The sequence below is a fragment of the Akebia trifoliata genome, chromosome 3 (assembly GCF_017979445.1).
Source record: "Akebia trifoliata isolate Shusen 1 chromosome 3, ASM1797944v1, whole genome shotgun sequence".
NCBI lineage: Eukaryota > Viridiplantae > Streptophyta > Magnoliopsida > Ranunculales > Lardizabalaceae > Akebia > Akebia trifoliata.
This window is the reverse complement of record NC_141377.1, coordinates 16,499,465-16,571,553: the sequence shown is the minus strand read 5'-3', so window position 1 is coordinate 16,571,553 and position 72,089 is coordinate 16,499,465. Positions and strand designations below refer to the sequence as shown.

The following is a 72,089-nucleotide window of genomic DNA, read 5'->3' as shown; positions in this document are numbered from 1 at the left end:
TAAAATTTTTTTGGTTTTTGAGTTTGAAAAAAGTTATCCCAGAATATATGAATAAGATAACTGATGTGTTAGCAGGTCAAGGTAGAATACCGCAACCCCGCAAGCTTACTCCAACCATTACCTATAGCGGAATGAAAGTGGGAGCAGGTGACCATGGACATTGTAGTTGAATAATTGAGAGCCAGTGACGGATCAGACGCCATATGGGTGATTGTGGATCGACTGACAAAGTAGACACATTTCATTCCGATTTGAGTTTTAATTATATATTCTCGTTGTGAGAATTGAATATGAGACATCGACATTGGATGGAATATATAAAGGATTACAACTTTACCCTTGAGTATCACTAAGGAAAGACGAATGTAGTTCCCGACATGCTGAGTAGGAGCATTTTATCATATATGATAATAAAAGAATAGTAGTCTTGAGCAAGCCTTAAATATAGTATTTGAGACTCCTACGAAAAGGTACAGACCATGCATTTATTTGGATACACTAAGGATAGAAAATGAACTGATAGCACGAATTACAGAGTCTTAGAAAATAGATGAGGATGTGCATGAATACGAGTCGAGAGCTAAGGGCGTCAACAAACTGAGCCAGATATATATAACTGAGATAGTTCAACTACAAAGCCATGGGTACTCAGTTGAACTTTAGTTTGGCTTTTTATCCACAATCAGATGAACAGTCTAAGCGGGTGATACAGATTTTAGAGGATATGCTATGAGCATGTGTTGTGGATTTTAGAGGAGGTTGAAAATGTTACTTACCGCTGGTAGAGTTTTCCTACAACAACGGTTTTCAAACTAGTATTGGCATAGCACCATTCGAAGCTTTATATTGTAGTAGTGTTGATCACCACTATGTTAGTTAAAGATAAGAAATACCATGGTATTGGGACTTAAGATTGTTGAGGAAACTATTGAGATAGTATGCATTATACGGGATAAATTAAAAATTGGTTAGAGTAGACAAATGACCTATACAAGCAAGCGGCGCAGACCTTTAGAGTTCCAGGTTGGGGATAGAGTGTTCCTGAAAATATCATCTTGAAAAGGAATCTCTAGGTTTGGAATGAAAGGTAAATAGAAGTTGAGATTTGTGGGACCATTTAAGGTAATTGAACGGATAGGGCCAATATCTTATAGATTAATTCTAACACCACAACTTGAATAGATTCACGATGTGTTCCACATGTTCATGCTGAATAAGTACTTTTGTGGCGCCCCGCCAAACACTAACACAAATCCCAAGGCCGCCTCGAGGTACTAGGTGGTGCCTCGAAACTTCGGCATGGTCTCCTCTGTTTATATTAGCCTTTAACGGAACTCAAACCTGATAAACAAAATCCAAATAATCCTATATAAAGCAACATATCCACAATGAATGAGAAACGGAAGACGATAGATTTTATAAACAACAAAAAGCAAGGTCAGAGTTGCGCGAAAGGGATAAAGTTATACAGGATTACAAAGTTTTCCTCACTCTAACATAGCCCTAGCACTCGGTCCCAAAAATATACACTTCTCCTAGGACTAACAGACTCCTAGTAGAAGTAGTCATGATGCTTACCGGGTAACGAGCTCTGGTCATCGATCTGACCGACCAGATGTTCCTCAACGGATGGCCTAACACTCGCTTCCCCAAGCATAGGCTCTGCAACTAAAAAAATGGAAGGAAAGGATGAGTAATAATGGTTACCCAGTAGGTCCACAAACAATTACCACTAATAACCTAACCTAACGTGATCGAATAATCATACTGTATCATTCCAAAGCATGCAAGTTTTACAATTGAAACTACGATTAACTGGTACATATAGCCAGGGATGAGCAACTAAACAGTTTAAAAAGTACACATAGCATCAATCATCCATACTCATTATACATTTTCCATTTTTGCAAATATAGTTGACAACACTAAAATAGTAGACATGTTTTTCAATTTATAATCCGAAATATAACACAGACACATAATACAAGTGGTGGAGTAATGGAATTTGAGCGTTGGGATTCACGACTGGATCGCTCCCAGTCGGGACATGATGTTACAACATAAATATGGTTTTTAGTTCCTGATTTTGTGGCCGATCGCTGCGCTTACCACACTAGTGACCATTTATCCAGCTCAGGCGGGCCGTTTGACGTGACCGTAAGCAATGGGTCTCTTTTCGATGTGTCAAAACGTTCGACTACTACTAGATTGTTAGTGATCACTGACCAATCATCTTCGTCTATGCCTATCAGGCGTGTATGTGATTCCCAAATGACACTCCACTCGTATACGACCACCTTTACAATACAAGTTCACTGGTAAAGATAAGAAAGGAATGGACCCGGATTTCAGTTGTGACTCCACTCTCATACACGTCCCATACCACGTATGAGCTTGGTGGTCCCTACCGTACATCCCAGGATAGTGCACCCCTCCAGATGATGTGACGTACTATCCCTTCAGGCATTCACAAACCCTTTAATAGCTCATAAAATAGCTACGTATATATATGATTTTTCATTTAAAACAAAAGAGAAATTAACAGAACAGGGTTGAGAATGGATATCCAGTTCCTACCATGCAACTGTAGCCATCCGGCCTAAAAATAAATAACAGTACTCAGCGCACGCGCTAACATAATCGTAAATAAACATGCAGCCCTTTCATTAATAACCTGGATATCCTTTCACCAACCTACATAGAACATACAATGTAAAATGCAGCCATCACTCCTCGGGTGTGATTCTAACACTTTACCATTCATCCCCTCTTTCATTCTCTCGACATTCTCACTTTTTGTCTTTTCAAATCAAACCATTCATTTTCAATCTTTCAAAGTCATTTTTCGTCTTTCCATCGAAACCATCAAAGTTTATTCAAAACAAGGTCCCGACGATGCACGGGACCAAAGCTGTTAAAAATAGGGAAAGCTGATGAAAATTTGGCTAAGTGTCGGAAACTCAATTTTTCAAAGTTCTCGAAATAGAAAATTGATTTTTCGAAATGAAAGTATCGATCATGAGATTCGACACCATATAGTTTTTGAAATCTAATTCAAAGTAATGCGAAAGTTATTACATTTTGCAAATTTGCCGAAAACGTCGAAATCTACGTTTTGTTCTTGAAACCAAAATTTGGATTTTGATCCTTTGAGATTCGGATCTCGAAACCATTTTCATTGTTCTGAAATGGGGGGTAAAACCTTAAATTTATTAAAGAACTTAAAGTAAATGGAAAGTAAAAATTAAAGAGATGAAGGGTAAAGACAGAAGTCAGTTTTGAAGAACTGTTTCTGTCGACAGATGGTCGGTGGCATAACCGAGATTCTGTCGGTGGTATCGACAGTATAGCCTTCGGCAGATGTCGGTGGGACCGACGCCTCCTGCCCACAGCATAAAAAAATTTCTCACGATTCTTGGGTTCGTTGGTGGCAGAAACCTCATTCTGTCGGTGGCACCGACCCTTCCCGCCTACAGCCTAAACTTCACTCGAACCTTCGAGTTTTTGATCCCCTTTTCGATTTCTTCTTCTATTCTTCAAACCATTCGACCCACTCATGAGTTTGTAGTTAAAAATTGATAAAACATCATCAAAACATCTACTTCTACAATGAATTTGAAATCAAACAACAACTTTCTACGATTTAAATGCAAACAATAAGTTTTGTTTCAAAACCTAAATGCACATTTCGAAATCTAAAGTTACTAATAGGAATCGAAAGTCCCCTACATGATTTGTGGACACCGAAAGTGATGAACTCGCACAAAGATCAAGGTTGGTGGTGAAAGAATTGATGTTAAACTGAGTTTGATGCAAAGTGAGCGAGGGTTTGCAACCCCTTTGACGACGGCACTCTCCTTTGCTTCCATAATGAAGGGTGGGCCTAACTCTCACTCGATGGAACCCTCAGTGAGAATGTGTTAAGATTCACTCGAACCACACGGCTGGGTTTTGATGGAAGATGGGGAAAACAAATGAGAATGGGTTAACAAGGAGGGCGAGGTTGTAGCTATCGTCGTAACCGACAACTTCGTCTTCTTCGTCGAAGTTCAACGGTCCTTTGTTCGTAACGGATCTTGAAGAGAAGAGAGGAGAACCTAGGTTTGGGAAAATCTGAGTTTGGGTGCTTTGGAGAAGAAAGAGAATGAGTTAAAAGAAATTCAGCTTTCTTTTATAATAAGGAGGGCATACTTGTAATTTTCCCATCATTTCTAGTTTCGACCGTAACTTGACTATCCGGACTCGAAAAATGACAAAAGAGTATACCATTTCGAATAATTTTTTATTGCGGACCTAATGGTATCCTCCAATTTTCCTGATTCTCGTTCTAACAAAATTTTATTATTTTGGGTCCTACTTAATGCGAAATTCGGGGATTTGTTAACATTTTCACCCGAACTTGAATTCAAACTTGCTTATAGGCTAAGGCATATATTTCGATCGTTTCAAAACTAATGGCGAAGTTGATTTTTAATAAAAATGAACATAGCAAAATTTGGGCACTTTACTCCAAGTTTTCTTTTTAGAATATTCTTCGAATAAATACTATCTGATCTCTTCGAGATATGAGTTAAAAACAATGGGTGTTACATTCTCCCCCTCTTAATAAAAATTTCATCCTCGAAATTAAGTTAGTACCTTACTCTTCAACTCAAGATTTCATAGACTTAAAGTCTAAACCGATTTCTGTCAAAGAAGGAAAAAATAGTGTCATCGTCGAAATCTTCAAAATCATAGGATTGTTTTCAAAATCAATCACATCCAATTCTAGTTTGCCTCGATTTCTGCACACATTGTTTTACTTCTAACAACCAAAAATATAGGTAAAGGGCTTATGATTGTTAGCGGTAAACGTAGATTTTAAAAATATTTTTAGGATTTTTATCAAATTTGTGATTTTATTTCAAATTCATAAGAAATATATGTGTTTGATGTGTTGTAAATAATTTTTATAATAATTTATATGTGGGTGAGATATTTTATCAAAAAATAGATGAAAATTTGGAAAAAAATTCAATTTTCTTTGTGCAAACTACCGAGAGTTGTTGGCAGTACTGGCAGTGCCACTAGAATCCTGTGGTTTTGCTAATTGAGTCCTATGCTTCTAGTAGGACCCCGTTTTGATAAAAATTTGTAGTTTTTTAATTTAAATAATAAAATAAATTTTAAAGTTCAAAAAATTATTTGATATTAAATTAATTTACATTGATTTGATAAATATCGAAAAAAAGACTAGTGTTTTTGAAAAGTACTAATACTAGAAAAAAAGGGGGAAAGAGGGATGAAACGGTAAAATGTCAGAATCACACTTGAGGGGTAATATCTACATTTTACATTATTGTGAGATGTGTAGGTTGATGAATAGATATTTAGAGTTAATTTATTTTATGTTGTCACGAGGTGACTTACATGTTTATTTACTCTATGTTAGCATGAGGCACTATTTAAATTTGTATAGAAGTGCACTATACTATATTGTTATTCAATTTAACCTGGGTAAACATAATTGTATGGTAGGAAACTGGATATTAATTCTTAACACTATGATGTTAATTTTTTATTTATTTTTAGAGAAAAATGATATATATAAAAAGTTTGCGAATACCTAAAGGGATAATTCATCATATTATCCAGAGTGATATACTATCCTAAGATGTACGGTGGAGACAAATAAGCTTATACGTGATATGGGATGCGTATGAGATTGACGTCACAACTTGAATCTGGATTTATTCATTTCTATCTTTTTCAATGAACGTGTAATGTAAAGGTGGTCATACACGAATAGGGATGTATAATGGAAGTCACATGCACACCTGATAGGCATAGACGAAGATGACTAGTCAGTGATCACTAATAGTTTAGAGTAATTGAATGTCTTGACACGTCATGAAGAGACTTGTTTTCTTATGATCACAGTCAAACGATCAACCTAAGTCAGATAAATGGTTACCCAAGTATGGTAAGTTATGGCAACGAACCTCAAAATCAAGAACTAACATTGGAGTTCCATACCGGTGAAATATTGGAGTACGATGTCCGAACTTAGAGCTATTGATTCGTAGAATCTCAGCTCTCTAATTCCACTATTCCACCCTTGTGTATTATGTATATGTTACATTATTTTGGATTATAATATGAAAAGTATGTTTACTATTTCAAGTTTATCAATTTGAATTGTATAAAAAGAAAATGTTATAGTATGAGTATTGTTGATGGATGTAATATGGATTTCAACTGTTTAGTTACTCATCTCTGGCTATATGTACCGGTTAATCGTAGATTATTCTGTAAAACTATGCATGTATACAAATGATTTAGTAGATTTACTCGTTCATGCTAGGAGAAGTTATTAATCGGAATAGTTTGTTTACCTATTGGGTAAACCTTGTTACTCCCTTTCCTTATCATTTTTTTTTCAATTTAAGATCCTACATTTGATGAGTAAGGGGAAAGAACAAACTAGTGAAGATCATTTGGTGGGTCAGATAAACGATCAGAGTCCATTGCCTAGTAAGCACTTGGCTATACCTACTAGCTACGTCAGTTCGTCCAAGTTGTATCATAAGTTTTGGTTGAGCGTTAGGATTCTATTAGGGAAAGGAGATTCTATAAAATCATTTATATTATTTACTTACTCCGCACTCTCATCTACCTTATGTTAGTTTATGTATATAGAATTCCACTACTTTTATATTTATATAAATATAGAGGGTATTATTTATATCGTTTATCACGTAAAACAGGTATTTAAGTACCTTGGAATGCTAACATAAACAGAGGAAGTCAAGTAGAAATTTTGAGGTGCCACTTAGTACCTCGAGATTTGACATGGGATTTTGTGTTAATGTTTCGGAGGAACTACATAATGTATGACTAGTTATTGTATAGTTGTGTAAGTATTTTATAATTATTTGGTTTAGTCGATAAACCACCTTCTAATGTAATGAATTTTCTTTACATATTCATGAACCTATTTTGATGAAGATCAGATATGATATGTTGTAGCATGTTTATCCGTTCATCCAACAATCCTTATTGTGTTCCTACTCTACGGGGTAACATACTTGTTACTCCTCAATTATAGGATTTAAGGTTTATATTTCAAACCCAGAATAAGGTCAAAATGTTGACTTGGGTCGATGCTCTAGATGACTTTACAAGGAGTTGTTTTGAGACATTGTTTGATGATGAGGTTGTTGTGGGTTTTGTGTGTTCAGTATCTTTGGAAGCACAAGAGCATGGATCGATAGATATGACAACTAAGTTGTGGATTATAGCAGAAGCATAAAGGAGTTGTTAATTTATGTAAATAAATATGTATAGGTGATCGTGAAGGGTACTTAGTTGTGGGTAGTTTTTAAAAGTTGTGAATTCTAGAACTGAACAACTTTTGACTATAAATATTGAAATATATATAGGTTCGTGCTGGAGTAACATTGAAATGTACATCGATTCTGACAATCTAATGTGGTGGTGCACACATAATCATAGGTGCTTTTCACCCATATCACGATTAAAAGTATCTATTGTTATGTGAGCACCACCACATTAAAATGTACAGTCGATATACATTTCAATGTTACTTCAGCATTATATATATATAGAGAGAGAGAGAAAGTGAGAGAGAGCTATACACTAATGGTATAGACACCCTATTTTTGCACTCGCTTGATTAATTAACTCTTCAACCCGATTGTAACGATTCTCAATGATGGATGTTTATTCCAATGCTTTATTTGTTACTAGATATGTTTTAGAAATTTGGATGAGGTATCTCAAAATAACAAAACTATAGAAACTACACTACGCTAGGAAAATATAACCCCAAGAACATAGAAATCATCATCTTGTAAACAAAAAGAAGTTTTACGATAAAAATCACTAAAAATGACCAAATTACCAAAATACCCCTAACATCAAAACATCCCTAGAGCCTACATTACGCTTAGGAAAATCATTTCAAACACATAAAATAACAAATTGAAACCAAATAAATCATTTCACCAATTTTCATAAAATTCAACAAAATTATGAAAATGCCCTTCATAAAGATCACGACCATTTCACACAAAAAATTTCATAAATGACAAAAACCAATACTCCCATTGAATTCCTTACGAAAAATCGATTCCAAAACATCCTGAAACATTAAAAAACGACTTAAAACACAAAAAGTCCTCTCCGAAGGCAAAACAGTAATTTTACAATTTTAATAATTAAAAATTTTGAAATTAAACATTAAGTAATGTAAAGTGAAAGCCTAATTAAAATTAAATATTTTTAAGTCAAGTCAATCAAGTAACACTAAAGTCAAAATCCTAAAGTCAAGTCAATCAAGTAAGACTTAAGTCAAAATCCTAAAATTAAGTCAATCAAATAAGACTTAAGTCAAAACCCTAAATTCTAGTCAATCAAGTGAGACTTAAGTCAAAATCATAATCAATCTAATAAGACCAAAGTCAAAACCCTAATAGAATTCTAATTAAACTCTAAAACTATCTAAAAGAATTCTAATTAAACTCTAAAACAATCAAAAATAATTATAATTAAACATTAACTCTATCTAAAATAATTCTAATTAAACACTAACTCTATCTAAAAAGTATCTAAAAAAATCTATAAATAAGGGTCTCTACAACCTAATTTCATATCAAAGAGAAAATCCTAGAAAAGGTAGGTCAAGAAGCCTCCCCAACCTTCCCAAAATCCTAATTTTGAAGCCCTAACTCCTTACCTAACATCCATACCCCAACTTTAGCTCAAAAAAACCTAGAAACCCTTCAAAAATACCCAGAAATCAATAACAAATTAGAAAAATTCAGATCTAAGAAGGAGGTACTTCGTCTCGGAAATTTGAAGCGAATCCGATGACAGGACAAAGCAAGGAATATTAATCAAGAGATGTAAATATTTTTATTTTTTTAATTATTTAAGTCCTTTTAGCAATGTAGTTTTATTTGGGAAAAAGTAGAGATCGGCGTTTGTCGGGCGGGGTTGGTGCCTAACACCTTCCAACCCCGTAACGTGGTCCTCGGACTCGTATTTTCTTTCGTAGATTAGTATTATTTGCCTTTTAGAGTCAATGTTCGGTTCCTAGACCATAATAACTAAGTGGTGACTCCCAAACCTCAAAAATCAAAAGTGGATCCGCGGATCGACGGCGCTTTCAGATGGTTTCGATATTCTTGGTGGATTGTCACATCTATTCAAAAAAATTGAAATTTACCTCCATAAATGGATCGCATGCCTTTTCTTTAGCGAAGATAGTCATGAAGTGACGTGTCATGTCATGTTCTTGGAGGGGGCGTGACATGTGGTATGTTTGATCAATACTAGTAAAAAATTGCTGACCTCTTGTTTCTTGAGATTTCCACATTTTCTACAAGGACATTGTATGCTATCGGAATCACTTGCATTGGTTGTTGCAAAGTTTAGAAAATTTTCAAATCCTACATCATATTCAAAAGATCATCTATCCTTGGACATCCATGATTTATCCATCTATGACAAAATTTTATAAGTTTCTTGAAATACATCAATGGTAGAAGGATTAATAGGTTTCATGAATGGTCAATATGAATCAACTACTTTGTTGTTTTTCTTCTATTCACTTGTTCAATTCATTTTCTCTTACCTTTACTAGTTCTACTCTTCTCTCTCAAACCCATTTACTACAGAATTTAAGTTCCCAAGAAACAAGTTAGTTTTATTCATTTTTCAAATAGAAAATAAAAAATCTATATATATATATATATATATATTAGTACAAGATAGAGCTAATAGTATGGTTCATAAATATCCTCAATGAACCTAAAAGAAGGTATACCAGCTTTAGGCACTTTAAACCCCTTAGGCAAGTGAAACCTAAAACTGCATTCATTTCTTTTCAAAGACTAAATATAGTTAGGCAAGTGCTAGAAATAATAGAACTATAGAGTGATGCGAGGTGATTCATTGCAAGGAATGCCGACGAAAAGTATAATCCAACGGAATCCATTAGGGAACATATATAGGAACCTATGTAATTGAATTAGTAGCAAAAAAGGCTTGTTCTCCCAAGCGCTCAGAAACAATCAAAGAAAACAGTTTCCTTTTTTTCTTCAAGTTGTCATAGGAAAATGAAACAAAAGATATTGAAAATGTACCACCCCCAAATTCTAACACGAATCCCATGATTCTATGCTAGAATCCAAAGCTCTAAATAAAACTCCCAACAATGATAATATCATAAGTAAATCCATATCATGATAAAGTAATAATATTGCAACGAAAATGGATAATTAATAAGTAAAAAATGCCAGATTGTAAAAGTATTCCAAGACTAGAACTCAAAAATATAAAAGAAGAAAAAATTGGAAAAAGTTTCCAATACACAAAAAGATTTCGCATTAACATCAAAATCCTACTCACTTAAATAAATAAATAATGATAGAAACAAAATATCCTAACACCTAACTTGTGATTGGACTATTATAAGTAATTCCACTTCTCGTCTGGAAGTGGATTCTGGCTGTCCATATGTCCTACGAAGTGAAACTCTTCTAAATACTCCTCTGCAAGGGGAGGATCTACAACTAAAAAGATAGGGAGAGTAACAGGGGAGTTATCAAGTGGGAAATAACTATCCCAAACCAATAGTCTCCCAAACATGAGGTACAAATCATTCTAAAGCATTTGGAATACATGAAGGTTTTCAATATAAATAAGAGTAAAGAAATACAGTCATGATGAAAATATTAATAAAGCATTATTTCAACAATTTGCAAAGTAAATTTTAATTGAATAAAATAAATCATGTTTAACAAGTCTAAGCACAAGCAGTGGTAGTTAGGGGTGTCAATGGATAGCCGAAATCCGAATCCGAATTCGAATTCGAATTCGAAAAATCGGATATTATCCGAAATTTTCGGATATCGGATTCGGATTCAGATGCCATTTTTACATTCGAATGAGTTTCGGATACGAATTCGGATATTGCGATATCCGATTTGATAATATCCGCTCCGAAAATAATACATATATTATGTATTTCTGTTTTATAACAAAACTTTATATCTACAAATATATGGTGTTATATATTCGTGTCATATAACAAAACCTGTTTTCACATCTTTATCTTCTCAAACGAACCCACCTTCAACCCAAACAACAGAGGACGTTAATGGTGGGTTTCCGTTTCGATCGAACTCCGTGACTACGGTTTTTTCGGGCCGGCGAGCATCAGGTATTCTCTCTCTCTCTCTCTCTCTCTCCTCTCTCTCTCTCCGATCTAATCAATCGACGTGATGGGTTTCACTTCAAATATGCGAACTCCGACATGTCTACTCCGGCCGGCAAGCATCCAGGTATATATTCTCTCTCTCTCTCTCTCTCTACGATCTGAACCCGCCGGAGTTTTCAGATGAAATCTGTGGATTTCGACTATACAAACTCTGATCGGATCAAATATTATCGGATATCCGATATATTTTTCGAATTCGAATTCGAATGTTTGTTTGGGATATCCGATCGGATTCGAATTCGAATTCGGATAGTATTTTTTTTTTCGGATTCGAATTCGGATATAGCAGTATCCGATCGGATAGCTATCCGTTGACAGCCCTAGTGGTAGTGTAGTTGCTAAGAATGTTGAAGTGTTTTAGGCTTCACCAATGTAGAACCCCACAGTTAATTCTTGATTTTATGGTCGCTCACTGCACTAACACGATTGGGTGACCATTTATTTGACTTAGGTTGGCATATATGCCATTTCACGAAGTGTCAATATGTTCAACTATTCTAGAATTTTAATGATAATTGACTGTTATCTTCATCTAAGCCTACTAGGAGAACCTATGATTCCCAAAAGACATATCTACACTTCTACAAACTACCGTTACATCACATAAGTCACCAATAAAGATAAAATGGAATCTCCTGGAACTCAATTGTGATGCTACTCCCCTATACATCCCATACGACATAAGAGTTTACCATCCCAACTATTCATCATAGGATAGTATGTTACTCCAGAAATGACCAAACTAACTATCCCTTCAGGTGTTCACATGTTCTTTAATAGATTCCGAAATAGATATATATATATATATTGATTTTATAGTAAAGTAGAAACTGACATTACAAATGTTTGGAATGGATATCTTGTTTCAACAATGCAATGACCCATCCCGTAAAATAAACAACATTACTCATGGCCTCGCGCGATAACAAAATTTAAACAAGCATGCAACATCGCCTCGCAGTAATAGAAAATAAAGTTAACCATGGATACCCAGTAGCCAACAAATACACACACACACACACACACACACACACACACAACAAGAGTCCACACTTTCTTTCATAGGGCATCATAACTAAAATGTGATCCCTCATATTATTTATGACTCAAACCACTTTATTTTCAAAAAAATTCACAAAAATCCTCAATATGCTTCATAAAAGTTAAAATTGGATTTTTTTTGACAAGTTTAAACACCAAAAATCACATTCTCAACTTATTTTGAAAAGATGACAAAAATGGTCGAAATTCGAAATAATTTTGTGACAAAAAATATGTTTTTGTTAGTGACACTGTTTTAAAAAGTCAGTCGTTATCGGTGGCTCCGATGTGTCTGTTTGTGACAGTGATAGAACCCTCTCTAGAACAAATGTTCTGTAAAGTTGCAATTTTTTTGAACTATCAAGTTTCGATATTTTTAATCGAAACCAAAAAAAAAAAATTAAACGTGGATTCATCCCTAAAAACATCAAACAATAAAATCGACCATGATTTTCACAAAATAACATATTTTTTTCGAACTCTTAATAACATAGAAAACTTTTGGATAAAAAACTATGACTTTTATTAAGGTCCTAAAATTCCCTACCTTAGACCTCCATTCTAGGAATTTCGAAATCCGTTGTGGATCGAAATAGGTCAAAGATTGTCTTTTGAAAATGGCCAAAGATTCGACTTCTCCGATTCCCCTTGAAGCCTATGAGGAGTTGATCAATTTTCTCTTCTATGTTGAATCCTATCGAGACCTTTAGATGGGTAGAAATTAGGGTAAAAGGTGACAAGACGCTTGGGTTGTCTTTTTAGAGAGAAAAAGAATGTATGAGAATTAAAAATTTGTAAATTTACTTAGGTTTAGTATTTATAAAGCTAAAAGGACGTAATGATCATTTGTGAATTTGTTTTAAAAGTCTCTATCCCGATCTCCAATTTTTAAGTTCTTGTAATCTATTTTAGGTGATTTTTCGATAAGAAATCAATAGTCTCATCGGATTTATAAATTTATGATCCCACTGAATTGTCCTTTTGGGTAGATTTCTGACATGCATCTCGGGGGTTTTTATAACTTTTTCCTCCGAACTCGGATCGATGTGTGCTTACAAGCTAAAGTATGTTTTCTTACTATTCTGGATCTAATGGTGATGTTAGATTTTCTAAAGTTTTGAAAATACAAAATTCTTGTTTTAATCCCTAGTTTAAATTCTGATATTTTAGAGATCTTAACTCTAGATTTCCTCGGGACACACGTTAAAATTTTCAAGTCATAGAAAAAATATGAGTTTATAGCACAATTCAAGAAAAATAAGATTCCTATAGAAAATAGAAACTTAAGGTCAGATGGCAAGCCATCTTAGACCATGAAATAAAAATTAATATGAGCCAATAAAAAGAAGAGGCATCAAACATTTCAACCTTATTAGTTAAAATAAAGAAAAAAAATCATGTATTTTTCTCTCTCATTTCCAAATTAAAATTTGTCCAAACATTCACTTTATCATTCCGAAACTTTTAACCCATATATGACAAAACAGTTCTGTTATGGTGTGGGGTTGCCCTTATTAATTGGTGGGGTGGTTTTATAAAATTACCCCTTATTAAATGTGTTTAAGTCCCAACTAATCATTGATTCCTAGTGAGACAATTGGGGATGTGTGGCATAAGATCTAGTACTGACTGACGAGAAGAACTTGAACCATAGTTTCATGGGCAATTCTCCAATAGATGATCAACATAGACAAACAAATCTCTGACCATTATATAAAGGGAAAAAATTATTAAAATGTTTGTTAAAAAAGAATTATCATAAAGACCACAACCCAAGTGGGTTTATTTATCAATTGTCCCTCAAAGGGAAGACTTATCACTAGAGATAGTGTAGAACAGCATCTTGACGATGCTTGCAAGCCTAAGGTGCTTGCATAGTATCTAAGAATCCAAAAACAGAAAGGTTGCATTTCTTTTGGGGTTATACCAACAGAATATGGAGATTTCTTGCTAATGCTGGAAGAGCTCAAACAAAGTTTACTGATAACATTCATATCAGAATTGGGTATGACTGACCCAACCACAATAAGACTAAAACATAGCCAAGAAGTAAAATTTAACACCTTTATGCACAAAAGATGAATGATCGTCGATCTTTTTCTCACCAATATAAACTAAACAAAGTCATATGGTAAGCTTGGAACTATCAACACATTAACATAAAATCCTTGAATTATGAAGTCAAACTTTCAATCTCATCAAATCAAGACACACCTAAATTGGGCTAAAAGAATTCAGCAGTTGACAAAAAAATCGACATCTTAGAATTATAATCCATTTCAATAGATCCTATAGTAGAAGAAAAGATTGTGATTGATCTAAACTAGCATACACATTAACGGATAACAGGAAAATAGGTTCAAAACAGTGATGATGATTAAAGCTATCGACATGGTAGTGCATCAAAATAAAAGAATATAAAGAACCTTCACAAGATCCAATAGCCAAGTGTAATCTAATAACGAAGTGTGGCACTGTCATGGAACATCGTCAAGTATTATTTAAGTTTAATTTTATTTATTATTTTTATTTAATAAAATGAAATAAATTATCTCATAGTCCAAGTCCATTCTAATTTTAAACTACTCCTTAATTATAAGAAGCATCATAAAAAAAATTTATGTTGAGAATGGGAGCATTCGAAAAAAAAAAGCTAGAAATTGAACTATTTTATGACTAATTAAAGTAGTAGAATAATCTATCCCTTTATTTGATATCATTGATTCACTCGCATTAATAAGTTAGACATCCCCGACCTAGTTTGGTAGCCCAAGCTAGAACCCTTTTGAGTTGGACCCCTAATCAAAGGTGCTTAATGAAAGGATTTGCAAATCACCACACCTTTGACATTGGTGAGTTTCTCTATTTATAATATTGTTTACAATCTGTACAACTATAACATCTACAATAAAAGGAAAGAATATTTACAATAAAGGGAACGAATCATTTACAATCATCTCCTACAATTAAGGAGGATCCCGTGAGTCAATGATGGAGGATTTACAGGGATTCTCAATACCCCCCCCATAAGCGAAGCGTGGGATTGCAGCCGACGCGAAGTTTGGATCGGAAAAAGGTAAATAGTGGCTGGGAAACACTTTTGGTGAAGATATCTGCGATCTACAAGTTGGACGAAACATGTTGAGTGCAAAGGGTGCCAGCAACAACAAGTTCTTGTAAGAAATGGTAGTCAAGGTCGATGTGTTTGGCGCACTTGTGAGAAACAGGATTCGAGCTTAAGAAAATTGCACTCTTGTTGTCACAGAGTAATAGGGGCCAATGGGTGACGGTGACCTTAAGATCACGTAGGAGATGTGTAAGCCATAGAACCTCAGCAGTAGTATGAGCAAGAGCACGGTATTCGGATTCGCAACTGGAACGAGAAACTATAAGCTGCTTTTTGGCACTCCAGGAGACAAGATTGTCCCCAAGATAAATTGAATAACCAAAGGTGGAGCATTGAGTATCAGGGCACCCTGTCTAGTCAATGCCAGAATAGGCCATGAGACCAGTAGAGGATGATGCAGAAAAGGTTAGGCCAAATTGAAGAGTGCCCTTGACATAGCGTAGAATAAGCTTGACGGCCTGGAAATGTTCTTCAATTGGAGCATGAAGAAATTGACTGACGGAGTTGACAGACTGAGCAAGATCTGGGCCCGTGATGGTCAAATATTACAAGGCACCAACTAAATAGCGATAAAGAGTAGGATCCGAAAAGGGTGCACCGTTAGAGGAGAGGCGCTGAGACACAACCATCGATGTAGTAACAGGCTTACAATCTAGTAACTGAGCACGAGCAAGGATGTCATGAGCATACTTGGTTTGACTAAAAAAGAGTCCATCCGGAAAGAAGAAGCCTCGAGGCCAAGAAAATAACTTAAGGAGCCTAAGTCATTTAGGGCAAATTTCGAGTGCAGTTGCTGAATGAAGTGGTTTATAAGTGCCGAGTTATTCCTAATAACAATGATGTCATCAACATAGAGCAACAGATAGATGAGGTCAGCATTCCTACTAAAGACAAAGAGGGACGTGTCAGCACGACTACAAGAGAAACCAAGTTGTGAGAGAAATGTACTGAAGCGATGAAACCAAGCCCTCGGAGCTTGTTTCAAACCATATAGAGCCTTTTTTAATTTTTATACATGAAGAGGATGCCGAGGATGCCTTTTCAAATCAAATTTCGAGTGCAGTTGCTGAATGAAGTGGTTTAGAAGTACCGAGTTATTCCCGGTAACGATGATGTCATCAACATAGAGCAACAGATAGATGAGGTCGGCATTCCTATTGAAGACAAAGAGGGACGTGTTAGCACGACTGCAAGAGAAACCAAGTTGTGAGAGAAATGTACTGAAGTGATGAAACCAAGCCCTCGGAGCTTGTTTCAAACCATATAGAGCCTTTTTTAATTTGTACACATGAAGAGGATGCCAAGGATCAACATAGCCAGGAGGTTGTTCCATATAAACATCTTCACAAAGAATACCATTAAGAAAGGCATTCTTGACGTCAAGTTGACGTAAGGGCCATCGATTAGATACAACAAGAGAAAGAATAACCCTGACAGTGGAAGCTTTGACCACAAGACTAAATGTGTCAGTATAATCAAGTCCAGGAAGCTGTGTGTAACCCTTGGCAACTAGGCGAGCCTTGAACCGATCAACAAACATCAGAATGATATTTGGTCCTAAAGACCCATTTGGATCCCACAATATTTGTATTGGGCGGTCGAGGAACAAGAACCCAAGTATCATTCTTGAACAATGATGTAATATCTGCATCCATATCGGCAAGCCATGCCAGATCCTTAGCAGCAGAAAGAAATCCTTTAGGCTCGGTAGTACTGAGTAAGGCATGTAGAATGGCCGAAGGTTGCATAGAGCTGAATAGAGCTGGATGCTTGGGCTTGAAGATCCCAGCACCAACTCGAGTGACCATAGAGTGACGAGAAGGTAGGGCTGGATTAGACACTGAGGTGGATGTATCTGATGCAGGGGAGGGAGCTCCAAAGTTTGAGAAATCGTGAGGCTCACGTGCAGTAGGATCCAAAATAAATGATGGGCTAGAAACCTGCATGGACTCAGAAATAGAAGAATCATCACAGATAAGGGCCGAAGGTTGCACGGAGCTGAATAGAGCTAGATGCTTGGGCTTGAAGATCCCAGCACCAGCTCGAGTGACCATAGAGTGACGAGTAGGTAGGGCTGGATTAGACACTGAGATGGATGTGCCTGATGCAGGGGAGGGAGCTCCAAAGTTTGAGGAATCGTGAGGCTCACGTGGAGTAGGATCCAAAATAAATGATGGACTAGAAACCTGCATGGACTCAGAAATAGGAGATTTATCACAGATGGTGCATGGGTCAGTAAGGGACGGTGGGACATTGGTCACAGGCGATGGAGCCAGAGGAGTAGAAATGGAAGTGCATGGCTCTAAAAAGTTAGAGAGAACCAACTCCGAAGAGGGATATGCATGTGAAGAATCTAAAAAAGGAAAGAAAGACTCATCAAATTGACCATGCCGAGTAATGTAAATACGAGAAGTAGCAGAGTCCAAGCAGCGAAAGCCTTTATGAGATGGACTATAACCAATAAAAATGCAAGGCAAACTATGAAGAGAAAATTTATTAGAAACATAATCACGTAAACAAGGATGCGACAGCTAAAGGGATGAAAATGCTCATAAATAGGAGACTTACCATATAGAACCTCAAAAGGTGAAATACCACAAAGGATTGGCATGGGCAACCGGTTGATAATGTAAGTAGCAGTGCTGAAAGCATCAACCCAAAAACGAGTGGAAACTTGGGAATGAAAGAGAAGAGCAAGACTGTTTCAGTCACATGACGATGTTTGCGTTCAGCACGCCTAGTCTGGGAAGGGGTGTAAGGACATGACATTTGATGATGAATGCCATTGTCCTAAAGATGAAAATGAAATCGATTACTGGTGAATTCAGCTCCTCCATCACTTTGAAATATTTTTATTTTTGCCGAGAGTTGATTTTTCACAAATCGTTGGTAGCGCAGGAAAATATCAAAGAAATCAGACTTTAGTTTCATGGGGTAAAGCCATGTGAAACGCGAGTGGTCATCTATAAATAACACATAATAAATAAAACCCGCATTTGATTTAACAGGGGATGGACCCCAAATATCACAGTGAATTAGACCAAGCACAGAATTAGATCTACTATCGTTAGAAGTAAAGGGCAATTGATGACTTTTTGCAAATTGACATGTAGAGCATAAATTCGGAGTTGGAAGCAAAGAAGTAAGAAATTAATGGCCCTTTTTATTCAATAAAGATACAGTAGAATGATTGACATGTCCAAGTCTAGCATGCCATAAATCAAATGAGGCACGTAAAGATTTTTTAGCAAGAACAGAAAGAAAAGCCTGATTTCCGCGTTCCAGCACATAAAGACCTCCTTCTCGTTTACCGATTGCCACCACCTTTCCTGTTTGTCGATTCTATACAATAAATTGATCATTAGTAAATATAACAGTGAATGGAAAATCAGTTGTTAATTTACAAATAGATAAAAGATTTTTGGTGAGATGGGGAACAACAAGCACATCTAGCAGTTGAATATTTTGAGAGGGAGAGACACTACCAGTGTGGGTGATTAGAAGAGAGGCTACATTGCCTACAAGTACACAGTTCTTACCGGAATAAGGTTCTGATGTGTCCAGTTTACCCAAGTGAGGGGTCATATGTGCCGAGGCACCCGTGTCCATGTACCAATCAGATTCGGCTTCAGTTGAAAGAGAGCAAGCAGTAGTACATGCTTTAGCAAGTTGAGCATCAGCTCGATCATAGCGATTTCGACAACGATCAACGGTATGGCCCTCAGTTTTGCATATCTTGCAATAGGGATTGTATTGACGACGGCTTCGACCAGGTCCATTGTTTAGCTAGTATCCACCACGACCACGAGACTATTTGGAGTGACCACCACCGTAAGAGTTGGAAGAGGAACTATGGGTGGCGTTGAGCGCAGCAGGGGCAGTAGGGGATTGCTCAAGATATTTTTGGAAAATGGCAAAACTTTCAGCCTTAGAAACCAGATCGGTGAAAGGGGGAAAGGGTGTAAGTGACATTTGGGCTGTAGAAAAGGTGGAGAAATCAGCACCCAACCCCCGAAGAAACTAATGAAATTTGTCCGTATCATCAACAAGACGATCCATTGCCGATAGTTGATCACATAATGCTATGATACCATGAAAGGATTTACAAATCACCACACTTTTGACGTTGGTGAGTTTCTCTATTTATTATATTGTTTACAATCTGTACAGCTATAACATCTACAATAAAAGGAAAGAATATTTACAATAAAGGGAAATAATCATTTACAATCATCTCCTATCACTACAACATTTTTGACTTATAGCGTCGGTTTATAGCAGCGGATGATTATTTCAGCTGCAATATGGTATAGTTTTTGCAGCGGTTCATTTTATCCGTCGTTATAAGGACTCATGTATGGTATATTTTTTGTATTTTGCAGCGGATCATTTTATCCTCCGTTATAGAGACTCATGCATAGCGTATTGTGATATTTTTTTGCATTTTTTGCAGCGGATCATTTTTTCCGCCGCTATAAAGACCCATGCATACATTTATAACAGTAATTTATAACAACAGATAATTATATTAGCTGTAGTATGTATATTTATTGCAGCGGATAATTTTTTCCGCTACTATAGGGACCTGCTCATATAAGAAAAAAAAAATAATGAAGATTTATAAGAGCGGATAATTATATCAGCTGTAGTATGTATATTTATTGCAGCGGATAATTTTTTCCGCTGCTACAAGGACCTGCTCATATAAGAAAAAAAAATAATGAAGATTTATAAGAGCGGATAATCAAATCGGCTGTAGTATATATATTTATTGCAGCGGATAATTTTATCCGCTGCCATAGGACCATCTCATATGCTCAGCAAAATAATCGCGCTAAATTTGTTACCGCTGATTCCTATACATGTAGCAGCGGAAAACCATATCCGCCCCTAAAAAACACAAATTTTATATGTTGGAGTCTCTTTTTTGAGACTCGTTCTCTCTCTTAGCTCTCTCTCTCTCTCTCTATGCTCTCTGTTATCTCACTCTTTGCACTCTCTGTTCTCTCTCACCACGTAAAAAAATCCAAATTCGATGACATGGTTTGTGTGCAATAAGTCGTCAAATTTTTGGAAGTTCGATTTAATGAGATCGATGCTTCGATCCTATTACAATAGTTCAAGGAAATTTGATTCAAAGGTTGATAATGAGAAGAATTGCTGTCTCTCTATGGTTTTTTGCTTGGAGCTCTTACAAAGGGTATCATCACCTCCCAAGGGTATATTTCTCAGCGATTTCAAGTAGAAAACCTTCGATTTCAAGTAGAAACCCTTTGATTTCAAGATTTTCGATCACAAACTCCGTGATTTCAAAGGGTATCTTTCTATTGAAGGGATTTCTACGATTTCAAAGGGTATTAAGCTCCTCCATAGAAGTAAACCCTAGGGTTTCTCTCCTTTCTCCATCGAATTTCTTATAAAGGTTTGTTTTCTCCCATTTTAATTTCATGTTTGGGTAAGATTGGGTCTTTTTTAGTTTTGGAGGAATCTATTGTTGGTGATTGGGGATAAAGGGATTTTCTTGTATTTCTATTAAAATAGTTTATATTTTTATCTTGTTCATGAGGTTTGATTTTTGAAAGCTCAAGAACAAGATTGGGTTTAGGTGGAGGTTGAAAGCTAGTAGGTTTTGGGAAGAAAAATCAGGGTTTTTTGCCCATATGTTGAAGACAGAGTTGAATATAATTTTATGAGAGAAAAATAGTACATATTTCACTAAAGATCTGTAATGGTGTGCTAAAGATGAATATAATTTTCTCTAGAGATCCCTTTTGGGAATCACTAACCATTGGTTTGAAGCAAGAAAAGTCCTGGATGATATAATTAGATCTTCTTGACTTGAATTAGAGAGAATGATGATAAAGTGCTGATTTCATACTAATAAAATGCTCTGAGTTTTCTATATATTTTGTATTGATTTGTAAATTTTTATTGATACTCTATATCATAGAATGTTAAATGTTCAGAACTATATATGAATATGATTGATTAATATTGTGTATTGTTAGCATTGAATGTTTGTTGTAGATGCAAAAAACCTGAATCCACCTCAAAGAATCAGAGATGGCTGATGTGCATCTCAAGCTTTGTTGAAAACCAAAAATCTTGGAATGATTCTCTAATGCTAAGTTTTCTTCAATTCTTTCTCCATTAGGTTAGTTTTTGAAGATTAGGTTTAGAATATGTTTTTGTAACTTTCTTGAAGGTTTTTTATCTGAATGTAGTTAATGCAAAGTTGTTCCTACTTGGAATTGTGGTTTCTAAGACATCAAGGATTTTCGTTGGTGAGGAAATCTATCCAAATGTACATTGTTTAAACCTAAATCAATCTGGATTGATCTATTACAATTTTCTTTGTCTCTCATTTTGATTTCTTAGCTTTTGTTCTCTAATCGTCTTCCACTGATTTCGGATTCATTATTTTAAACTTTTGACCTGGGATTTGTTGTATCAGCCTCTGCGTTTTGTATCAAACAACTTTTTTTTTAGTAAGTTTGATTTGATCTTTGTTTTTAGATGGATGAACTAGAGAGGATTTGTATGGCATAGTTTAATCTAAGTTTGATCTATCTATATGGAAATTTGATGTCTTGTTGATTTAAAAATTTAGGAAAATTTCCGTTTCTGTTTGTGGTAATGGGAAAATCTTAGGCCCTCTATGGTTGTTGAGATTTTTTTTTCAAAAAATAATTTTTTTCTTCAAATAATAAAACTCTTGAGTATTTTCTACTGATCAGAGCCAACCTAGAAATTATCCAAGAGTCTTCTAGGTGGAACCTTAGATTCTTTGAATAATTATTGGGATTTTTTTTGTAGTTGATCTATTAGCTAGTTTTAAGAACATATCAATTGAATTCCCATAGGATTTAGTTCTATACTTCATTTTCATTATCTAATTCTTTGATTTACTATTGAATTATTAACCTGTTTAGTGGTATTGGTTGTCAACTTAGGCTAGTTTTATGTAATTTCACAAAGTTGCAGTGAATCCTCAAGAGGATTGAACCAAATTGCCAATTAGTGATTTCTTTTTTTTTTTTTTGTAATTTAATAATTTTTTATTTCAAACTGAACCAAAAAGAAAGTGGATTGAGGTAATGAGAATTAATGGATATGATCACACTTGAATTAACAAAAAGACATGGTTTTAGACAAAATTGAAAGAAACTTTGATGATAATGACGATCATACAAGACATTAACCCCCCTTATGTATAACAACATGCTCTAAATATTCTATGCTCATACTTCATTTCTTACATTGGCAATTGTATTCCACTTGGGTTGTTATGGTTAGATTATGTTGCTTGGAAGATCAAATATTATCCATAACCATTCTTCCCCTTGCTATTATAGTGAGATTTCTTAAACTTTGCACCTCATGAATTATCGCTGTAAGAAGGTTTTATTGAATAAAAATAGGAGAAAAGGTTGCCAATATTTCCCTTGACGATCTAAGAAAGCTCATGTCCTTTGTTTTTATTATATTTATAATGTTTTATTTATTCTTTACTTGCTTGATAGTCTTAATGCACTCATCTGTTACCAACAGAGGATGGATTATTCTAATCACAGAGAGCATTAGCACATTGTGATTATTCTAATCATAGAGTATTACCCCATGTTAGAACCACCATAATGGATAAAAATAGTTTAGATAGTTTAATGGTAGTGGCACTGAGATCATAAAAAAGTTGAACGTGACTCATAAATCTCGGTCAAAAAATGACTTTGTGAGTTGGTCTCGTTTAGCTTTGATACCGAGTTAACTCGGACGATACGTCTCGGTCTCAGAAAAGTTTAAAAACCATGCCTATTAGTTGGTCTAACATTTCTTACCATCTACATAAGGTCAAGCTACCATTCCTTCCATTCTCGTAGGTGCTCTTACCTGAAGTGTATATCTTTTGCATGTTTGCACGAGCAATCATGAGTTTTTCTCAACCTCTTAGGCCTCACATATGAAGTGTATACCATTCCTTCCATATGGGTGTACTGTTCTTTTTGTCTCCATTTTGTCTCTATTTATTTATGAGAGTTACTATTGACACACCAACTTTTACTAATAGATGAGACTTATTACAAGGTTTCTTCTTGGATTTATGGATGGTCTAGTTGGTACAATAAAGGTATGTGTACGTGCATACGTGAGACTATATATTGTTGAATGTATATTTTCTACCCCTCTTCGACAGATTGGTCTTTTGGAATGGTTGGTTGGTTTTAATCTTTGGCCAGGTGAGAACTATAACAACTCTTCTCAACTTTAAATACGGAGACCAGTGATATTTTTTTTTTCTTTTTTTCGGATTTTAATTCATGTAATTCATTTTACTTATAAGAAAAACTACAGCATGTTTGGTAAACTAATTCATTATTTTTCTATTGAAGTATTAGTTCATAGTGCAATGAAACTTATCTCTCTTTTGTTGTTTTAAGTTTACTATAGCACATTTAGTGATACTTTATAAATATGGCTAACCTCAGGTATCTTCTGTTAGTATCAATCTTGCAATAGAGACAACACTTGTATCGCCTGAATCTGAAGCCAAGGCTACACCGAATTAGGAGAGATAGTTGCGAAGCACTTGACGAATTGTGGATTTAAATCTTTCAAGGTCAGACTTTTGTACGATATTAACATTTTTATGACCATCCATCCTTAACACATTAATATGTGCCTTAGTTGGCTACACTTTTTATTTTTGTGGTTGTGATTTATGTTCTTCTTAGCCTCTAATTATAATGTGAATAGAACTTTCGAAATTATTATGGACAAAAAAAAAAAAAACAAAAAAAAAACAAAAATCAGCTTAATGTGATTTCTAGTAGTTGGATTCGACTATTTTTCCATATCGGTGTCTTAGAAGCACTTACAGGCTTGTCTTGATCAAGGCCATCATATTAGAGGTTCTGCACAACACCATCTTATTTTGAATCACAACACATCTCATACACTGGATGCCACCACCAATATCAGCAACTAGGGAAGGTTGGCAGTCAATGTAACATTATGGCACCACCACCAATCTCAAAAACTCTTGGTTAATTAATCTTATAGTTTCTCATTGTTCTCAGCACCTAATATAACATCAATTAGATGTTGTTTAATGACAACTAGGCAATTCAATCTGTTTGTTGTAACCTTATCAAAATTGCAGTCAAAGCTCTTTCAATAGAGATCACTATATCCATATAAAATTTGTAGTCAAAGCTCTTTCAGTTGCTATGATCACCAGATCCACACATAGTTAAGTAGTCATAACAGCCCATTTGAAAAACTGCCATCTATGATAACACCCCACTCCCACCAATATCAGACCACTGCCCAACAATCCCACCTTTGCATATTCTTCTTTACCATAAAGTCAGGAAGAGCTTTACCACTCTACACACCCACACAACATTTCAACTTGTCCAACTCACAAGAACTCCTCTTTTGTATACTATTTTATTTTAACATTATAACCAATTCATTTTATGTGAATCCATGTTTATAGAAAGTAGTAGAAAATGATATTCGGAGAAAAATATACATTTGTATGCATGAAAAATATAAATTTTTCATCTCATTCAACATAAATTTTCACAAATGCTTTCAGTTGTAATTTTATTGTCTTTTTGGTCTTTCCACTCATCCATCTCAATATCCTCATCTTTGCCATGTTCAATCTATTTACATTGTTTCTTCTTGACAAGCAACATTTTTATATTGTCCAAGTCATCAAGTTAACTTGCTGAATATTTAGCATAGGTAAGTAGCTTTAAATTGTGATAAAATTTTTGTAAGAAATACAAAATAAACCTACTCCAATGAACAATATTCAGATCCAACCAAAACTTAACCAATCTCACATGCTAGAGGACAACACAGATAGTTACCAAATTAATTTAATCATGTACAAGGGCAGAAGCAAGGAATTTGGTTCATACTGTAGGCAGTCCACCAGCCATGCATATTGGCTGATTTGGTAATGTCCATGACACCACGAGTTTTTTTTGTCATCCTTGTGTCTCCCTTTATAAACAACTCTTTATAAATAAACATGATAATTCAAAGCATATATATTACTGGCATAAAAATTTACAGCATACTTCAAAGCATATAAAGATTTAAAGACTTCTACAATAAGTATACTTCAAAGCAAATATACCACACAATGGTATGCTAGAGCAACTAATAAAGTTCTCCGTATAACAAAATATATTAATACTTAATTTATCACCCATCACTGTCAATATAACAAAATTGTTTAATATCTTGTTTTGTGCATTTCTGGGTAAAGATACGTATTTCTTATCACAAATAAGAAAGTGTTAACTTACGCAAGTTGAATTATCTAATGAAGAAAAAAGAACTTAAAAACCTTAAATTCTCGACAATAGACTCTTAACATATAACTATAATATATTAATGCTTCATGGTGATGAGGTGTATCTGAAATTCCTCTGACATAGCTCTTCTCCATTCTTGATGTTTAACAGCAACTGTGATAGAGAAGGAAGTTGTGTGGTTGATGTACAAGGTGAAAAGACATGATGTAGATGGTTATTGGGTGATGTGCTGGTTTGTAGACTCGTGAGTCGTGAGAATATTCATTGTTGGCTATTGCATGGTCATCTACTAACCATAGATCCAACTGAAAATTACTTAACAATTGTAGAAAACCCAATCTTTGTTCTTCTATTCTCCTTGTAAAATTCCTCTTTTCTGGAGTTGAAAAAAGGGTTTTGTGGACATCAGTTGGTTTGTAGAGATGATTTCTTGGAGATAAGAGGGTTAGGTGGCCTTGTGATTCAATTGGAATCTTGGGTCAGCAAATAAATGCTGCAAAGTGCAATATCAGGGACAACCATATCTGGAAATTTTGCTTCACTCAAGATCAGGATGTTGTCAGGTAGTTTGCTCAAGACTTCATCTTTAGTACTCAGCAAAAAATTAGTCTTTTTTTTTTTTTTTTTTTAAGTTCTAGTTTTATTAACAAAGATGGTACTTTTATGCTTATTTCAATATTCTCATTTTAGACTTTGTTTTGATGGGTTTGATCTTGTTTTCTAATTCCTATCTATTTTAGTGGTATGTTCATGTATCTGTGACATAGGTTTTAGCTATGGAAGTCTTTTATTGGAATGGGAATGTGATATTCTTTTGCTCTTGATCCCTTCTGTGAGAATAAATAGTGGGTATTTGTATTTTTATTGAAATGGGTATGATAAATTTTTGCTCTTGATCCCTTTTGTGAGAATAAATGATGGGTTTTTCTATATTTTATTTGGTGTACGCGTAAGTTTACAGCTCCATCTATCTAGACTTGGCCTCATGCATCGGTTGGGTTGTCCCCATTTCTCTCTTTCGTAGAAGAAACTCTCTTTCCATTCCACATTGCACAATTGACTCCCCAATCCTATATTATATATATCTCTCTCTTATAAAAAGGCTAAACTGCTCTCTTATAATTTCTCACAACGTTCGTGTTTCATTCAATTATTGATTATCAATCAAATCAACCTTTTCTAGCAGTTGTTGCTTATCTTATTTGCCCTTTGTTTTCCTTGGCTAGATCTATATACTTGTTTTACTTGTGAATTGGAAGAGTTTGACATTACTTTCTCTTTCGCATTACCATATTTATTCTGCATTTCTCAATCTTCAGAGGTGTTTATGGTATGAAAAAGGTATTTCCATGTAGATAGGCTCAAAGCCCTTAAGGGAAAATTCTATGCCTTTTGTAGGTTACAAGAGGCATTTAAGTAAGCTTATTGAATATTTTGAAGAAAGCCCACATTTTTTTACATGAAAAATCTATAGCTATCATATCATACATAATATTAAACAAGTAAACTTTTAATGATATTGACACTACCAATGCTCTCTATGTTTATCAATTCTTCCATTCATCCAATCAACCACATTAGAAGAGGTCCAGTCCAGTGGAGACCTCATCAATATAAGAATCAATAGCCATTTGAATACCCCAAAAAACTTCCCACAGTTTCACCAAGGAGGGTATACCCATAGTGCAGAATATGAACTTTCAGAAAAATTCATGAACTTTCTATTAGACCAAGTTTACAAAAAATCTCATGAACTTTCAGAAAATTCATGCAGAATATTGCTTTTTTAGTTTTAGCATTTTGTGCAGAATTAATTAACTTGTTACTACAGAAACTGCCATTCCTTTTTGTCAATATAGTCTTGACTCTTGAATAAAAATGTTAGTTTAAACTATAAACATGTGCAGTTCTTTGGTGATTTACTTATGTAGTAGTGCGGGATTAATAAAAGTTAGTGTAGCAATAGCAGCTCTCTTATATTATTTATTTTAAAGTTTTTAATCTGTACAGGTTGGAGGACACAGGTTAAATGTATATATATATATATATATATGAAAAAAAATTACATCAGTGGATACAAATTCCGTCTTTATATATTGTTTTTGAAGGATATATAATAATTTTTTTTTTTAAAAAGCGTATAGCAGCGAATTTTAATATCTGCCGCTATATGTGTTATATTTTTTTTTTAAATTGACCTATTGCAGCGGATCTTAATATCCGCCGCTACATGTGTTATATTTTTTTTTTTTTTAATTGACCTATTGCAGCGGATCTTAATATCCGCCGCTATATGTATTCTATTCTATTTATTAAAAAATTGCCTATTGCAGCGGATCTTAATATCCGCTGCCATATTTATTATATTCTATTTGTTAAAAATCTGACCTATTGCAGCGGATATTAGTATCCGCCGCTAAAGGTACTACTTGCAACAACGGAATACATTATCCGCTGCTATAGTTAACGACGGAGGAAACTACGACGGATCTTTGGTTCCCCTGCTCATCGCCGCAATAGCTTTTACCGGCGGAAAAATTACATTGTAGCGGCGGAAAAATCTGCCGCTGTAGATCAAAAATGTTGTAGTGTATAATTAAGGAGGATCCCGTGAGTCAATGGTGGAGGATTTACAAGGATTCTCAATAGTTAGGTTACTTGGCTGGCAACCATGTACAAAATTCCAAAACCATGATTCTCTTTGATGCTTTTTTCCGTGGTAGGGTAGTTAGTTGTTCCAAGAGCAACTATAGAACAATGTCAAATGGGTATTAAATCAATATAGTTAATTTGTAGGTTTTACAAGTGCTTTCATTAAGATTCCATGATTCTGATCTAAATACGAATAAAAATTTGAATTTTTTTTTCCTGTTTTAGCTTATAAATATACATAGCGAGATGAAAAGACTTACAAGCTTCATAGAGACGACAATAAATAAATAAAAAATAAAACTTCTCAGCACTTCTTCTTCTTTCTGTATCTGTTTTGAACCAAAACGGGGGGACAGACCCTAAAAAAACTCACTTTATATGGTCGATGAAGAGACCGAATGAATTAGATCGATTAAATGACAGATCAAATCATATCAAATGAATCATCGACTTCGTAACAAAGATAAAAAAAGATTTGCAACCTAGGATGAAAGCAATCTGCTGTGAGAGACTCTCGTGCACAAAGAGGGAGCTAGAGAGGTTTGGGCGCAAACGATAGAGAATGAAGTTGCTCCATTTTTTATAAATAAATAAAAAAAACAACCTAAACTAATGTTTGAAAAATTGACTAGACTTACTAATGCAGTAAGTTATGAAATCTTACTATTAGTTATTAGGCCCACATGGATATTACTATTGGTGATCTAAAACCACCTCAGCCTTCTAGATTTCATTGAAAAATCAAATTAAAAGTAATAATTTTTTTTATTTTTTTTTAGCATGATCTAACGTGTTGACAATAAACGGTTACCAAACTCTCAATTTTACGTTTAAAATTTAATATTAAAATTAACTTTTTTTTAAAGCTCTTTCTCAAACTTCCTAGACTTTTGTCCTTTACGACACTATGGAACATGTCATGTTTTGGATACTATGGTGTGATGCGTCAAGAAACTTTCCTCAATAACTTAGTAACAATAGGTTTTTTAGGAAACTATCCACTTAGATGATGATTGTAAAAAATCTGTCATCTTATTTCTTCTAACTATTCATACCAAATTTATTGCACCAATTACTCTTATTTATTACTTAATAAATTTAAACATTACATGACAGTTTTGTATTATACTATCATTTTATTTATTTGTGGTACATTCGATGATGATCTTTCAGTAAACTATCATCTTATTATAAAATTGGCATCATATGTGTACCATATTCGATGACGATTTTATTAAAAATATCATCCTATTTATACTAATTGTTTTGGGTTATATTTGGCGTCAATGTTGGATACATTAGATGATGTTTTCTTGTTGAAATGTCCTCTAATGTTTTGAATATAAGATGATTTTTGATTCAAAAAAATGCCATCTTTAGTTAACGAAGATGATTTTTTTAAGAACTGTCATTAAAGGTTTAGAATTGGATGGTGCTTTTGCAATAACCATCATTGAACATTTTTATTAATTTTTTCATGTGAAAATTGGACATTAGATGACAATTTTTCAATAAATAGTCATCAATTCTTTTTTTTTTTACGAGTCAATAAAATTCATTTTTGTTGTAGTGTATGCTTTTAATTAGCTTCTTTTATTTTTATGCTTATTGCCTAATGAATTATCTTCAAGGTATATCCAACCCCTATGGATCCAATCCTTAGTTGAGTACTTTGTACCCTTTATGCTTAATCTAGATAGGGCATACAATAAGACTCAAGATGGTTTATGCTTAACTTAAATATTGGGTAGTTGGGATTCACACCTTTGAGCATAAGAATCCTAGCTTTAATATAATTTACTTAGTTTCCAAAGTTAAATCTTCCAACCTAAGGCATCATCATGCTCTTATGTTGAGCTTCAAAGAGGTTATAATTTAATTGTGTAATTGATCTATTCTTGGTGGATCCATGTTCTTCAATAAATTTTCTATCTTGTTTTCATCTTAATTCCAAATGTAAATATGTAGGCTTTAAAATCATTTGAAGGTTTGAGCTCATCTATTTGGGGTTTTGGGATTGCCACTATTCAAAGAGTTTCAATGTTAATGGACAGCACTAAAATAGTTTTGAATTCATTTTTCTTGGCTTATAGTGACTCTCATATCCAAAAGGATAGGTAAAGGTCTACTTTGCGTTCTAATTAGGGGAATTCGGTTGAGGGACAAAGAAGGTGTTAAGCACCCTGTCCCTCCTATCCATTGATGGTTACCAATATGACCACAAAGAAGCATTTAAAACTAATTTTTTTGGAGTTTTGAATGTAAAGGAAATTATAGAGAAGTTATTGGAAAATGGAATATAATTTTTTATTTTTTTTAAAAAAAAAAAATCAAGATAATGAGCAAGCCCATACAAGAGGTTGCTTGTTGGATTTTTTTATCCAAGGATTCCACCATCTTTAATATCTAGGCATCAAAGGAAGATTATGTACTCACTTGGAAGTAACGTTTTATTGGTTCAATTTTTAAGAAGTGTCCATGGGTTAGAAACCATCATTGGGAAGACTTGGAATCTTCATGCATGAGTATTAGTTCCATATTTTGTCAATCCCGAGACTAATGTCTAGTGTTAGATCGATTTGCATTTGAAGACATATGAAAATTCCAATAAAATCGCTCAACCACACCTACCTCAATAAAAAAGCTCTAACATGTGCGCACAAAGCCTAAAAGGTAATGAGGCCACATAAACCATTCCCCAACACTTAGCTGATTGTTTGGGTGACCCATATTGATTATGAAAACTCTTTCCTTGACCTATTCCTTCATCATACCTCTTGATAATTTAGGAGACATTAGAAATTTTACTTCCCTAAGACCATCCTCTTTCTTTGGTAATTATTTGGAAACCTTATATAGGTAAGATCTACTACACCTTTGAACCATTTCATCACCGAACTTCTTAAAAGTTCATTTTGGTCATAAATGGGAAAAGGGTATTTTTGTAATTTAACCCCCATAGGCCCTAGCCCACCCCTTGGTGATAGTTTGGGAACCTTCTACTAACTAAGATCTACAAGATTCCCGAATGGTTTGTCAATCGGAGCTTTCGTGAGAAAGTTATGACTGAGAGTGGTATTTTGGTAATTTTCACAATGCCATCAAGGGAACTCACGGCAGCTCCCAATGTCGTCGACAGCAAGTACCCAATGATTATATTTTCGACGATTGAGCCTTTGGTGTCATTGGTAATGACCCCAGCGCTACCAGAAGTTCCCGAAAAACCCTCCAAATGTTTATAAAACTCATCTCTTAAGTTCATTTGTGGGTGTTGGATCATTGGCTCCCCTCTTCCTTCTTAAAGAGCATTTTCTACACCATTGGAGGATTATGTCCTTGTTGAATGTACCATCAACCAAAGCAACCTCTATGAGAACTTAGTATGAGGTGAGCCTACCCTTAACCTATGTAAATCTCTTACTTGATCCCATTCCCACCATTAAATCCTTTCCTTGCACACACATTGGTGTATTCATATAATAAGGGGAAAAGGGAGAAGATGGAAGGAGAGAACACAACGATTCAATGAACTCAAAAGCTTAATTAGAAGATTCAATAGTCGAGACATACTTGTCAAAGACTCGAAGAATTCAAGATCGCCATTGGCAAACATTAAGCATTGAGCGAGTCCTTATAATTTTTATTTTTCATTTCCAAATATATGTATATGATTACTTGATTCAGTCCTCAAAAACTAAGCCCTTGTTAAAATTGAGGATTCTTAAAAAGAATAGAGGTTCGTAAGTTTTCGAGGAACAAAACTCACAATTTCGAGAAGATGCGTTATCTCGACCTTAAGGTTCTAGAATTTAGCTTAGGTGTGGCGCCCCGCCGAACGCTAACACAAATCCCCATGTCAGATCTTGAGGTATTATGTAACACCTCAAAATTTTGGCATGGTCTCCTCTGTTTATGTTAGCATTCCAAGGCGTTCAACCTGCACCTGATAACCGACATACAATCCTGCATACATATATAAAATATAATACTAGCGGAAGCTTATATACGTCTAATAACATACGAAAGATCAGAGTGCGGAAGAATAACTAGAATACAGGATTATACAAAATTTCTCACTCTAACAGAAATCCTAACACTCAAGACAGAATCTATAAAACTATTTGGGGGAATTAACACCACTAGGGGGTATAGCCCTAGTACTTACCAGGTGACGAATTCTGGTTGTCTATCTGACCAACCAGATGATCCTCATTCGTACTCTATACTTGCCTCGCTAAGCTCTGAATCTGAAACTAAAAAAAATGGAGAAGGAAAGGGTGAGTAACAATGGTTACCCAGTAGGGAAACAAACAATTTATGACAATAACCCCTCCTAACATGAACGAATAAGCATACTGAATCATTTTAAAATAAACAAAGTTTTACAGAAGAAAACTACGATTAACTGGTACATATAGTCAGGGATGAGCAACTAAACATTTTAAAACTCACATTACATCGATCAGCAGTACTCACTATAACATTATCTTTTTATACAAATCTAATTGATCAAATGGAAACAATAAACATGCATTTCATTTTATATATCAAAATAAGCAACAGATACATAATACACAATGGTAGAGTATTGGAATTAGAGTGTTGGGATTCACGACTGGATCGCTCCTAGTCGGGACATGATGTTACAATTTCTCTCTGGCTTTTAGTTCCTGATTTTGTGGTCGGTCGCTGCACTTACCACGTTTGGTTGACCATTTATCCGGCTCAGGCTGGCCGTTTGACATGACCGTAAGCAATGGGTCTCTTTTCGATGTGTCAAAACGTTCGACTACTATAGATTGTTAGTGATCACTGACCAATCATCTTCATCTATGCCTATCAGGCGTACATGTGATTCCCAAATATACAAACCATTCGTATACGACCACCTTTACATTACAAGTTCACTGGTAAAGATAGAGAAGAATATCCCGGATTCCAGTTGTGACTCCATTCTCATACGCGTCCCATACCACGTATGAGCTTGGTGGTCCCTACCGTACATCCCAGGATAGTACACCACTCCGGATGATATGACGCACTATCCCTTCAGGCATTCACAAACTCTTTAACAACTCACAAAATAGTTACATATATATATTATTTTCATTTGAAAAATAAAAGAGAAATTAACAATACAAGGTTGAGAATAGATATCCAGTTTCCTACCATGCAAGTGTGGCCACCCGGCCTAAAATAAATAACATAACGGAAACGTAAACAGCGCCTCGCGCTAACAGAAAGGAAATAAACATGCAACCAATAATATTATCCCTGGATATCTGTTCACCAACCTACACACAGCACAACAACGTAAAATGCAGACATCACCCCTCGGGTGTGACTCTAACATTTTACTGTTTCATACCCTTTTTCCCTTTTTTCGATTTTTACAATTTTCAATCTGTTCAATAAAACATCCATTTTCTGATATTCATCAACTCAATATGAGTTAATTGAATAGTAAATCGTTTTTCTAACTATGAAATTCATTTCTATCAAAAACCTCGAAAAAAATACAAAACTTATATTAAAACAGGGTCCGAGCGGTGTACATGACCCAATTGGCAGAAATAATCCGATAAAATATCCTACCCACGTATAATTTGTTAAAAATACAATTAAACATATCAAACATGCAATTTTTGGCGTGAATTTTTAAATAACATAAGAATTCTATATTTTGAAAACTCACCACAAATTTTTAATAAAATCCTAAATGCAATTTTCACAATCTACGATTACTAATAGAAATTGAGAGTTCCTTACAATGTCTAGGCGAAAGGATCAAAACGTGTGCACGGAAATCGAGGCGATCGGCACGAAAATCGAGACAGACCGAATTTCGAAACGACTAATTTTCAAAATCGATCGGGTGGTTTCGAAGATCTCGATGTGCTCGTCTCTTCTCCCTTCTACGACGAAAGACGGTTTGACCCCGAAACCGATGAAAATCGAGGTCGAAGTTACGAAATCTCCGTATAAAAATACGGCTGATTTTTGACTATACGAGGTGAAAAAGACGAGAAAACGAAAGGAATTTGGGTGGGTTATGTAAAGAATGAGATTGCAGCCGTTTCTCCCTTCTGCGTCGATAGACGGTTTGACCCCGAAACAGACGAAATCCGAGGTCAAAGTTTCGAAATTTCCGTATCCAATTACGGCTGATTTTTGACGATGTCGGGTAAAATAGAAAGTGAAACAAAGAAAGGTTGGGTGGGTTTTGTAGAGAACGTAGTTGCTGACATTTCTCCCTTCTGCGTCGATCGTCGACGGCGAGCCGTTTGTGAGAGATCTGAGATGGAAGATCAAAGAGAAAAAAAAAATTTGTTTTTTATATGTCTCAGCTGTATGGACGCGTTGGGGAAGATGACATATAAAAAAAAATTAAAAATATTATTTAAATAAAATGTGGGACGAATTCGGTATTTTGTCAATTGTTTCGATCGATGATAACTTGATCATCTAGACTCCAAAACTGACAAATGAATACTCTATTTCACCTAATTTTTCGTTCCGGATCTAATGGTATAGTCAATTTCTATAAATTATGTCTCCATAAAAAATTTATATTTTTGGCCTGATGTGACCCCTAAACTTGATGTCGTTTTCATTTTTGACGATAATTCGACTTCCTGATCTCCAAAAATGACAAATAAATAGTCTATGTTGAATAATTTTTCATTATGAACCCAATGGTATGATCGAATTTTAAAAATTATTACTCTAACAAAAAGTCACTGTTTTAGCCTAGTCCGACCCGATAATCGAGGATTTTGCAACTTTTATATTCGGACTCGCATTTGAGCGTGCTTACAGGCTAAACTATGTTTTTCGATCATTTTGAATCTAATGATGAGGTCAGATTCCATTAAAAATGATCAAAAATATCCTAAAGTTTTACCCCTAAATCCCACTTTCAAGATTTTCTTAATATTCCACAATTTATTTTTTTCTCGAGATACGAATTAAAAATTCTGGGTGTTACATTAGGTATAAAAATTCTATGTAAATGATTCAAGGTGAACCATAAACCTCTTTGATAGTAATTACCAAGTTCCTAGGTAGGAACCTTGGGAGTGGATGTAGGCACGTTGTCGAATCATTATAAAATATTTGTCTCGTGTTTATAAAAATATCTCTATCAATTTATACTTAGATGATTGCATGCCATGAATGATTCTTATGTTATGTATGACATTTCATGAATGCTTAGATTCTAATTAAACCTCAATTGTATTGCAATCTAAAGATAAGTCCTGAGAATGGATGATGTAGGCATATTGTCGATCCATTAGATGTCTTATGTCTCGTGCATGTTTTCATAATTCCGTAATTTACACTTAAATGTTTTGAATGTCATAAGATGCCAAGAAGGCCAAATTGGTTAGTCTTATATGAATGGACTATTAAATGACGTGACGAAATGAACATTTAAATTTCAAATGTATTTTCATTAAATGAAAATTAGAGACTAGGTGAATGACTTAGAATACGTAGTCAAATTAATCAATTTAAGTTAAAATTGGATAAATCGAAAGAAATTTTAATAATCATATTCACCCCCCTTTAGGATTAGACACTGTACGAAGCCCAAAATTTTTAATTAGTATAGAAACAAGTTACTCTTAATAGGCTTGACATCCTAGAGTTGATCTCAAAACTTTGAACCATGTCCAAGTCCGACATTGGTCTTCTTCTAGTCCTCCCATATATCCATTAACGTATGTATACATATTGGTAAATTAAGATGGTGATGCACATCAATTCCATTGAGCTATGATGTATGAAACAAAGTAGAAAACAGATATGAGCCACCCAAACAATAGAAGACCAAAAGTTTCAATAATTTGAAAACTTTAAATACAGTTACATAGTTATATCACACAATGAATTTATATGAATATGCTCATGATGATCAGTAAAATAAGCTTGGCTTATCCTAGAAATCTATGTTATCAAATATTCAAACTTCAAATATTAACAATTATTTTTAGAACATTAAGATGGAAAAAATAATTATGTCTGAAGATTTTATGTAAAACTTAGAGACTATTGTATTTTCATATATTTTCTAAGATAACTTGTTTGAGAAGGAATAATTTACAGGAAAATTCTTAGGTCCTTTCCTAAGAGGTTCACTTCTAATGTGACCTTGATTGTTATTCCGAGATGTGAAAATACACTACAACATTTTTTGTCTATAGTGGCGGTTTATAGCAACGGATAATTATATCAGCTTCAATAGGGTGTATTTGTTGCGGCGGATTGAAAAATCATACGCTATTGACTCTGTTAGGCTTATAATATAGAATATTTGTTGCAGCAGATAAATTTATCCGTCGTAATAGAATCCGCACATAAATAAATTTTGCACTCAATATTTTTCGTGATGATTCAAAAAAATTTCAGATAATTTGTTGCAACGGATAATTTTATATGTCGCTATAGTATCGGCACATAAACGAATTTCATACTCAAATTTTTTCGCGATAATTTTAAAAAAATTTGAATAATTTGTTGCAGCGGATAATTTAATCCGTCGCTAAAGGATTCACGCATACATCAATTTGTTCGCAATGATTTAACAAAAATTTAGATAATTTGTTGCAACGAATAATTTTATCCGCTGCTATAGGACCCACACATAAATAAAGTTCGCACTAAATTTTTTTGGCAGTGATTTAAAAAAAAAAATTGGATAATTTGTTGCAACGGATACTTTTATATGCCGCCATAGGAATGCGCACATACCTCGCATGCAAAAAAAAATTTCATTAACCGCTGATTCATGTACATGTTGGAGCAGAAAAACATTTTCGTCGCTAAAAGAAATCAATTTTTTTATATAACAAAGTCTGTTTAGTGACCTCGCTTTGTCTCTTTGCTTTCTTTCTCTCTCTCTCTCTCTCTGTTTTCTGCTCTCTGCTCTCTCTCTCTCTCTGCTCTCTCACTCTTTGCTCTCTCTGTTCTCTCTCACTACGTGAAGAATTTCAAGTTCGATGGCATGGTTTGTGTTCTATAAGCTGGTAAATTTTTGGATGTTCGATTTGATGAGATCAATGCTTCGATCCTGTTACAATGCTTCAAAGAAATTTGATGACAACGAGAAGAATTTACTCTCTCTGGTTTTCCGCTTGGAGCTCTTACAAAGAGTATCATCGCCTCCAAAGGGTATATTTCTCAGAGATTTCAAGTACAAACCCGTCGATTTCAAGATTTTCGATCAAAAACTCCACGATTTCAACGGGTATCTTTCTATCAAAGGGATTTCTACGATTTCAAAGGGTATTAAGCTCCTCCATGGAAGTAAACCCTAAGATTTCTCTCCTTTCTCCATCGAATTGCTTATAAAGGTTTGCTTTCTCCCATTTTTAATTTAATGTTTGGGTAAAATTGGGTCTTTTTAGTTTTGGAGGAATATATGGTTGGTGATTGGGGAAAAAGGGATTTTCTTGTATTTTTACTAAAATAGTTTATATTTCTATGTTGTTCATGAGGTTTGATGGTTGAAGGAAAAGATTTTTATGGTTGAGATGAGTTCCTAAATGAAGATAATGGTGGGTTTAATGTTGTGTCATTTGGGGACTTTTTGTGAAATTTATGTTGACATAAGTCTAATGCAACTATCCACCAACTCCACACCAAAATTTATCATCCTTAACAATTTCTAGCCATTGAATTTGCTCAATTGTGAAATCTAAGCACTTGATAAGGTACTGAAAACGTATCCTCGTCGTACAACCAGTTAACTCATTGTTTGCGAGTAGTTTATCTGACCTCAAACTCAATTTAGATGTCTGCAATATATTAAGAGTTAACTAAATAGTTTAAAAAACATTAAGTATATATTGACCAGCTTCTTAATACATCAGAAGTGTAAGCTTTTCAGCCCAAGAGTAGATTATCTCTTTAGTCGATATGAATCAGTTTTGGTGGATTTTTCACATAACTATAAATTTTAAGAATTATATTTGTGATCCATATAAACTGAAATCTTTTATTATTATTAGTTTTAAACTCAACTCAGGTGGAAGTGTCCCCCGATTGAGTTTCTTGCATGTTGTCATGCATATATTGGTTGAATAAATTATTTTTAGGCATTTGCATATTTGTGATCCATATAAAATGAGATTTTTTTGTCAAATCAGACTTGGTGCAATCTACACAATTTTGAAATTTTGTTCGAATCTTCTTTTGATCATCAATATGTTTTTGTCTTGGATCATATCGTTTTGGGGTTTAATTGGTGATAGGGTATCTTATTAAATATTGTTAAGTTTTTTCAATGATAACGACTTCCCGATTTTTGGGAGGGAGCTTGTTCGACCCTTCTGCATCGCTAACTAATCAAAGCTTAGTGTAAAGTCGAAGTATAGTCATTGTACTTATAGGAAATGAGTTTATTAGAGTTGAATGGCAGATCATGATTTATGTCGCCAAGCCTGGATAGTTTGGATAAGGACACATCATTTATCTAAGATGTCCCTGTTTCAATATTTATGTTAGTTTCATCCTTAGGTGACGATTATGGAAGTTGAGGTTGGAGAGTGCCAATTGGGATGTGGAGAGACTGCTCAGTGTGTAAAAGGAAGAGGTTACCCCCTAATGCTGGTTGAAGGAAGAAAAATAAAACACTTTCAGACTTTAAGGAAAGATTATTTTCCCCAAATGCTTTGTCATTACTTAAAGAGGTGTTTTAAAGGCTCTTTTCCCATTCACACCTTCGTGGCACTCTTTAATGTATTGTATCCCCCCTCAAACTTGTATTCTATCAGTCATTGAGGAATACTTAGGCTTTAGAGGGTGTTCCCCCCTTTCTCGTGTAAAAGCGATCAAAATTAGAACACACCACGATTTACGGGAAAAGATCAAACCCATGGGAACGTATCATAGGGCTATCACCTTCTTTGGTTAGATCTTCCTGTTTTATAACTATAAAGTTACCCTTGTTATAACATCCAATTTATGTATAATCTCTATCTATTTTTTTTTCCGCTAGTTTTTGTTACTTCAATCTTTCCTATTTATGTTTATCTTTACGCTGAACCTATCCCTCCGCTTCTCCTTTTAGTATTAGGAGAACTTATGCATTTTTAGTTGGAATGGTTATTGCACACAAACTGTTGCTTTTTAGTTTTAGGGATGAAAACTTTGAAAGCATGAAATTGTGGGTATGGTATAATTTAATTTTGATTGGTTTTGGAATGTGCAATTATGAAATTTCCTTAATTTTCTCCCTTTCTTATTAAGATTTCCCCCCAAAAATTCTTGTCATTTATTGTATATATTTTTCTATTTATTTTTATGTATATTTAATTGTTTATCATCTTAAAAAATGCATGCTTGTAAGGCTTTGGCTGGTTAACGTCTTGCCTCACACCTTAGCATTTAAAACAACATTAGGGATGGACCTATTTGTTTTTTTTTTTTTTTAATTTTTTAATTTTATTTCATATTTTTCTCTTATAGTTTTAATGGTCTAGTGCAAATTAACCCCTGTAAAATATTATAATCTGTTGAATTTTGACAGTTTGATCTTCTTCAACGCCTAGACAAGCCTTTGACCTCTAACTTCTCTCTGTAATGTTGAACTCACTGGGATAGATGTATATGTGTCCTTCAATTAAATTCACCAATTTTAGATTACCCCAGTAATGTGTTAACAACTACCAACTTGTTAAGTAATTAATAATCCGATACTCACAAAATTGAGTTTTTAAACAAGCTACGACTCTTGTAGAATTTAATACATTCCATTTAATTTATTAGCTGATCTAGATAGAATTCTTCTAGCCATCTCGAATTTTCCTAGTGTATATGGTGGCATCTCCTTTTGTACTTAAAAAAGTCGTTTTGCCTTGCTAGCCACTATTATTTTGTGTTTTTTTGCTCTGCTAGCTCCTTTTTTTCGATTCTCTTAATTGGTAACTTTATTTCTATATGCATTGACAGGAGTCGTGGTGTTGTGGGTTTAGCTATGGCATGCTCAAATACTTTCAGACTTGTCACAGGTGCATTTCTTCCTGGCTTTGGTTTGAGTGAAATTCTGAAGAGCATTTGGAGAAATGCAGATTGGAACACCCATCAATAAGTTATTTCTCATAAAGTTGCCAAAATGGCTGAGTCTTGATGATGCTCATCAAGAATTTTCAAATGTTATTGTAGTAAATGTACTCCCATCCTCCATAAATTTTGTTATGGTGCCTAAGGTTTTATAAAGACCTTATGAATTCTGTGTTTTCATTTTATATTTTTGGGATCAATGACTATTCTCCCCTGATAAAGAAAGTTATAAAATTTCTAATCAAACCCGTTATCGTTGGCTTGATTTGTGTCTTGCATTAAGGATAACCCACCATCGAAGGGTTTGGATTTCCTTGCGCTATTCTTAGAGCCTACATGTGGACATAAATTTTTTTATGCTGAAATTCAATACAAGAAGAAGAAGGAACAAATTCAATTGCATTGATTGTGTTGAAAAATGAATACAACTTCTTTCTTTTGGTATTTCATACAAGGAAAAGAATGTACTCTGTTTCTACATCTTATTATAATAGGACCGAACAATGCCTAATCTCAATCTCTACGACTCAAAATTGGTGTATGGTGATGGTGCTACTTTCGGATGCATAGGATGCTTGGTGAAGCTTGGTCTTCGTAATTCAATGTCCAAAGCTCTGAATGTTTGTTCTTCCTTTTTGGTGCATCAACTTTCTCCAAGAACGATGGCATAATGTCCAATGGTCAAAAATGTGACTGTTGGACACATAATTTTGTTTTTGCTTTAAACTCTTTTTTTTCTTCTTCTTATAAATACTCCACTTCTACCCCGCCAAACTTCTTGTACAACATACTCTATTACCTTCTAAGTTCAAATCTCTTATCTTTCTTCTTAAATCTCTCACTCTCTCCATTCTTTACTCTCAAGTCTCAAGTGATGAAGTCTCAACTCACTCACTCTCACTCTCAACTCTCAAGATGGGAATGGAAGCAACGACAATCCTAGAGAAGATGTTTCACAATGGATTAGGGATTTACACACATTGTATCAAACTAACTATTAGAGTTAGTTACTTAGACATTTCTATGACTATTTCAAGTATTTGTATGACCATTTGACTTTTTTTTTTTTTGATAATTGACTGTTTTTAGTCTTTTACTTGCACGTTTTGGTGTATAAACTATGATTTATGAATGAAAATATAAAATTTGGGCATTGCTTAATTATTATGTATTTTTCTGGATTTTTTTAAAAGATTTTTTTTTGAATTTTTAAAAATATTTTCTGCATGTTTTTTTTTTTTCCAATTTGTATGTGTGTGTGTGTGTGTGTGTGTGTGTGTGTGTGTGTTGCATATGCCATCACATATGTGACATGCGAATAGCCTATGCTGGTTGCAAAGACTCGCATATGCTATTTAACAACATTGTGAGGGAGAAATATTTCGGCAAGGTTGAAAACAAGATTTGGTGGTCTTTGGCATATTAATATCAACCATCTTTGTTTTGCTTCATATTTTTTAAACATGATTAGGATCCTATTGAGGTTCCATTTGCATGAATCACATTGCATATAATTTGACTGATTTCAATCATGGATTATTTCTTTAATTTTCTCACATATTTGAGTTTGTGTTTTTCATTAGGTTGCTCAAGCAACTTCAAATCAGATGTCCAAGCATGATCCTCTGAGACCCTACATGAATATTATTGACAACATGTTGTGTCAGTTGGTACTTTTTCTTCTTTCGTATGATTTCAGACACAACACCACCCAGCATTATAAATTTGTGAAGCTCCTATTCATTCTATTCTATTTTCTTAACTTAGTATATATATATATATACATATAGTTGAAATCTAAATATGAAATTGTACCCCTAAAAATAGAAAAAAAAAATGGGTAGTAAATTTGAGTACCATACTTTAAATGAAATTGAAATTTTAGAAAGTTCATCATTTTGTAGCCATTTGGGTTATTGCATAAGCAATTTTAGTCACTTAGACAACTCCATGTGATCAAATATGAATATCAAATAATCTGTAACAATGATGTATCAATAGTAAAATAAGTCGATAAATGATCTTGTGGTGTCAAAATTTGCCAAAGGTATTAATGATGCTTCAATAGTAGAATAAGTCGATAATGTTTAGATGATCTTATGCCATTAGGCAAAATATGCTGTGAATATACAAAGTTAGATTGGGATTATGAGGGTTCCTTCAATTGTTAACTCTATTTTATAGTCGTATTCGAAACCAAAGTCTTGGTGTTGCATATTATAGAGGTGCAGATTGATGTGTTCTAGTCTATGGTTTGAACATACTCAAGTCATTTGATACTCTTGATCATTGGCATGAGGAGTTTCTAAAGCAGTTGTGTGATAACTTTTCTTGCTGTCTACTTTGTGGTGCTCTCGACCTATTTGTATGTGGAGAGTGAAGTATGTGTTTTACTCTCTTTTTTTTCACTTACAAAAGACCTTAACGAGTGAGTTATGAAAGGTACCTCCAATATCAAGGCCACTTCTAGGACATGGCGCTTTTGTTTGGGTTACACCATGAACTAGCTCCGTATAAGGCTATTAAGGGTCTAGTTTGCCATCTTGATATTCAGTTTATTTTGTGTGGTGGGTGGGTGGGTGTGTGTGTGTGTGAAGTCGCTGATGTCTAGTTTAGTATTTTATAGTATATCATGTTACAAAAAAGCAAATCAAGGATATCAATCTTGGCTTTTGTATTGTTGTTCTTGTACTCTTATCTTAAAAGGTGTGTTGTTTCTAGAGGTCCCAAGTTGTTAGCATCAAGGATATGTATGGCATATTTCCCTAATTTCTATAGCCCAGAGTTTGGACTGTTTCACTTAATAGTCTTCAATCATGTAGTCCAAATCACCCTAACAAAGAGTTCAAGATTTTGAGTATAAATATGTGATATATTTATGAAAATGCTTTAATCATGTCATTCTTCTCTGTCTCTTCCCTCTATTTCTGAAAATGCATCTCACTTATTTGACCACCTTGATAATTCTTCAATTCCTTTGAAATATTGTTTAATGCAATATCTGCTCTCTTAATGAGTCCTCATGATTACGTTATCTGCTTACTCTCTTTCTCTCTGGTGATTCCATGTGCTTTGATGTCAGATTATTTGATCAATTCACAACCTAAGTTGCACCCTAGATGACTTGTGTTACAATTATCTTAATGTGTTGTCCACCAAGATTGTTTAGCTCCAATTCTATTTCAACTTCATATTGGTTAATGACACATCTTAATTAGTTGCTCCATGCATTAATAGTTTGATATATATAAAATGTTTAAACTATTCTTTCCATCGAGCCACTATTTAGCTTGAATTCTATTTTAATCATCAAAACTTTTATTAAGAAGCTTTCTAATGAGAGAGAAATGATATTTTTATTGAAGAAACATTATACTTTTTTTTCATTAAGTTTGTAAATATCTTTCTCACTCTCTTTTGTGCCCAACCCATTATATTATCATGCACCGATATTTTGCCTCATTTACTGCTTTTTTGTTTTATTTTTAACTTTTTCATCCCACGTGCCATGTTAAAAGAATTGCCGTAGCCATCATTACAAAACTTTTTTGCTCCATGTGTAGTTAGCTTGATTTTGAAACTAAATAATAATTATTCATGGATTCTTTACAGGGTATGAATCCTCTCAACTAGATCTATTCTACTGCGGGTAATAGGTGTGTAGAAAAAAAATAAATTAAAAACTTAATTTTTTTTTTATAGTTTAGATATTGGTTTGTAACCTATGCCTAAAGTCTCAGATTTAGAACATCAATCTTATAGACATCAAATTTTAAATCGATGTCTACGATATCTTTTTTATATATTTAAATGCAGATTTGGAACTGTTTTTAACAGTTCCTAAGTAACCTATTGCAGTGAATAGTAATATTCGCCGCTATGATTGTTATATTTTATTTTTTTTAAATTGACTTATTGCTATATGTATTATATTCTATTTGTTAAAAATTAACTTATTGCAGTGGATATTAATATCCGCCGCTATATGTATTATATTTTATTTTGTAAAAATTTGACTCATTACAACGGATATTCATATCCGTCACTAAAGGTATAACCTGCAACAGCGGAACAAGTTATCCGCTGCTATATTTGGCGGCCGAGGCAATAACGTTGGATCTTGCTTCCGCTGCCATTCATCGCAATAGTTTTTACCGACAGAAAAAGTACCCTATAGCAACGGAAAAATCCGCCGCTGCAGATTAAAAATGTTGTAGTGATAACGAGTGTTGAAAAACTCAAGAGTTCCATCTCGAAGGTCCTCTCTAAAAGGAGTAAATCTCAAGTTATCTCACTCATCCTCCCAAGCTCATAGTAAAACTATTCTTGAATAGTGAGAATGACCTAGGTGTTGAGGACATGACTTTGATGGGGACAAATTTTGTAGTAAGAAGAATAAAATGAGTAATCCTAAAAACGAAAGGCAACCCATTAATAAACCTGCGCATAAGTCAAAGGATGATATTGAAAGTTATAACTGGTCATTCATAATTGAACTAATTTTGCTAATCAAATTAATCTCCTTTATCAATATAAAATTTATGTACCTCTAGATTCGCAAATAATTGTTCTTAATAGAATAAATAAGCAAGCTTCGATCCTTAGCCTTTACATTTAGATTCACAAATATTAATTCTTAATAAAAATAATAAGCATACTTTGATCCGTACAATACGACAAGAATTCTAGCATTATAATATATTCAACCAATTATATTTTTTTCAAAAAAAAAAAAAAAAAACTCTAAATCAATCAATTTTTTCAAGAAATCTACCATCCAATGCAAGAATGGGAGATCTCCAAGAATATAATTATCGAACCGAAACCTTTAGTTCACTTCTTTCACAAATCGATTGAATAACCTATTTGACAAAGAGAGGCCATGATTATAAGATGGACCCTATACTGGGTTATATATATGGAAGGAAAGAAAGAAATAATAATTTTTTTAAGGAAAGGAGCATTCAATCTAGGAGATCTTCCTATAAGCATACTATGCTTCCTAATACATGCACTATAAACATATATAGCCACAACAAAAATTTATTAACAAAGACTCAAACCTTATAGAAATAACTTAGTCAATGGATCTATTAAAATCAATATTTCTACTAAAACAATAAACAAATTTCTAAGAGATTCTTCAGCATGGGATATTACATCTATTAATCACACACACATACACACACAATGATCTCTTTTACATAATCTCTCATATCAAGTCCCACAATTAGATAACTCCAAATATTCCTTTCTTGATTGGAGAAGATAAGAGATATTTCGTACAATTAATAGAATTCCTCAAAAAACTTATGCACATAGAAATAGTCTAAATTAAATTATAATTACAAATCTCTATGAGGGACATATTGATACAATCAGATCATGAAACCTTAATTACTGAAATGGAGTTAAGTAACAATCAATCTATCAATCATGGAGGAGTTAGAGAATCTATTTCCTCCAAGGAATCTTTTCTATGATTCTCTCGATTTGATCATCGATACTGGATTCAATGAGCTCTCGGGCGTATTCAATCAAATTGGAGTGTCTACACTAACTATTTGTTTTCTATTTTTCTTTTCCAAACTAACAACAAACTAATTTTAATCTTGTTTTGATTCATTCATAATTTGATTTAAAATTTCGCCATTATCCTTGTGGATTCGACCCTTATCTGGCCTTTGAGTAAGATAAATTTATTTGTTTGAAAGGAGCCTTACGACAAGATAGCAACATCTCATTCATCTTCTATCAATCAATCAACACCATTGCAAAAGCCACTACAATATAATAATATTAATTTGATATTACCACCTATTTATGTCAATCTTCACAATAACTTCAAACAATAAAATAAAAAAAATTAAAAAATAAAAAATAAAAAAACGCCATACATCCATTTTCCAAGCCATTAAAAAACTTGATGTTCACTTATGATGAATTATTAAAATAAAATTGTTACAACGAGAGATTGAGAGAGTAAGAGGGTTAGAGATGGTAAGGTTAACATTATATATAAGTGAGGAAGAACCAATCATAAACCTCTTTATAGGTGAAAAGTTGAAAACAAACGAGTGGACGACCAAACTGTTTGAACTATCACATCTTTTTCATAATAGTATTGTTAGAGGACTGTTTGAGCTGAAAATAGACCGTTAGAAAGTCGGTTTTCATTCAAAAATTTAATCATTATTGAAAATCGACCATCAAACATCCTTCTTTTTTTTACTCTACCACGTCGATGTTTAGCGAAAACAGGCGGTTGGACAACCTAGCAATCTAAAATCTGATGGTCCAACAGCTTGTTTATTACCATTTTTATAACAACAAAAAAATTATTATTTTTAATATTAATAATCATTTATTCATTATTTTAATATTTTTTAATAAAAAACAAAAAGAAAAGGAAAATAACCATTTTACTTAGGATTAGTACAAGTACTGGTTACTCGGGATCCATTTTAAAGGTATGGATTTTTAAAGGGAATCCTTACCGTACCACCCTGTCTAAAAGGTCGTTGGAGACTAAGAATTTCCAATGCCCCTCCCCACTCCACCATTGGACAGCTAAGATGAGAGGAAAACACTTGTTTCCTTAGGGATCCATTTTAAAGGAAAATATGCTTACGGTACCCAGGAAAAGGTCTTTGGAGGCTAGAATTTTCCAATGCCACCCCAACCCGAAATGAAAATGTAAAAATAATATTCATTTACATAGACAACAATATCATAAAAAGGCATCCTCTCCATATATTACAGTCAATGATTTAATTTATTTACCTCAACAAACCACAAGAATAATTTAACGGACTGAAAAATAGGGCACACCAACCATCATTTTCTGAGTCGTGGGACCTATAGTGCAAGCATGATGGGAGTAAATTGTCTCCTCAAATTAAAAGATGACAAATGAGAGAGAGAGAGAGACCAAAGATCTTAAAAAGCACAAAAACATAAGACAGAAAAAGCCATGAAAATCTTTCCCATGCAAAATGAAGTTCAAATGCAAAAAGCGTTGGGAAACTTTCAGTCCATATCTAACTCCTTTGTTTCCCTTTCAAACTCCCTTCGTACACAACAAGAACCACCCCAACCAGCTCAAAGCCAAAGTAGCTGAGTCTGTGTATGAGATCAAAAGATGCGCCATCCTATTAAAAAATATTATATAATAATAAATAATAAAAAAGAAGAAGAAAAGTTTCTCTTTCTAGCATGACTCATTTGTCAGTTGTTTGGCTTTCTCTGTCAGAAATCAGAATATGGCGTGTCAATATTAGGTCTAAAACATACACTTCCCAGACTTGATCTTAATATCCACCATGAAACCGATTGATCGAAGAAGGATTGATACGTTGTGATCCTCCATAGCTACGACCCCAATTCACACCATCATCCTGATTCTGCAGCGATCTGTCTTCACTTGTGCCAGATACAGATGACAAATCGGTCCCCCTAACAGCTCCATGGACAGGTTGGAAGTCACGGCCTAGAGGAGCCCCGATGCAAGTGTAATTGGATTCGGTCGTATAGTTTGGATTCGGATGGCGGTGTGAACTGACGAAGTAATCGTTTTCCATCTGAGGAGGATAGTGTGATGGGAATGAAGAAAGGCGGGAAGACGGTGATGTGTAGTGGTAAGGTTGATTCGGAGTCGATGATGGTGATATATTAATTGTCGATGGAGAACCTGAGAACATTCTTGTTGGGTAAACTGACCTAAATGGTAGAGATGGGTCACCTATGTTGCCACTTTGATTAACGTTCCCTGGCTGGATCGCTTGCACAGTTCCAAGGTTTGGATCTCTAAACCTGTTTATTAATAATAAAAAATTAACAACTAAATTGATCAAATTGAAGAGGAAGATGAATGAGAAGTAATTGTAATTAAGTAAAAAAGAAGAAAATAACACTAATTAATTTTCTTTTATTGTACAAAAAAAAAAAAAAAACTAATTAAATAAGAGGAAGTGTCTCTTAATTCAAAAGAAGATTAAAAAAAAAAAAAAAATTTAGTTTTTATTTTTTGCTAAGAAAAAAAGCTGACCAAAAAAGAAGAAGAAAGAAAAGTAAGAATAAAGAAGTATTTGTTGATTCAAAACTTGAAGAAAAAACTGATTACAGATGAGGATTACAAAGAAACTATAATTTTATTGAAGAAATGAAGAGAGAAGATATAGTTTCTTCTTGCTATATTACATACCCTAAGTGAGGGCCCCCTTGTGGAACTAGGTTATCGTTACTGAAAACCAGCTGACGAGCCCGATTCAGTGTCTCTGTCTCCCTTTCTGCAACCAACGCCCCCCCAACACAACACAACACAACACAAATCAAATCAAATCAAATCAAATCAAATAAAAAAACCGCACCACCAATAACTTCTACTACAGCAACTCCCTTTGCCTTTCTTAAAATAGAACAAAAAAAAAACAAGACAGACATGACTAACTCACATTCTTGACACAATTACATGGAAAAAGTGCATAGGGAATTGCTACTTTCAGAGCCTTAAGTGTTCTTATCCACTCAAGAGAAACATTTCTTTGTGTTCTGAATGAAATGCCAAAAAAAGGGCTCTGGAAATAAACACTAGAATGAACCCTAAAATTTAAAAGAACTTCAATATTAACATATATAACTGCTCATCGTCATGTAGGTTTGGTTTTAATAAATAAGGGTTGACATTGTTGTTGAAACTTGGAAAGTATATTTAATGAACTTGCCTTGACGATGACGATTCATATGGCCTCCAAGTGCTTGAGATTTGCAGAACTTAAGCGAACAAAACCTACATTCATAGACCTTTCCACACTCATTTTTTCCACCACTTTTCTTTTTTCTACATCCTCCTGCAACTAACCCAAATAAAGTAACTTCGATGAGACCATTCGTGAAGAAAAAGCAAAATTCCTCGTTCTTCACCCTAAAATCATCATTAAGTTTTCAAAATATAAAGTAAAATGAAGGAAATAATATTGAACTCTATCTTCTTCTTTTTTTTTCCCTTACTAGTGGTATCTGAAGCTTCAATGTGAAGTGTGGAACTTCCCTCCAAGATTTGCTTTCCCTCTCTAAGGTACTCCTCAGGCAAGTTGTTGAGGTCTAATGGATTCATCTCAGGTCTCCTGCAAATATTTACATACTATCATGAGTGAGAGTGAGAGTGAGAGAGAGAGGAGATGAAGATTAAGTGGGAAGGGTTTGGGTGGTGGGGGGGATGCTTACATGGTATCTATCTTGAAACAGAGAAAGACAGAGAAAATGAGGTGAAAAACTTCAGATAGATGACAACGAGAGCTTGTGAAATCATAAGACTTCAGTTTGAAACTGCAATATAGAGGGCTAGTATTTGAGTGAAGCTGGGGATGAGAGCTTGAAAGTTCTCTATCAGTTCTGTGCCAGGCCGTCTAGTACACATCTCTCTCTCTCTTTCTTAGGTTAATGTTCAACGTGTCGACTCGACTCGCATCTGGTGACTTGGTATTAAATTCGGATATTAGCAACTCGCCGAGTCGCCTTGGAAACTAGTGTGACTCAATGACTGGAGTTGACTCGCGATGCCTGATTTTTGAAAAATAACGGGAGCTCGTCCCTCTCAGAACCAGCAACCTTGAACGGTGTCCAGTTCCTGCAGTAACCTAAGGTGTCGATTACATGACACTTTTTAGTTGAAGATTAAATATATTTGACTGCTTAAAAAAGTAGACTATCAGCTTCGTATCACATTCTATAGGAACGGGACACCTTACCTCATCTTGATTCAATAAAATATAACTAAGAAACCTTAGCGTCCCTAATAGAAAATCCAAATTCTCTCTAGCTTCAAGTCCAGCTTTACCTGATAAAGAGGTTAAAAAAACAAGAAATTCCTACATACTACCTGAAATAAAAATAAAGAACCGAATCACTGATTACATTTCAAATTAAATAACCTGCTTACCTATTAAAAATGAATAAAAAAAATTGTATGTTCGAAAAATAAACTTTGTTGCTCTCTCATATGAAAACCTTGATACCCTATCCTCGTAATTTGTTAAAATATTATTTTTCGCTACTTAAATTTGGAAATATATATTGCTTCATAGTGTAATATTAACTTGCCCGAGTCAATTCGCGAGTCATCAAATCGACTCGTTTGAGGTACATTCAACTAGAGTTGAGAGTTTTTCGAGTTTCAAAACAATATTCTCTCTCCTCCCCTCTTGTAATTGAAAGGACAAGGACATTGAGTCTCGTGACTTTAAGGGAAGGAGGAAGGGGGCGTAGGCAGCTAGTATTGCTCTTTGGGTTGGATGAGAGGTGAGTGAGAGAGACGTTGCCTTTTGTTTGCCCTACTAAAGGACTAGGCCTATTGCCCTATAATAAGATTTCTTTCTGTAAAGTTTCATGTAACACGAGATATGGCCATCAAATGACCATGTCCTTTTGCCTCTCTCTCTCTCTCTCTCTCTGAAACGTTTCACGACAATGAAAAAGATGCTTATATCTTCAGGGCAATCAAGACAAAGGAAACCCTTGCAAACATGTGCCCCGCTTACCATGTCAAAAAAGGAATGCTAGTGATAGATCCTCAAATCTAAGTTGAGGCTTCTTCGTATCCTCTGGCTTCAACGAATGGAACAGTTGCTATCACAAAGTTCACCCCCCCTCTCATGACCTTAGGAACCTTGATAATAACTCCCACCAAAGATTAAAATTATTCTGTCTTTGGTGAAGTAAAAATGTTCGATCCAACTGTCAAGACTAAAGAGTATGATATTTTATAAAGTAATAAGTTTATGTATATAAAATGATAAATCCTTCTTATTTTCAATTATTTTCTAACTTCCAAGTTATCTTAAAACCCTTTTGGATACACACAAAAAAGCAATTTTTTGACTTTGAAAAGTTATAAAATTAGAAAATCTATTTGAATTCATTTTAGAAAATTACTTTTAGAAAGTAAAACTCAGTATTAAAAAAAAAAAAAAAAAAAAAAAAAGAGGAAACTACTTTCTAATTTCTAAAAGTTTATTTTTTCTAAGAAAGTTTAATCCAACTGTCAAGATTCAAGAGTTTGCTATTTTGTAAAGTAATAAATTTATGTATATAAAATGATAAAATCTTGCTAAGCTTGTAAGGATGGTGTTTTTCTAGTTGGAATGGTTGAACATATTATAACCAAACCATGAGGTCTTGGATTCAAGTCTATTTAATTTACTGATAATAAAAAAACGAAAAAGACTGATGCCAAAATTTACAGCTTTTGAGGTTAATGTTATCTTCACCAAGGCTTCAAAAGAATCCCTAATGGTGATGAAGGATTTCTTGCCCACTTACGAGAAAGCTTCTGGCCAACAGATTAGTATTGAAAAAACCATTTTTTTATGGAGGACCACGTGGTTCAAAGTCGAATTGATTTGCTGAACATTTTCGGCTTTCCAAAAGGCTCTCTCCCAATGAACTATCTGAGTGGTCCTCTCTTCACAGGGAAAGTCACCAGATCAATGTGTAGTAGCTTGTGTCAAAGATTTTGAGGAAAATGGAAGGTTGGAAGGCTAAACTCCTTTCGGAGGGAGGCTGACTTACCTTATTATCACATGTACTTTCATCGATGTCAGTCTATCTTATTTGAATTCTTTCCATCCTAAAATCAGTGATCTCGTCTTTGCAATTTGATTTTGCGTAATTTTCTTGGGGTACTGAAGAAAGGAAAAGGAAGCAACACTTGGTAGTGTCGGGGAAAATATGCAAACCAAATCTGAGGGGGGTTGGGGCTTCCGAAGACTTTCAGAGATCCACAAAATGTCTTTAACGGAGCTTTGTTGGGGATTGACTACCAATATGGGATATTTGGATTGATTTTCTCGAGAATACACATGCTCAAGATGGGAATTGGAGGAATTTTTCCATGACAAGAGGTTCTAAAATATGGATGGGTATTCAAAATTAGCTTCAGCCCACTATCCACAACTCTAAATGGCTGATTTAAGATGGGATCAGAATCTTCCCTTCTCTTACATTACTGGTATGGAACGGGACCTCTAATCGACCATTATCCAAATGAGAATATATTTAGAACATTGAAGGAGGAGGGATGGATGGCATCGGGATGTTCAATGTCTGTCAGAGCTCTTAAATGACCCAAACGCAATAGCTGAAATCATCTCCCTTGAGGCCCAAGTGTGCTCTCATGAAAAAACAATCTAGATTGGGTTGGTTTCAGGCTCTTTATCCTCTTATACTGCTTGAGAAATGGTTCGAGATAAAGGAAGAAAATCTGCAATATCTGATGCATTATTGAAATCCCATGTTCCCATGAAGTTGAAAACCAATAAATGGAAAATCCTCCATAAATCCAATCCATTTGATGCTACTCGGAAAATGTGGGGTATTTCGATTGCCTCAAGATGACATTGCTGTGAAAAGATTTGGGAAACAATAGCCCATCTCTTTTATCAATGGCCTTTCACTCTCAATGTATAGAATTTCTTTAACAATATCTTTTTAGGTTTGACGAACGACTTCATCTCTCCTTCCTCCATTCTTAGTTGGGGTCGATTGGTTAATCTCAGATTGCCTCGGTAAAGTGTATGATTCCTTGGATCATATTCTGGTGTGTGTGGTTAGCAAGGAATAAGAATAAACCTCCATGTTTGTTCAAAGAGTGATTAACGATTGTCTGAGATGGATACCAGAGGTGGAGGGAACCTTAGTTTTCAAGAAGAGTTCCTCGGCTGATGACTTATAAAGGCTGACATATTTTGGTATCTCAAATAAGCAACTGCCTAGACGTCGAGTCATTGCAATTTGCTGGATCAAACCCTTTCTTGGATGGCTCAAACTTAACATAGACGGTGCTTCAAATAAACATTTGGGTCATTCTGAAGGGGGAACGAGCTACTCTCCGTCATGACAAGGTTGGTTTTTGAATTGTTAATGCTTCTAACAATTTCGTTGGAGCTAGAGCTTTGCTTTCAGCCTTTGATAATTTCAGTCTAGTTCGGAGAAAAATTATCATAGAGATGGATTGCTATTTAATTGTAAGAGGTATTCAAGGGTTCAAGGTTCTATGGAGGCTTGAATAGAAAGCCTGTTGAGTGCAACACTTTTGGTGGGAAAAAAACACAACGGCTGATGCTTTGGCCTCAATAGTAGTCATGTGTTCCTCTTCAGCTCAGTTTAAAAAAGAGTTTGTAATGCCTCTTCAGCTAGAAAATCTTTAGTTGAAGATAAGCTTGGGTTATCTCAAACTAGACTTGTAAATTATTAGGGAAAGCCCTTTGTACAGATTTGTTTTTCTTTAATATACACCTTTTACTTGCTTAGCAAAAAAAAAAAAAAAAACTTAATGTAAACTCTGAATCAATTTAAATAGGAAATGAAAAATGCAATCAAAAATAGAAATAAACTGCTAATATAATGTACTGTGAGAAAAAAAATTTGATCATAAGCAGGCAAGTTAGTAGTTAATAACTTAACTGGTGAAGAAGGGTTATAAACCTAAGTTGTGGAATCAACCATCACAAACTTTAACCAAGTTAGCAAGCTAGTGACTCCCTTTTGGATTACTACAATTCATTATCACAATCAACACCTCTTGAGTAGATGGTTAAGTTGCTTTTGTGAGGATCAAGAGGTTCACTATTGGTTAGTGACTTATTCGATGAATCACAACATTGGATATATGGTTATCTTTAGTGCCTTATGTAGACACTACGAAACTTTTGGGGACGTTTGAGCTTATCTACACGGGTCTAGGAGTTGCCACCATTCAATTAAAGTATGAATGGATACTATAAAAATGGTTTTAAGATATATTTTTATTTACTTGTAGTAACTCACATATCCAGAAGGTAAAGGGAAAATGTCTACCTAGAAAACTAAGGTAAGGAGCTTTGGTTAAGGGACAATGAAGGTGTTAGGCCCGTTGTCCTTTCCATCCTAAGATGGTTACCAATAGTTGACCAAATGGTGAGATTAGAAAACACTTTTTTATAGTTTTGAAAATAGAAGAAGTTCTAGAAAACTTAAAAGGCATAAAAACTATAATTTAGTCTTAGAAAATAAAAGAGAGTAAACTAATGAGCAAGCTAAACATGAAAGAAGGTACTTATTGGAAATTTTTATGATCCTAAGATTTTGATTGAAATCCATATTGATTTCACCTTCTTGAATCTCAAGGCCCTTTTAGGAAGTTATATGTTCACGTGAGAGCATCTTTTTGGTTGTTTAACCTTTAGGAGGTCTCCATGAGCTAGACACCACCATGGAAAGATTATGACCTTTTGCATGAGTTGTGTCTTCTTTGGGATTATTTTTCTTTAGCTTAAAGAGTTCGGTGTAAATCTAAATAGATCCTCACATTTGTCCCTTATTCATTTTAGAGAAAATATATTATGATTTGTGTGCACATAGTATATACATGTAATAAATTTAGAAAGAGAAGATTAGCTCAAAGGAGGGATTACTCTCTAGCTCTTAAACCATTAGGAAAGAAAATAAGAAAATGTCTATTCTATGACCTTAAATTGGCAAGGAATTAAAGAAAGTAAGGACATCTATACTAAGAATTTAAAGCTTGTAAAAAAAGTAAATAAACAATAAACAATTACTTTAATACTCTCATGGAGCTTATTGAGGGCTTATCAGGGTAAATTCTTCTACGAATTTTTACTCTCTACCCCCCTAGCCTCAAGTTAAAGAAGATGCAAATCTATATTGTTTAAAGCAAGAAAAACTTAAAAGTACATTTGCTTGAATGTAAAGAGGGGAGTAGATAGAATGGGGAGATTTAGAGATGGGATTATAAAGAAAAACAAAAAAATTGCAATTACATCTCATCTTGGTATCTTCTTCTTCTTCTTGATTAGAGCTTTTTAGGTGCTTGAGAAAACATTTGACAAAGTTTTGGTAAGCTAGAGGATTTGAGGAGAGACTTGGACAAAATTTTTGAACCACTTGACACTATGTCACAAGCAATTAAAAGCAACTAAATATGACGAAAAAACGACGAACGAAAGCCGCTGTTTATATACAACGGTTTATAAGTTGTTTAGCCCTTAACGACGTTTATAATACTCAATTACAAACAACTAATTTAATCCATCATTAAATAAGTAAGAGAGCCACTATTGCTGCACCAACTTTTACTAATCCTATGTAAGAATTACACACAATGGTGTGGCATTAATAAAAATTTGATGGCATTAACAATTTAATACTTAAAATAATTTGTATGTTTTTCTTTAAAAAAAAACTCTGGAATCTCAAGTCTCAAATCTCAAACCACAAATCTAATTTACTCTTTTTTCGATTTTCTCTTTCACGATTTAGAGTTTCGAAGTTACGATATTCTCTTCTCACAAAAATTTAGAGCTAGGATTTTGAATTCCTAGAGTCTTCAACAAGTTTTCATTCTCATCCAAAGGGGTTGCGAAACCAGGCAAGGTTCGATCATCACTATCTTTTCCAACACAAACTTTCCAGGTAGTTATCTCTCTCTAGGCTATTGTATTATTAACTTAAGGTAAAGCTTATGATCTCATCTTCCTAACCCCAAGAAGAAGAAGAGATGATGGGGATGGTTGGGATTCATTGTAGATCTGAGTATGGGAAGGGTGGGTTTCAAGTCGAGACGAACGGAATTGATGTATCTTTCTCTATAAAACCAAAAGATGAAACTATTTCTAGGGTTTTATTTTTATTTTTCTTCTCTTTATAAGTCCATTTTATAAGTCATGAAATCGTGGAAGTATTGAAATCGTTTCTTATAAAAGCTTTTTTGAATCATTCAAACAACTGTTAAGTCAAAACCCTAATCAATCTAATAAGACCAAAGTTAAACCCTAATAGAATTCTAATTAAACTTTAAAACTAGTTTGAGATACCTCAACTGAATTTCTGAAACATATCTAGTAACAAATAAAACATTAGGATAATCATCCATCATTGGGAATCGTCGCAATCGGGTTGATGAGTTGATTAATCAGGCGAGAGCGAAAATGAGGTGTCTATTCTAATCAAACTCTAAAACTATCTAATAGATTCTAATCAAACTCTAAAACTATTTAATGTAATTCTAATTAAACTCTAAAACTATCTAAAATAATTCTAATTAAACTCTAAAACTATCTAATAAAATAATTCTAATTAAACTCTAACTCTATCTAAAATAATTCTAATTAAATACTAACTATATCTAAAAAACACCTAAAAAAAATCTATAAATAAGGGTCTCTACAACCTATTTTCGTATCCAAGCAAAAATCCTAAAAAAAATTGGTCAAGGAGTTTCTCCAACCTTCCCAAAACCCTAATTTTGAAGTCCTAACTCCTTACCTAACATCCATACCCCAACTTTAGCTAAAAAAATACTCAAAAACCCTTTTAAAACACCTTGAAATCCATAAAAAAAATCAGATAACTCATAGATCTAAGAAGAAGATACCTAAACTTGGAAATCCGAAATCAGATCCGATGACGGGTGAATAGTAAGGAAATACATACGAGGATACTTTTCGCCAGTGCTGAGGGAATCGTTGTAATCTGCGAGGTAATCTTCTCTTTTATTATTATTATTTGTTGCGTTTTTTGTCTACTGTTCAATGTAATCATTTTTGGAAATTAGTAGAGACCGACGTTTGCTGGGCAGGGTTGGTGCCTAACACCTTCCAACCTCGTAACGTGATCCTCAGACCCGTACTTTCTTTCGTAGATTAGTGTTATTTGTCTTTTAGAGTCAATGTTCGGTTCCTAGACCATAATAACTAGGTAGCGACTCCCAAACCTCAAAAATAAAAAGCGGATCTACCCACCCCATGGATCGAGGGCGCTTTCACATAGATTACTTCAACTAGTTATATCTATGCTATATTGTGCTCATAAGGTATTAAAACCACAATTCTGAAATATCCCTACTTAATATAAACTAATAACTATGCATAAAAAAATCCAAACTTAACTTGGATTATAATACACCCTATCTTTCACTCTTTTTTTCTCTACATCCTTTAGGATAGCCTTTTAGAATGCAGAAACAACCTCACAACCACCAAAACATTCAACCTCACATGTGCACCAATAAAAGTATTTTAAATAATCTATGCTATAAACTATAATTCCACAAGTGCATGTTACATAAAATATGAGTAGAACATACGGTTTCACGATATTTTAACTTCCTCTTTTATCTAATAGGCTATATAAAAAGGCAATGTATATGCTATTAGATGTTTCATTTGTGAAATTTTCAATGGGAGAATAAATATTCAATAGAAATGGCAACACAGTAGATTGGGAAATCTCACACCTATAACCTTAAGCCTAAACCCCTGATTTTTCACCAAGAAAAAGAGAGATGGACTCAAAGCTCATAGAGGTTGATTGGCTAGAATTTAGGGTTTTGACTTAAGTCTCACTTGATTGATTTGATTTTAGGATTTTGACTTAAGTCTTACTTGATTGACTTGATTTTAGAATTTTGAATTAAGTTTTACTTGATTGACTTTAATTTTAATTAGGATTTCACTGTACATTAATTAATGGTTTAATTATTAATTTTAAAAATTTTAATTATTAAAATTACCGTTTTGCCCTCGAAGAGGACTTTTTGTGTTTTAAGTCATTTTTCAATGTTCCAAGATGTTTTGGAATCGATTTTTCATAAGAAATTCAATGTGAATATTAGTTTGTGTCATTTATGAAATTTTTTGTGTAAAATAGTAGTGAACTTTATGAGGGGCATTTTCGTAACTTTGTCAAATTTTGTCAAATTTTGTGAAAATTGGCGAAATGATTTATTTGATTTTGATTTGTTATTTTATGTGTTTGAAAGGATTTTCCTAAGCATAATGTAAGCTCTAAGGATGTTTTGAGGTTAGGGGTATTTTGGTAATTTAGTCATTTTTTAGTGATTTTTACCATAAAGCTTCTTTTTGCCTGAAAAATGATGATTTCTAGGCTTTTGGGCTTATATTTTCCTAGCGTAGCGTGATTTCTACAGTTTTGTTAGTTTGAGATACCTCATCTGAATTTTCGAAACATATCTGGTAACAAATAAAGTATTGGAATAAACATCCATCATTGGGAATCGTCGTGATCGAGTTGACGAGTTGATTAATCAGGCAAGTGCGAAAATGGGGTGTCTACGGATGCCCCTCTTTGGTAAAGGGTTGAAGCAAACTAGATAGCAAAATTTATTTTGGTAGATAGTGCGATATTCGAATGTCAAAGCTAGTGACAGTTCATTTTGCAGCCTGATTTAGCAATTCGTCGGGACGTTCGGATCATTGAGGGTAAAGCTCTCCCCGAACTAAAGGTTATCAGGTCCTTGAGCGAGAGCTCTCACTGATGGTGTCAAATCCTTGAATTTTAGAAAATTCTTCTTCACTAAAATGTGCAAGTGTGTGCATTGAAATCTGAGATAAATCTTAAAGGGTCTGAGAAATATGCGAGTAAAACTGAGTAAAATCTGAGCAAAACATAAAATCTAGGAAACCCTGAGAAAAAATTTGACTTTAAACAAAACTTGAAAAAAATTTGAGGTTTGAGAAAAATCTAAGCAAAAGTTGAGAAAAAGTTGAATGTTATACTCTACCTACCCTACGTGAAAGAGTAATGAACTTGTTTTTCTGGGAGTCCTACTCTACCTGCTCGGGGTGAAAGAGTAATGAACTTCTTTTTCTGGGAGTCTTACTCTATCTGTTCAAGGTGAAAGAGTAATGAATTAATTTTTTTGGGAATCCTACTCTACCAGCTCGGGGAGAAAGAGTAATGCACTAATTTTTTTTTTGGGAAGTTCTACTCTACCTACTTGGAGTGAAAGAGTAATGAACTAAACTTTTTGAGAGTCCTACTCTACCTGCCCAGGGTGAAAGAGTAATGAACTAATTTTTTTGGAAAGTTCTACTCTACCTACTCGGAATGAATGAGTAATAAACTAATTTTTTAGGAGTCCTACTCTACTTGTCCAAGGTGAAAGAATAGTGAACTAATTTTTTTGGAAAGTTTTATTCTACCTACTCGGAGTGAAAGAGTAATGAACTAAGCTTTTTGGGAATCCTACTCTACCTACCCAAGGGTAATGAACTAATTTTTTTGGGAAGTTCTACTCTACCTACTCGTAGTGAAAGAGTAATGAACTAATTTTTTTAGGAGTCCTACTCTACCTGCTCAGGGTGAAAGAGTAATGAACTAATTTTTTGGGAAGTTATACTCTACCTACTCGGAGTGAAAGAGTAATAAACTAAGCTTTTTGGGAGTCTTACTCTTCCTGGCCAGGGTGAAAGGCTAAAGAACTAATTTTTTGGGAAGTTTTACTCTACCTACTCGGAGTGAAAGAGTAATGAACTAATTTTTTGGGAGTCCTACTCTACTTGCCTAGGGTGAAAGAGTAATGAACTATTTTTTTGGGAAGTTCTACTCTACCTACTTGGAGTGAAAGAGTAATGAACTAAGTTTTTTGGGAGTCCTACTCTACCTGCCCTGGTGAAAGAGTAATGAACTAATTTTTTTGGAAAGTTCTATTCTACGTACTTGAAGTAAAAGAGTAATGAATTAAGCTTTTTGGGAGTCCTACTTTACCTGTCTAGGGTGAAAGAGTAATGAACTAATTTTTTGGGAAGTTCTACTCTACCTACTAGGAGTGAAAGAGTAATGAACTAATTTTTTTGAGAATCCTACTCTGAAAGCGCTCTCAATCCGAGGGGTGCGTGGATCCGCTTTTGACTCTTGAGGTTTGGAAGTCGCCACCTAGTTATTACGGTCAAGGAACCAAACTTGGACTCTAAACGGATAAAAACAATTAATCTACTTTAAAAAAATATAACTGAGTTTGGGGATCAAGTTACGGGGTTGGAAGGTGTTAGGCACCAACCCCGGCCCGGTAAACGCCGGTCTCTACTAATTCCCAAATAAACTACATTTGTAAAGGACCTAAGTAATAAAAAAAAATTAAGGAATTTATACCTTTCCGAAGACAACGTTCTCGTTCCCTCAGATCTGACAGAGTAACTCCTTGTACAGTACTCCTTGCTTCATTCTGTCTCCGGATCTAATTTCTGATCTCCGAGGCGAGGTATCTCTTTCTTAAATCTAGATTCTTCAGATTTGTTTATGGATTTCTAGGTATTTTTGAAGGGCTTCTAGGTGTTTTTCGAACTAAAATCGAAGTATGGGTGTTAGGTAAGGAGTTGGGACTTCAAAATTAGGGTTTATGGGAGGCTAGGGAAGCTTTTTGACCTACTTCTCTTAAGGTTTATTATTTGATGCGAAAATAGGTTGTGAGGACCCCTATTTATAGATTTTTTTAAGTGTTTGTTTAGATAGAATTAGTGTTTAATTATAATTCTTTTAGTTAGAGTTATATTTTAATTAGAACTGTTTTAGGTAGAGTTATATTTTAGTTAGAATTCTATTAAATAGAGTTATTATTTCATTAGGATTGTTAAATAAAATTATTATTTAATTAGAACTCTATTAGGATTTTGATTTTTGGTTTTATTTGATTGACTTTAAGATTTTGACTTTAGTCTTACTTGATTGACTTTAATATCTTGACTTTAGTCTTACTTGATTGACTTTAATTTTGATTTTAGTCTTACTTGATTGACTTTAATTTTTTGGAGAACCCCCCTCTATTATATCTTTAATTCTTTGGACCCCCAAATGGAGGAGTCCTTGAATAAATATCTTGGCAACCATTAACAATTTTGCCTGAGAGCCTGATTGATTGATTTTTTTTGTTTAAATTTTTAAATTAATTTTATTAATGTTTCACTTTAATTATTTAATGTTTTATTTATTAATTTCGAAATGAAAATTGTAAAATTACCGTTTTGCCCTCGGAGAGAACTTTTGCGTTTCAAGTCAGTTTTTGATATTCCAGGATGTTTTAGAATCGATTTTTTGTAAGGAATTTAATGGGAATATTGATTTCTGTCATTTATGAAATTTTGTGTGAAATGGTCGTGAACTTTATGAGGGCATTTTCGTAATTTTGTCAAATTTTGTGAAAATTGGCGAAATGATTTATTTGATTTCGATTTGTTGTTTTATGAGTTTGAAAGGATTTTCCTAAGCGTAATGTGGGCTCTAGGGATGTTTTGAGGTTAGGGGTATTTTGGTAATTTGATCATTTTTTAGTGTTTTTTTATCATAAAGCTTCTTTTTGTCTAAAAAATGATGATTTCTAAGCTTTTGGGATTATATTTTCCTAATGTAGCGTGATTTCTACAGTTTTGTTAGTTCGAGATACCTCATCTGGATTTCTGAAACATATCTAGTAACAAAATAAGGCATTGGAATAAACATCCATCATTGGGAACCGTTGCAATCGGGTTGACGAGTTGATTAATCAGGCGAGTACAAAAATGGGGTGTCTACAGATGCCCTTCTTTGCCAGAGGGTTGAAGCAAACTAGATAACAAATCTATTTTAGTAGATAGTGCGATATCCGAATGCCAAAGCTAGTGACAGTTCATTTTGTAGCCTAATTTAGCAATTCGTCGGGATGTTCAGATCTTTGAGCGTAAAACTCTCCTCGAACTAAAAGGTTGTCAGGTCATCGAACGAGAACTCTCACCGACAGTGTCAGATCCTTGAATTTTAGAAAATTCTCCTTGACTAATGTAACAACTGTACAAGTGTGTGCACTTAAAATCTGAGCATAATTTGGGCATAAACTTAGCATAATCTAAGCATAGACTGAGCATAAACTGAGCATAACTGAGCATAATATGGGCATAATTTGAGCATAAACTGAGCATAATTCTGTGAAAACCCTCGGCGGTTACTGAGCATAATTCCGAGAAAACCCTCGGCAGTAACTGAGCATAATTCCAGAAACCCTCGGCTGTAACTGAGCATAATTCCGAGAAAACCTTCTGCGGCAACTAAGCATAATTTCGAGAAAGCCCTCGGCGGCATCTAAGAAAGCCCTCGGCTGCAACTAAGCATAATTTCGAGAAAGCCCTCGGCAGCATCTGAGCATAGTTTCGAGAAAACCCTCGGCGGTAACTGAACATAATTCCGAGAAAACCCTCGACGGTAACTGAACATAATTTCGAGAAAACCCTTGGCGATTACTGAGCATAATTCTGAGAAAACCCTCGACGGTAACTGAGCATAATTCTGAGAAACCCTCAGCAGCATCTGGCTGAGTAAAACTGAGAATGAAGGAATAAATCTGGGAAAGAACAATTGAAAATGAATCTGATAAAGAGTGGTTGAATTTGGGAATGAATAGATCTGGGACAGAATGAATGCCTATCTCCTATGTGAGATCCAAAATGCTTTTGTTTGAACCTCAAGATTTTATCCAAAAGTTTTATGAATTTAAAACCTGAGTTTTTATTTCTTTTGAACCTCAAGGATTTTTCGAAAAACTGTTATCAAGAGGGTAACCTTAAGTTTGGGTTTCCCATTATCTTTTAGGATTAACATTGCTCAAAAATAAAATACCCCTGGTTTGTTAACAAACATGACATTGGAGATAACTGAATACATCATGCAAAAAAAAATACCCCCAATATAAAGGGGAAACTACATATTTAGAGGAAAAAGAAGATGCCCCTTGTATGAAGGTTTGAAATATTTAATTACCACAAGCGCAATAAAGATTCAACTTTTAATTTTGATTAATTTTATAGAAGATTTTGAATCAGGTTCAAAAAAATAAAATATTTCCTTTTGAGAGTCATTATAGAATTTACCCTTCTCTCCCTTGGTTCACTTAGGGAAGTAAAAATTTTCAAATCGATCGTAGACAAGATACTAGTGGCTTTTGAGTCTGTGCCTGGTTTAAGCTAAGTATTGAACTTGATTATTCGGACTTCTGATGTTTCAGCTCGGACTACTCTTAGATTTTATTCTTTTTGCTTTGTTGTTCTAACTTTTGCCTAAATCGCTCTTTCAGGTTTTCAATCTAGCGAGCTTGCTCTAAATTTTGCCTAGATTGCCTTTTCAGGTTTTGAATCTAGCGAGCTTTCTTTTTTCTTTGCTTTGATTGTTGTCAAAGTTGTCTTTTCAGATTTTCAACCTTGCGAGCTTGCCTTAATTTTTACTTAAGTCGCCCTTTTGAGGTTTTCAACCTAGGCCATTTTTTTATTTTTTATGGAATAGCTGTCTGATCATGCTTTGCTATCTTCCTTGACTTTTCACATGGTACATAGGAGGACTTTTATAGGTAAGTTTAGGACTGGTTATAAAAAGAAAAGGATTTTGAGGCTCAAAAACCCGAATGCCCCTTGTGTGGCATTTCTTTTATTTTGTCTTAAATTTTATTCCCTATTCTGAAGATATTTCTTTTTCTTTTGAATTTTTTTCTTTTTAGATTTTTTCTTTGTTGGGGAATCTATGTTTTTTATTTTGATGTGGTCGGGCCTGAAGTAACTTCTCAGGTTGCCTACGTACCCCAGAATTTTGGGATCAGACCAAAACGTAGTTCGAATCTTCCCTCCCTTAGGTTAGGTAATTAGGCTAAGAAATAAAAAGGCATGATTTTTTTCTTTTTGAAAAGGCTGCAAAGGGGTTGAGAAAGGATATATTGAACTGGGTAATAGGAGAATTGATTTGGCCAAAGATAGCCTCATTAAATGAAGTATCGTTTGATTTGGTCAAGGTTGGTTGGTTCTGGTAATTCGATTCCATCATGATCTTGAAGCTTGACAGCTTTTCCTAGTAATATTTTCTGGATGATGAATGGACCTCCCCAATTTGGTTTGAACTTCCCTCTAGGGTCAAAGATAGGTACCCGATTCTCTTTGAGTACTAAATCCCCAACTTGTAAGTGACAGGCCTTGCTCTTTTTGTCAAACGCACGGGCGACTTTTCTTTGATAAGTTTGTACGTGATACAAAGCTCTCAGTCGTTTTTCTTCGATCAAATTCAATTATGCATATCGTTGGCGAATCCAATCTGCTTCTGATAACTGACTTTCCAACAAGACCCTGAGAGATAGAATTTCCAAAACTGGCAAAACTGCTTCCATGCCATACACTAAGGAGTAGGGAGTAGCTCTAATAGAGGATCGAATTGAAGTTCGATATGCCCATAGTGCAAATGGTAGTTTTTCTGACCAATCTAGATGTGATTGACACATTTTCTTGATGATAGTCTTAAGATTCTTACTAGCTACTTCGACTGCTCCATTGGTCTAAGGATGGTAAGGAGATGATTTGTGGTGCGAGATTTTGAACTTTGAATACAATGTAATAACCTCAGCTTTGAAGTGGGATCTGTTATCAGAAATCAGTTCCGAAGGTACCACGTATCGACTAATGATATTCGTTTGGATAAATTTTGCAACTCGAGATGCAGTGAAGATAACATAAGAGGAAGCTTTGACCCACTTAGTAAAATAATCGATAGCAACTAAAATGTATTCATGCCCATTTGATGCTTTAGGCAATATTTTACCAATAATGTCAATTCCCCAAATTGATAATGGCCACGGTGAAGTCAGACCAACTAATTGAGATAGTGGCAAATGTATGAGATTTGCATGTATTTGGCATTTGTGGCAGGTTTTGACCATGTGATGACAATCTGTTTCCATCGTGGGTCAGTAATACCCTTGTCTCATAATTTTCTTAGCTAACATTTTCCCACTCATGTGGGGGCCACATTCCCCTGAATGTAATTCAACCATTATCTGTTCAGCCTGATCTTCATCGACACATGACAAATGAATCCCATCATAAGACCTTTTGTATAAACTTCCTGCGCATAAGATGAATTGAGATGCTAATCTTAGTAGGGTTTGTCGTTCCTTCCTCGATGCTTCTTCTGAGAATTCTTGTTTTTTTAAGATTCTTTTTATATCTGTGTACCATGATTTTCCATCGGGTAGTCGAGTAGTAATGTTGATTTGATAGCAATATGCAGGTTTGTTTTTGACTTCGACGGTGATCGACCTCAATTCCATGGCAAGGGGTAAATGGATCATTGAAGATAGGGTGGCTAAAGAGTTAGCAAATTTGTTATCTTCCCTTGATAAGTGTTGAAACAGGATAGCTTTAAACTTACTCACTAAGTGTAACAGATACTCATGATAAGGCTTCAACTTTTCATCCCTAGTCTTCCATTCTTCCAATGATTGATGTATGACCAAGGCTGAATCCCCAAAAACTTCAATTTCTGTAATGCCCAGATTCAAAGCAGCTTTAAGCCCTGCGATGCATGCCTCATATTCGACTGTGTTATTGGTGTTAGAGAAGGCTAACTTAATAGCGATTGGAATGTGGCATCATTCCGGAGAAAACAAGACTGCCCCTATTCCATACCCATTCTGATTGGCGGCTCCATCAAAGTACAACTACCATGTTTGGTTATGCGGTTCTTCTTCAACATGCAAAATGTTCTCATCTGGGAATTGATCAACATGCCTTATTCCTTCAACTACAGGGTGATCTGCCAAGTATTCTATCACAGCTCTCCCCTTAATAGATTTTTGTGTAACATGCGTGATGTCAAACTTTGATAACAACAACAACTATCGCACGGTTCTCCCTATCAACATCGGTTTCTCGAAAAGATACTTGAGAGGATCCATCCGAGATAACAAAATAATTGAATGAGATAGCATATAGTGTCAGAGTCTCTGAGTAGCCCATACCAGTGCAAAACAAGTTTTTTCTAGGGCTAAATACTTTCGTTCATACTCTAACATTTTTTTGCTGATGTAATAGATAGTCCTTTCTTTACGAGTATCTTTGTCATACTGTACAAGTATGCATCCCATAACTTCTTCTATGACTGACAGATAAAGAAGAAGTGATTTACCTGGTGTAGGTGGAACCAAAAAGGCGGGTTTAAGAGATACTCCTTGACTTGGTCGAAAGCCTTTTGACATTGCTCATTCCAAACTGTTGGTTCATTCTTCTTGAGAAGCTTGAAAATAGGTTCGTAGATGTGGTGAGTTGAGCGATGAATCTGCTGACATATTGGATTCTGCCCAAAAAATCTCGAATCTGCTTTTCAGTCTCAGACGGTGGCATCTCTTGGATAGCTTTAATCTTTACAAGGTCTACTTCGATCCCTCTTTAACTGACCAGAAATGCGGGTTGAGGCGGAGTTGGTACTTTTGAATCCTTGTGAGAAATTTTTCTAGTGCAGTAAAATGCCACAGTCGTTCCTTGGATTTGACTATCATATCATCCACATAGACTTCGACTTCCTTGTGTATCATGTCATGTAGTAAAGTTGTGGCTGCTCTTTGATAGGTGGCTCCAACGTTCTTCAAACCAAAAGGCATAACCTTGTAGTAAAAGGTTTCCCACTGTGTGATGAATGACATTTTTTACATATTTCGAGGATCCATTTTTATCTGATTATACCCTGAAAAACCATCCATGAAGGACAGTAAAGCGTGCCCTACCGTACTATCTACTAAAACATCTATGTGTGGTAAAGGAAAACTATCTTTTGGGCTTGTTTTGTTTAGGTCTCTGAAATCCACACACATTCTGACTTTTCCATCTTTTTTCGGCACTAGGACGACATTAGCAATCCACTCAGGGTATTCTACTATTTCCAAGAATCCGATGTTAATCTGCTTTGTAACTTCTTCTTTAATCTTTAGAGTCCATTCCGGCTTCATACGTCGAAGTTTCTGTTTGATTGGTCGAGCATCAGGATATAACGGAATCCGATGTTGAACAATGTCTGTACTTACTCCCGGCATATCTTCATAAGACCACGCAAACACGTCTTTGAACTTTCTGAGTAAGTCTACTATCCATTTGCGTTCATCGGGAGATAAGGTGATCCCAATCTGAATCTCCTGAGGATTTTCTTTTATTCTGAGGTTGATAACTTCTACTTCTTCTATTAAAGGTTGAGCCCGACGTTCATCTTCTTGTTCAAGTAACTTGATTATTTCAGGGGGAGGTTCTTCGTCAGAAGATTCTCCCTCCAAAGCCAGCTTATTAGTTAAATTATTATTACACTCGGGGTAATCAAAAATTTCTTTCATTTCATTAAAAAGAGATAGGGTAACAGGACTCATTGCAGACTTGATAGACTCACTTGACTCAACAGGAAAAACGAACTCACTAGAAATAATAGACTCAGCAGCAACAACTAATTTACTTGACTCAACAGAAATAAATGACTCATCAGGTACATCAGACTGAACAGGACTAATCAGACTGACAGACCCAGTCTTGACGTGCAGCAAAGAACTAATTACATGATAATTAGAAAGACACCCAACAGCAGGTTTGATTACAGACTGAGGATCTGGGATCCCCTTCTCAACCAACAACAGTAGGACACTGTGATCTTCAATGAATAACTGCTCAATATTGAAGGAGTCCAGATTGAGCTGCCAATCTTCAACTTCTTTCTCTTCAGCTTCTATGCTTGCTTCCATTCCGGGCCATTCCATGCCAAAGAAGATTTCAAACCCCGGTAGACGAGTACCTGTGATGTGATCAATGAACGATACTGGGAACCCACAATAACGGAAGTCTTCTCCTTCTTTCACGAAATAGCCATTAAGGGTCTTACGATAGGACTTCATTTTAATGAGATCCGTGGTGCGCTTTTGCCTTTTTGCAATTGTCTTGTCCCACTTTGTCTTCCAGTATTGGGCCCAGTCTTCCTTAGTAGGCTTATATCCTAGTCCGAATGTGCCGATGACTTCCTTAATCACTGGTGTTTTTTTAATACCTTGTTGCTTGCGACCTAGGCCCATACTGGGAAAAAATCTCATTTTTTTGAACATATTGGCCATGTAGCATTAGAGGTGTTCTCAATAGGGAAATATTCTTTCATGGAGTGATCCTATTGAACTGAGTAGATTTTCTCAAATTCAAACCCGCTAAGCTCTATCCCTTGTTGTTCTGGCTGAATCTCAAGCAACGGCTCATTCTTAGCTTCAGTACTGTTTACAATTCCTACAATTTCAGCATCTCCATAGAGAGTAATTACTAGCCCATCCTTGATAAACTTGACCTTCTGGTACAGCGTGGAAGGGATGGCTTTGATCTGGTGTAACCATGGACTTCCTAATAGTAAATTGAAAGAAGACTGGATATCGATGACTTGAAATTCCACAGGAAATTCAGCTATGCCTGTGGACAATCGAAGGTGCAAAATTCCCAGTACCAGAAGTCTTCAAAGGGCTTGAGATCTTTAGCTTTAAACCCAAGACAAGTAGCAGTCTTCAAAGGGAAAACATTCAATGCACTCCCATTATCAATCAAAACCAGAGGTACCCTCATCCCATTACAGTCAACTGTAATGTACAATGGCTTAGTGTGGCTTACTCCCTCTTTTGGGAGATCTGAGTCCGAGAAGGATAGGATATTCTCTACCTAAGTTGCCCCTACTATACGGGCTAGCTGATCTGAAGAAGTATCAAGGGAGACTTGGGTTGTGTTTAGTACTTTGAGAACAGCCTCCCTATGGGCAGTGGAAGCTATAAGTAAACCCCAAATCGAGATATTAGCTCCTGATTTCTTCAACTGCTTGATCACGGAGTTATCTTCTTCGATATTTTCTTTGATAGGATATTTTCTTTTTTTTCTTATCACAGCCGCGGGATTATCAACACAGAGTTCTTGTGGCTTAAAAACTCTTTCCCCTCGAGTCATATGTCTAACTTCATCACAAGAGAGGGAGAAAGGTTCATCTTCTTCAATTAACAAATATGGATCTTTATCTGTCAAAGATACAGGGCTTTTCGGGTTCATTTGAGCCAACAGGTAACTAGTGAATGCGGGACTACTGTAGCGAGGTGGGGATAAATATTATGTATCATTCAAGGTTAGATCAAATGGTCCATAGTTCGTAGTGAAAATCTCATCAGTGAAAGCTATCCCGGCAAGGGGATAATTAGGCGATTTGACTTGGATGGGATGGATAAGAGAGACAGGATCGAATAGTAATGGGGGTATGGGAAACCATATTCAGGGTTAGTGGAGGTTGATAGGTAGGTAGTGGATTAGTGGTGACATTTGGTGGGCTAGGGATTGTGACCTTTTTGTTGTCAATAAAGTTTTGAATGGCATGGCGCAAGGTGATACATCGATCCGTGTGATGGCCAGAATTTTGATGGAACTCGTAGAACAAGTTAGAATTGTGTCCAGCTGGAAAGGGATTAGGCAAAGGTCGAGGTTGGATAGGGGTAAGAAGCCCTTTTTTCATCAATTTGTGAAGAGCTATAGTGAGACTCATCCCTAGATTGGTAAACTGACGCGTGTAGACACCCCATTTTTGCACTCGCCTAATTAATCAACTCGTCAATCCGATTGCAATGATTCCCAATGATGGATGTGTATTCCGTTGCTTTATTTTGTTACCAGATGTGTTTCAGAAATCCGGATGAGGTATCTCGAACTGACAAAACCTTAGAAACCACGCTACGCTAGGAAAATACGACCCTAGAAACATAGAAATCATCATCTTGTAGACCAAAAAGAAACTTCACGATAAAAATCACTAAAAAATTACCAAATTACCAAAATACCCCTAACCTCAAAACAACCCTAGAGCCTACGTTACGCTTAGGAAAACTCTCTCAAACACATAAAATAACAAATCGGAACCAAATAAATCATTTCACCAATTTTAACAGAATTTGACAAAATTATGAAAATGCCCCTCATAAAGTTCACAATCATTTCACATAAAAATTTTCATAAATGACACAAACCAACATTGTCATTGAATTCCTTACGAAAAATCGATTCTAAAACATCCTAGAACATTAAAAATCGACTTGAAACGTGAAAAGTCCTCTCCGGGGGCAAAACGGTAATTTCACAATTTTCATAATTAAAAAATTCGAAATTAATAAATAAAATATTAAATAATTAAAGTGAAACATTGATGAAATTAATTTAAAATTTTGAACCTTAAAAATCGATCAATCGGACTTTCGGGTAAAATTGTTGAGGGTTCGTGGGATATTTCTTTAAGGACCCCTCCATTTGGGGGTCCAAAGAATTAAAGAAATAATGGAAGGGGGTTCTCAAAAATTTAAAGTCAATCAAGCAAGACTGTAGTCAAAGTATTAAAGTCAATTAAGCAAGACTGAAGTCAAAATATTAAAAGTCAATCAATTAAGACTAAAGTCAAAACATTAAAAGTCAATCAAATAAGACCAAAAGTCATAATAGAATTCTAATTAAATAATAACTCTATCTAATAGAGTTCTAACTTAAAAACAATTCTACCTAAAATAATTCTAATTAAAACACAATTCTACCTAAAACAATTTTAACTAAAACACAACTCTAATTAAAAGATCTCTAATTAAACACTAACTCTATCCAAATCAACCTTAAAAAAATTCTATAAATAGAGGTCCTCACACCCTATTTTCGTATCAAATCATAAACCCTAAGAGAAGTAGGTCTAGAAGCTCCCCTAGCCCCCCATAAACCCTAGTTTTGGAGCCCCAACTCCTTACCTAACATCCCTCCTTCAATTTTAGTCTAGAAAATACCTAAAATCCCTCCAAAAACACCCCCAAATCCGCAACAAACTTGAAGAGTTCAGATCCAAAAACAAGGAGATACCTTGATCTAGGAGATCCGAAGTCAAATCCGAAGACAGAACGAAGCAAGGGAGTACAGTACAAGGAGCTCTTTTTGTCAGATCTGAGGGAACAAAATCCTTGCTATCGGAAAGGTATGTAATTTTTTTATTTTTATCTAGGTTTTTAGCAATGTGATATATTTGGGAAGTTAGTAGAGACCGGCTTTGGCCGGGCGGGGTTGGTGCCTAACACCTTCCAACCCCGTAACATGATCCCCGAATTCAGATTTTTTGTGGTACATTAGTTCTTTTTATCCATGTTAGAGTCAGTTTGGTTCCTAGACCACAATAACTAGGTGGCGACTCCCAAACCTCAAGAGTCAAAAGCGGATCTGCGCACCCCGCGGATCGAGGGCGCTTTCAACGCGGAGTTCGAGGTTGAGTTGGGTGAACCTGGTTATTAGTCTGGGTTGGGGATTGAGCTGGGGTAGCTGACGTGTTGGCTATGTAGACATGGTTGGTACTAGGTTTGAGAACATAGGGTTTCTTAGATTTGTTATCTGAGGGGTTAAAAAGAACCCTAGAGGCAAAAGCGTCATCAAGTTGGCTTCCGGCTTGTAATAAGGACTCAAAAGTAGGGAGATATTGGGCCACTAGGTGCTGAGCATATCCTTGTGAGAGGTTCTTTAGGATAATCTCTACTTGTTCCTTCTCCGAAGGTCTATCCCACATTTGGGCAGCCTTGGCCTTCCAACGACTAATGAAATCAGTGAATGTTTCCCCATTTTTCTATTTAGTTACCTCCAAATCCCTTCTTGAAGTCTCAATCTCAGTACTGTACTTATACTGATGCTAGAAAGCCTTTGACATGTTCTTCCATGTACCCATAGTAATTGGATCTTGAGACATCAGCCAATGTAGTGCTGATCCTGATAAAGTTCTTTGAAACAATAACGTCATCTATTCGTCGCTGAGCCCCATAGTGCGCATGTTGGTAACATACACCTTAAGATGTGTTTTCGCACACCCTGTCCCACTGAACTTGTCTATTTCAGGCATCACAAACTTCTCTGGCAAATAGATTCTAGGGATGCGATTCAGAGCTTCAATGCCTACTGCA

The 72,089-nt window shown here is 34.9% G+C and overlaps 1 protein-coding gene and 1 long non-coding RNA gene across 4 annotated transcripts; one reads left to right on the top strand and one right to left on the bottom strand.

The window, feature by feature from the left end:
* Positions 1 to 20,379: 20,379 nt before the first annotated feature.
* On the top strand, positions 20,380 to 27,760 carry LOC147406069 (uncharacterized). The gene is made up of 3 exons (XR_015176270.1): positions 20,380 to 20,874; positions 23,521 to 24,069; positions 25,937 to 27,760. It is a non-coding gene; the product is annotated as an uncharacterized LOC147406069 (long non-coding RNA).
* A 19,535-nt stretch (positions 27,761 to 47,295) lies between these two features.
* LOC147406068 (zinc finger protein JAGGED-like) lies at positions 47,296 to 49,914 on the bottom strand. Of its 3 annotated transcripts, none has more exons than XM_086433982.1 (5): positions 49,730 to 49,914; positions 49,514 to 49,646; positions 49,224 to 49,359; positions 48,708 to 48,788; positions 47,296 to 48,316 (listed from the first exon to the last, which is right to left on the bottom strand). In XM_086433982.1, the coding sequence occupies exons 2-5, from the start codon at positions 49,617 to 49,619 to the stop codon at positions 47,815 to 47,817; spliced, it is 825 nt and encodes a 274-aa protein (XP_086290108.1). In that variant the 5' UTR covers positions 49,620 to 49,646; positions 49,730 to 49,914; the 3' UTR covers positions 47,296 to 47,814. The 3 variants fall into 3 exon arrangements, with proteins under 3 accessions (XP_086290108.1, XP_086290107.1, XP_086290106.1); XM_086433981.1 differs by having other exon boundaries at positions 47,297 to 48,316; positions 49,224 to 49,353; positions 49,514 to 49,629; XM_086433980.1 differs by having other exon boundaries at positions 47,304 to 48,316; positions 49,514 to 49,629.
* Positions 49,915 to 72,089: the final 22,175 nt, after the last annotated feature.

Coding starts and splice junctions, on each gene's coding strand:
- LOC147406068 (XM_086433980.1), bottom strand. Junction 49,360..49,513: donor TGAAGCTTCAGATACCACTA/GTAAGGGAAAAA, acceptor TATTTGGGTTAG/TTGCAGGAGGATGTAGAAAA. Junction 48,317..48,707: donor CAAGGGGGCCCTCACTTAGG/GTATGTAATATA, acceptor ATTAATAAACAG/GTTTAGAGATCCAAACCTTG.